This window comes from Hemiscyllium ocellatum, chromosome 3 (assembly GCF_020745735.1).
Source record: "Hemiscyllium ocellatum isolate sHemOce1 chromosome 3, sHemOce1.pat.X.cur, whole genome shotgun sequence".
Lineage (NCBI taxonomy): Eukaryota > Metazoa > Chordata > Chondrichthyes > Orectolobiformes > Hemiscylliidae > Hemiscyllium > Hemiscyllium ocellatum.
Window position 1 is genome coordinate 127,671,459 of NC_083403.1, and position 72,089 is coordinate 127,743,547.

A 72,089-nucleotide genomic window follows, 5' to 3' on the forward strand; every position below is an offset into this window, starting at 1 on the left:
GAGGAAATAAACCTAAAATTCTCCCTAAAATGCTGAAAGTTACCCATAGTTTTAATCTCTTAAATTGATCTGCAAAGGCATATCGGACAGAAATATAGAAAATTGGAGCGAGAAAAGGTCACTCTCTGCCATTCAATATGATCACAGCCGATCATTTACCTTAGTATCTTCTTCCTGCTTTCACCCTATTCCCTTTGATCCCTTTAGCTCGAAGAACTGTTGTAGAGCTCCATCACATATTAACAATGCATATGCACTGACTCCTGATGTGCCTTTTTAACTCCCTGTGAATAATACTATTTTGGGGTGGCATGGTGGCTCAGTGGTTAGCATTGCTGCCTCACAGCACCAGAGACCCAGGTTCAATCCTGCCTTGGGGGACTGTCTGTGTCGAGTTTGCACATTCTCCCCGTGTCTGCGCGGGTTTCCTCCAGGTGCTCCAGCTTCCTCCCACAGTCCAAAGATGTGCAGGTCAGGTGAATTGGTCATGCTAAATTGCCTGTAGTGTTAGGTGCATTAGTCAGGGGTAAATATGGGTCTAGGTGGGATACTCTTCAGAAGGTTGGTGTGGACTTGTTAGGCTGAAGGGCCTGTTTCCATACTGTAGGGAATCTAATCTATTGGAAATTTAGTCAACTTTTATTTCCTCAGATCAATTTAAAATTATGTTTCTTGACCTGACGTATGACGTCTTTTCACTAGATTGTTTGGTACAATTCCTTTTTAAAAACCTAGGTGAAGAGCTGGAATTATGACCTAATCCTTTTATTTTATTAAACCTTTGCAGGGGAGAAGCCATTTAACTGTATCTGGGAAGGATGTGACAAAAAGTTTGCGCGCTCGGATGAGCTTTCACGACACCGCAGAACTCACACTGGAGAAAAGAAGTTCATATGTCCTGTTTGCGATCGACGTTTCATGCGCAGTGACCACCTCACCAAACATGCTCGACGTCACATGACAACAAAGAAAGTGCCCAACTGGCAGGCTGAGGTTAACAAACTGAATAACATTGCTGCCTCAGGACCACCTGTCAGGAATCCTGTCGTCCCCATGACCAGTGTAATGATTTCTCCACCAACCTCTACCCAAGTGAGAGAACCCACAGAGAAAGTTTGCACTATGTCGTCAGAAAATTAAAATTGACTAAATTGCCAGCAGGAACTGAACTGAACAAGCAGCTGTTGTCTGATGGACTTTTAAAGCAATTCTAAATGCTGCATGTTTACTGGGTTTGCAAGTGTGAATTTATTTCTCTGTCCTGTGTATGTGAGTAGTAACGAGATACATTTGCAAGCTGGTTGGACCTGAAAATCTGACAAACCTAAGGGTTGAATTTTCCTTTCATTCATAGCAGTGAGATGCAAGCAATGTTCAGCATGAAAAAAGTTATCATCATATTGTAAACCTTTAAGTGTATTGTATATAGTATTTGCTAAGCATATTGTATACTTCCTCTATTTAATAAACCAATTTTCATGTATGAGAGATAAAAATATAAAACCTTTTCTTTTAATTGCGTTTTCCCTAATGTGGGACAATGAGTTGTTTTGTTGGCAAAAGTGGGTTTTTACACAAAATTTCAGCAATCTCTTTTTAGTCTCTCGCCTATTGAAATAGGCAATTAACAAATTCTGAATTGAAATGGTGAAGCTGTACACTGTAAAGAAAGTGCAGTGTTTTTAAAATGTTTTGTATGTTGCACTGAAGACAGTGCAGACTTCCACACTTGCGTTAAGGCATTGATAATTTACAATTTTATATGCTGTTTTCTACATCAATAAATGTTGGTGAATTTTGTCATTCTGTTCACGGTGGGAACAGATATGTAGCTTTTATGATTGTAGCTGAAGTTGTTACTGATAAGTCAATCTGGCTTGAATGATCATATTTTGGATTTTGTTTCTATTTTACCGAGATGGTCTTTCATAGAAACACCAATTTGCAATACTGAAAATTTGGTTTTAACAATAAAACTGACTTTTATTACATAAAACAAGGTAAAATAATATAGCATAGATCAGACTTTCTACATGTTAAAAAACTTTGAAACACATCGTAAAAACACAATCCAAGTAATCCCAAATCCTCCAACTGCAGTACTAAAACACTGGAGAGAATTGCCTTCTGTATCCCATGTAGGATTTGACTGAGCTGTGGCTTCAATCCCAGTCATGAGAATCTGACAGCTTCTTCTTTGATTCGTTACATAACTGGGCTTAGATATTTTCAGCTTCCCGTAACACCTTCAGGATATTAACTAAACACACTGGGGTCTAGAACTTTTAAGCTAAACTCTTTACACTGAGGTAACCTCTTAATAGTCCAAACTACATTCATTTCTCAGATATAACTGTTTCACACACCCAACTTCAGCTAGCTGCCCCAAACTGAAACTAATATGCTTTGTCCCAAGCTGTGAGTGTTTCCCCAGAGCCCAAAAAAACTACTCCAGAATTTACTATCTGAAAGCCTCATGCATTTCACTGTTCACTTGTAAACTCACCCAACATAAACAAAACCCCTCTTCTATCCAGAAATTATCTCTAATAATGTTTTAAAAGCAATCACAGTGGCCACAGGAGTATGAGTTAATCATCAAATTCTTTCAGGCAGCCTATTTGCTACTAGTTCAAAACTCAAAATTCCAAAATGCATGGTATTAGAACACATAAATCATACACCTTCATCATATTGCTTACAATCTAAAAAAAAAACTAATCAGGACAAGAACATAGTTTACAATCTAAAAAAAACTAATCAAGACAAAAAAATTGAGTAAAAATACAGTGCATAAAACACCTTCAACATAGACTTCATTTATGATCCCCATGCACAATTATATTGAATGGGTAAGACACAAGACTCATCTATCAGTCACATACGAATTGTTTTGACGCACGTTCCTGTGATTCCAACATTCTCATTCTTCCTACCACTACCTGCAAGCGCTTCTCATAGATCTAGGACCATGCACTGTTGCTGCAGAACTTGTGGCATCATCAGCCTACTTTTTCTTTAAAGGCAAGCTGCTTTTCCAAAGGAAGTTGCACAAAAAGATTACAAGATATATTTTTGCAAACTGAACAACAGGGCAGAAAGACCGATCTCATTGGATGGACCCTGTGCAGGAGGCGTTAATGGTGCGTGTTTGCAGAAGGAGTGACTCAATAGGCCTGAGGGAGACTCGGAAATTCTCAAGGGCCTTCACCAGTAGGTTATTGGCCTACACGGGGCACCTCCTGGAATCTAGACTGGACAGAGGGCTACAGGCAATCTGATGATCTTATGTGGGTGATCAAGGTCAGTAAATGCTCTTTCGCATGATGCACACACCACTAACTGGGCTGGAGTCCCAGAGTAAGGTGGAGTGGCCGAGGGCTAGATCAGAGCAAGCTGGAGGCATGGAGTGGAGGGGGATTGTTATTGTACTAGGGACTGTTGCGGGTGGTCAGCAGATTGCGAGCCTGGTCAGATCATGTGTGAAAGCTCCTTGCACTATTCTACTGCAATGTAATATTTATCCCTAATCTGTTTTTCAACTGTAATGTTTATCCTTTTAAATATATTTCTTATCTTCTAACTTATACTATGAATCGCTGTAAGGTAATGGAGCTTTTTTTCTTTATTTCTCTATTTTGTATCTAAGATTTGTACCTAAGATGGTGCCATGAGCAGCGACATTGTAAACTTTTCACTGTACTCTTGTACATCTGTACTTGAGTACATGTGAGAAAAAACCAAATTCTAATTCTTACATTATTCAATCATCTGCAGTCCCCACGTCACTCAGCCATAGAGTCATAGAGATGTACAGCATGGAAACAGACCCTTCGGTCTATCCCGTCCATACCGACCAGATATCCCAACTCAATCTAGTCCCACGGCAGATATTCCACCCTTACACACCTAATAATGCTGCTGGTATTATGCTCACTGCTCATCACTTCTCCACACCCAAGCATGTTGCACAGAATCCATGATATTATGTGCTCTTGAGAAGGATAAGGTGAACAGAACTAAAAGAGTCACAGACACAGTGAGGAACAAATACTTCCTGTTGAATCCTACAACATCAGACAATTCTCCACTTTGTTGGCTGCCTGTGACAGGTTTAGTGATGTCCAACATTGCTGAAACTATTGAGGAGTGTGGCATCTTCCTGCCCTATGAATCTTCTCAGCTGGTAATGCACGTTCTTCCTGTTTTCCAGCATAATGACCATGACATTGTAACTACGGATTCCCATTCGAACACCCTGCTGTCACACAGCTTTTCTCTATTAATATTCTGCTTTCAAACCCCCAAACACTGCCACCTGTCCAGCCTTAGAAGCCATAGGAAGAAGAAAGAGAGCTACCAATTCAGATATCTCAATGGAGGACACTAGATATTACAAAAATAATAAAAGGACCAAACTAAAGACTCTGTATCTGAATACACGTAACATTTGAAACAAAATAGAGAAAACCGATTGTGCAAATAGAATTAAATAAGTGCTGTCGAGTTGCTCTTCAATGGGCCTTGGCTACAAGGTGACACAAACTGGATCCTGAATTCCTGAAGGACAGGAAGTTAAGGAAAGGTGGAGGGTTGGCTCTGCTATTTGATGATGATATTAGATCATAGTGGCCGGCACGGTGGAAAGTGGTAAGCACTGCTGCCTCACAGTGCCAGAGACCTGGGTTCAATTCCCGCCTCAGGCAACTGTCTGTGTGGAGTTTGCACATACTCCCGTGTCTGCATGGGTTTCCACCGGGTGCTCCGGTTTCCTCCCACAGTCAAAAAAATGTGCTTGTTAGGTGAATTGGCCATGTGAGGTGAAGGGGTAAATGTAGGGGAATGTGTCTGGGTGGGTTGCTCTTCGGAGAATCGGTGTGGACTTGTTGGGCTGAAGGGCCTGTTTCCACATTGTAAGTAATCTAATCAGTATAGATCCAAGTTTAGGAATGTAGGATGTAGATATTGTTTAGAGATGTACAGCATGGAATCAGGCCCTTTGGTTCAACCCGTCCATGCCGACCAGATATCCCAACCCAATCCCAGCACCCGGCCCATATCCCTCCAAACCCTTCCTATTCATATACCAATCCAAATGCCTTTTAAATGTTGCAATTGTACCAGCCTCTGCCAAATCCTCTGGCAGCTCATTCCATACATGTACCACCCTCTGTGTGAAAAAGTTGCTCCTTAGGTCTTTTTTATATCTTTCCCCTCTCACCCTAAACCTATGCCCTCTAGTTCAGGACTCCCCCACCCCAGGGAAAAGACTTTGTCAATTTATCCTATCCATGCCCCTCATAGTTTTGTAAACCTCGATAAGGAATTCCTCCAACGCTCTGGGGAAAACAGCCCCAGCCTGTTCAGCCTCTCCCTGTAGCTCAGATCCTCCAACCCTGGCAACACCCTTGTAAATCTTTTCCGAACCCTTTCAAGTTTCACAACATCTTTCCGATAGGAAGGAGACCAGAATTGCATGCAATATTCCAACAGTGGCCTAACCAATGTCCTGTACAGCTGCAACATGACCTCCCAACTCCTGTACTCAATACTCTGACCAATAAAGGAAAGCATACCAAACACCTTCTTCACTATCCTATCTACCTGCGACTCCACTTTCAAGGAGCTATGAACCTGCACTCCAAGGTCTCTTTGTTCATCAACACTCCATAGGACCTTACCATTAAGTGTATAAGTCCTGCTAAGATTTGCTTTCCCAAAATGCAGCACCTCGCATTTATCTGAATTAAACTCCATCTGCCACTTCTCAGCCCATTGGCCCATCTGGTCCAGATCCTGTTGTAATCTGAGGTAACCCTCTTTGCTGTCCACTATACCTCCAATTTTGGTGTCATCTGCAAACTTACTAACTATACCTCTTATGCTCACATCCAAATCATTTATGTAAATGACAAAAAGTAGAGGACCCAGCACCGATTCTTGTGGCACTCCACTGGTCACAAGCCTCCAGTCTGAAAAACAACCCTCCACCACCACCCTTTGTCTTCTACCTTTGAGCCAGCTCTGTATCCAAATGGCTAGCTCTCCTTGTATTCCATGAGATCTAACCTTGCTAATCAGCCTCCCATGGGGAACCTTGTCGAACGCCTTACTAAAGTCCATATAGATCATGTCTACTGCTCTGCCCTCATCAATCTTCTTTGTTACTTCTTCAAAAACTCAATCAAGTTTGTGAGACATGATTTCTCACGCACAAAGCCATGTTGACTATCCCGAATCAGTCTTTGCTTTTCCAAATACATGTACACCCTGTCCCTCAGGATTCCCTCCAACAACTTGCCCACCACTGAGGTCAGGCTCACCAGTCTGTAGTTCCCTAGCTTGTCTTTACCACCCTTCTTAAACAGTGACACCATGTTTGCCAACCTCCAGTCTTCCGGCATCTCACCTGTGACTATCGATGATACAAATATCTCAGCAAGAGGCCCAGCGATCACTTCTCTCGCTTCCCACAGAGTTCTTGGGTACACCTGATCAGGTCCTGGGGGTTTATTCACTTTTAACCGTTTCAAGACATCCAGCACTTCCTCCTCTGTAATCAGGACTTTTTGCAAGATGTCACCATCTATTTCCCTACAGTCTATATCTTCCATATCTTTCCACAGTAAATACTGATGCAAAATATTCATTTAGTATCTCCCCCATTTTCAGCAGCTCCACACAAAGGCCGCCTTGCTAATCTTTGAGGGGCCCTATTCTCTCCCTAGTTACCCTTTTGTCCTTAATATATTTGTAAAAACTCTTTGGATTCTCCTTAATTATATTTGCCAAAGCTAGCTCATGTCCCCGTTTTGCCCTCCTGATTTCCCTCTTAAGTATACTCCTACTTTCTTTATACTCTTCTAAGGATTCACTCGCTGTATCCTGTGTATACCTGACATATGCTTCCTTCTTTTTCTTAACCAAACCCTCAATTTCTTTAGTCATCCAGCATGCCCTATACCTACCAGCCTTCCCTTTCATCCTGACAGGAATATACTTTCTCTGGATTCTTGTTATCTCATTTCTGAAGGCTTCCCATTTTCCAGCCGTCCCTTTACCTGCGAACATCTGCCCCAAATCAGCTTTCAAAAGTTCTTGCCTAATACCATCAAAATTGGCCTTTCTCCAACTTAGAACTTTTAGATCTGATCTATCCTTTTTCCATCACTATTTTAAATCGAATAGAATTATGGTCGCTGGCCCCAAGTGCTCCCCCACTGACACCTCAGTCACCTGCCCTGCCTATTTCCCAAGAGTGGGTCAAGTTTTGCACCTTCTCTAGTAGGTACATCCGCACACTGAATCAGAAAATTGTCTTGTCCACACTTAAGAAATTCCTCTCCATCTAAACCTTTAACACTATGGCAGTCCCAGTAGATGGTTGGAAAGTTAAAATCCCCTACCATAACTACTCTATTATTCTTACAGATAGCTGAGATCTCCTTACAAGTTTGTTTCTCAATTTCCCTCTGACTATTAGGGGTCTATAATACAATCCTAATAAGGTGATCATCCCTTTTTATTTCTCAGTTCCACCCAAATAACTTCCCTGGATGTATTTTTGGGAATATCCTCCCTCAGCACAGCTGTAATTCTATCCCTTATCAAAAATGCCACTCCCCCTCCTCTCTTGCCTCCCTTTCTCTCCTTCCTGTAGCATTAGTATCCTGGAACATTAAGCTGCCAGTCCTGCCCATTCCTGAGCCATTTAATTGCTATGATATCCCAGTCCGATGTTCCTAACCATGCCCTGAGTTCATCTGCCTTCTCTATAAGGCCCCTTGCATTGAAATAAAAGCAGTTTAATTTATTCTTCCTACCTTGTTCCTGCGTGCCCTGAGTCACTTCTGTTCTCAGCTGTACCCATCTCAGATCGATCTTTTTCCTCACTATCTCCCTGGGTCCCATCCCCCCCACCTTACTAGTTTAAATTCTCCCAAGCAGTTCTAGCAAATTTCCCTGCCAGTATATTAGTCCCCTTCCAATTTAGGTGCAATCCATCCTTCTTGTACAGGTCACTTCTACCCTAAAAGAGATTCCAATGATCCAAAAATGTGAATCCTTCTCCCATACACCAGCTCCTCAGCCATGCATTCATCTGCTGTATCCTCCTATTCCTGCCCTCACTATCTCTGGCACTGGGAGTAATCCAGATATTACTACCCTTGAGGACCTCCTTTTTAAATTTCTGCCTAACTCTCTGTAATCTCCCTTCAGAGTCTCAACCTTTTCCCCTCCAATGTCATTGGTTCCAATGTGGACAATAACCTCCTGCTGGCCCCTCTCCCCCATGAGAACATTCTGCACCCTCTCTGAGACATCCTTGATCCTGGCACCAGGGAAACAACACACCATTCTGCTTTTTCTCTGCTGGTCACAGAAACATCTGTCTGTACCTCTGACTACAGAATCCCCTATCACAATTGATCTCTTGGAAGCCAACAGACCCCTCGTTGCATTAGAGCCAGTCTCAATACCAGAAACTTGGCTGTTCGTGCCACGTTCCCATGAGAATCCATCACCCTCTACATTTTCCAAAACAGCATACCTGTTTGAAATGGGTATATCCACAAAAGACTCCTGCCCTAGGTGCCGACCTCTCTCACCCTTCCTGGAGTTAACCCATCTATGTGATTATATCTGAGACTTTCTCCCCTTCCTATAACTGCCATCTATCACATACTGTTGCTGTTGCAATTTCCTCATCGCTTCTAACTGTCTCTCCAACCGATCCACTCGATCTGATAAGATTCGCATCCAACAGCATTTATGGCAGATATAATCCACAGTAACCCTTAAACTCTCTTTAAACTCCCACATCTGACAAGAAGTACATATCACTGCAAAGGCCATTTTTGCTCCTTCACAATCTACAGACCCAGAAAATAACACTGTCTTATTCCTCTACAAACACTGCCACAGGTTAAATTAATAGCTATGGCTTATATTTTAAGTTTAATCAAGAGACTCATCTCCAAAAACATATAATCAAGAAAGAATCTACTCTACTCACTACTGCGGCCTTTCTCTTGGACAGACTTAAAACAACAATTAACTTATCTGATTCTGTGCTGTGAACTTCGCCCAACAGTTCCTCCAAGATTAGTTGTGAATTTCACTGTTGGTTAATTTTCCCAGATGCACTCTGATGTCCAGTGATACACGAATTCAAACAGCAAAGGCAGTAACTGTGCAGGTTCTCTCTCTCTCTCTCTCTCTTTCCTGCACTGTCCTCACCATGTGCTTCCTTTGTCTGCTCTTCTCCCTTTAAAACTGCTGTTGTTTTGACTTTTTTTTTCCAACGTTCCAAAACAATGCCACAGCATATAAAACAGTAATTGCTGCTCCTGGAATTTGAGGAAATCACCTCCAACACCTAAAATATCTCAAAAAAAGGAGCAGCTCTTACAGCCAGAAATTTTTTCCCTGTCCTCCATCTTGGATTATCCGAGTAGAGGTGAGAAACCACAGAGGCAATAAATCAGATCTGGGAGTGATGTATAGGCCTCCTAAGAATAGCCACATGGTGGAAAGCGGTATGAAGGAAGAAGTAATAGCAACTTGTCAGAAAATAGGAGAATAACAGATGGGCAAGACATTCTTTATTCATCCAGAGATGTAGACATCAATGACAAGTGTTACATTCGTTATCCATCCCTAATTGTCCTTGAGAGGGTAGTGCTGAGCTGCTTTCTTGAACCATTCCATTTCTTGTGATGGAAGTACTCCAATAATCCTGTTGGGATTCCAGGATTTTAGCCAAGGAAGAGTGAAGGAACTATAAGATAGTTCAAAGCTGTGTGGATTGGAGGGGAATTTGCAGGTGGGGCTGCTCCCAGACGTATATTGTGTTCATCCTTTTTACCTGCATTTGTGCCAACATTTGAAAAACTCTTTGGGGAGGTCCATGCGTGGTTCTAACTTCCAGAACTGGAAGTCAATGTCGTGAACCACATCAGCATGCCAATCACCGGTTGTGGTCCCTCAGAGAGGGGAGCTCAGAGAGAATGTTGCTTGTCAGTGATAGAGGTCACAGGTTTGAAAAGTGCTAGTGGCTGAGGATTGACAAGTTGCTGCAATGCGTTTGTAAATATTACGATTGCATGAATAGTGGAAGAAGTAAATGTGGATGATGATGGATGGGATGCTAATCAAGATGACTTCTTTGTATTGGATTGTGTCAAGCTTCTTGATTATTGTTGGACATGCAATCATCCAAGAAAGTGGAACGTATTCCATAAGAATCCCTACTGAATGGTGGGCAGGCTTTGGTGAGCCTCTTATAAAGTCATAGAGATGTACAGCATGGAAACAGACCCTTTGGTCCAACTCGTCCAAGCCAACAACATATTCTAACCCAATCTAGTTCCATCTGCCAGCACCCGGGCCATATCCCTCCAAACCCTTCCTATTCAGATACCCATCCAGATGCCTTTTAAATGTTGTAATTGTACCAGCCTCCATCACTTCCTCTGGCAGCTCATTCCATACACGTACCACCCTCTGCATGAAAGAATTGCCCCTTAAGTCTCTTTTATATCTTTCCCCTCTCACCCTTAACCTACGCCCTCTTGTTCTGGACTTCCTGACCCCAGGGAAAAGACTTTGTCTATTTATCCTATCCATGCCCCTCATGACTTTATAAACCTCTATAAGGTCACCCCTCAGCCTCTGATGCTCCAGGGAAAGCAGCCTTAACCTATTTAACCTCTCCCTAAAGCTCAAATCCTCCAGCCTTGGCAACATCCTTGTAAATCTTTTCTGAACCCTTTCAAGTTTCACAACATCTTTCTGATAGAAAGGAGACTATAATTGAACGCAATTTTCCAACAGTGGCCTAACCAACATCCTGCACAGCCGCAACATGACTTCCCAGCTCCCGTACTCAATACTCTGACCAATAAAGGAAAGCAGGTCCTCACCCTGAATAACTTCTCTTTTCAATCCTCCCACTTCCTCCAAACTAAAGGAGTTGCCATGGGCACCCGCATGGGCCCCAGCTATGCCTGTCTCTTCGTAGGATATGTGGAACAGTCCATCTTCCGCAACTACACTGGCACCACCCCCCACCTTTTCCTCCGCTACATCGATGACTGTATCGGCGCTGCCTCGTGCTCCCACGAGGAGGTTGAACAGTTTATCAACTTTACTAACACCTTCCATCCCGACCTCAAATTCACCTGGACAGTCTCAGACTCTTCCCTCCCCTTCCTAGACCTTTCCATCTCTATCTCAGGCGACCGACTCAACACAGACATCTACTATAAACCGACTGACTCCCACAGCTATCTGGACTACACCTCCTCCCACCCTGCCCCCTGTAAAAACTCCATCCCATATTCCCAATTCCTTCGTCTCCGCCGCATCTGCTCCCAGGAGGACCAGTTCCAACACCGCACAGCCCAGATGGCCTCCTTCTTCAAGGACCGCAGATTCCCCCCAGACGTGATCGACGATGCCCTTCACCGCATCTCCTCCACTTCCCGCTCCTCCGCCCTTGAGCCCCGCTCCTCCAACCGCCACCAAGACAGAACCCCACTGGTTCTCACCTACCACCCCACCAACCTCCGTATACAACGTATCAACCGCCGTCATTTCCGCCACCTCCAAACGGACCCCACCACCAGGGATATATTTCCCTCCCCTCCCCTATCAGCGTTCCGCAAAGACCACTCCCCTCGTGACTCCCTCGTCAGGTCCACATCCCCCACAAACCCAACCTCCACTCCCGGCACCTTCCCCTGCAACCGCAGAAAATGTAAAACTTGCGCCCACACCTCCTCCCTCACTTCTCTCCAAGGCCCCAAGGGATCCTTCCATATCCGCCACAAGTTCACCTGTACCTCCACACACATCATCTATTGCATCCACTGCACCCGATGTGGCCTCCTCTACATTGGGGAGACGGGCCGCTTACTTGCGAAACGCTTCAGAGAACACCTCAGGGACGCCCGGACCAACCAACCCAACCACCCCGTGGCTCAACACTTTAACTCTCCCTCCCACTCCACCGAGGACATGCAAGTCCTTGGACTCCTCCACCGGCAAAACACAACAACACGACGGTTGGAAGAAGAACGCCTCATCTTCCGCCTGGGAACCCTCCAACCACAAGGGATGAACTCGGATTTCTCCAGTTTCCTCATTTCCCCTCCCCCCACCTTGTCTCAGTCGGTTCCCTCAACTCAGCACCGCCCTCCCAACCTGCAATCTTCTTCCTAACCTCTCCGCCCCCATCCCACTCCGGCCTATCACCCTCACCTTGACCTCCTTCCACCTATCACATCTCCATCGCCCCTCCCCCAAGTCCCTCCTCCCTACCTTTTATCTTAGCCTGCCTTGCACCCTCTCCTCATTCCTGATGAAGGGCTTATGCCTGAAACGTCGAATTTCCTATTCCTTGGATGCTGCCTGACCTGCTGTGCTTTAACCAGCAACACATTTTCAAAAGCATACCAAACGCCTTCTTCAATATCCTATCTACCTGCGACTCCACTTTCACGGAGCTATGAACCTGCACTCCAAGGTCTCTTTGTTCAGCAATGCTCCTCAGATCCTTGCCATTAAGTGTATAAGTCCTGCCAAGATTTGTTTTCCCAAAATGCAGCGCCTCACATTTATCTGAATTAAACTCCATCTGCCACTTCTCAGGCAATTGGCCCATCTGATCAAGATCCTGTTGTAATCTGAGGTAACCTTCTTTGCTGTCCACTACACCTCTGTCTTGACTGCAAAATTCCCAGTTTCTGAGCTGCTTTTGTACCACAGTATTCATACAGATGGTACAGTTCAGTTTCGGATCTGTTGATGACCTTTGCAGCACATTGATTGTGGGGCATTTGATGATGACAATTCTGTTGAATATCAAGTGGACATGGTTAGCCTCTTTTTTTGTTGGAGAGGACCATTGACTGGCACTTGAGTGGTACAAACATTACTTGTCATTTTATCAGTTCAAACCTGAATGGTGACAGGTCTTGCTGCATATAGACATTGATGACTTCTTTGTACCTATGAACAGAACTGAACAATCGCGAATCTCAGCTAACATCTCCATTTCTGATCAGTATGAAGCAATGTCCTGAGATTGAAATGACAGAACTCCAACAACTGCAATCCTCTTCTTTTGTGCTAATGTGATGCCAGTTAGAGGAACATTTTCCCCAGTTCTCGCTGGCTTCAGTTTGACCAGGGCTCTTTGATGATATTGTGCTACCTTGATTCAAGGACAGTATCTCAACTTAACTCTGGTGTTCAGCACTTTTCATCCTTGGACCAAAGTTTCAATGAGGTATGAAGCTGATTGGCCCTGGTGGAACCCAAATCAGGCATTGATCATCAGCTAAGTAATTGCTTGAGAGTGCAGTCAACAACACTTTCCATCACTCAACTGATGGGTGCGTGCATGCTGGACAGATTGCTTTCTGTGGACAGAAGGTGTTTGGGCAATTTCCACATTGTTGGGTGGATACCAGTGCTGCAGCTGTACTGAAAACAAAACCTGGCTAGAGGTGTAGCTTCTTCTGGAAGAGTAGTCTTCAGAACGTTGTCCAACACCCATAGCCTTTGTGTGATATACACTGTACTCAGCTGTTTCCTAATAAAACATAGATCAATTGATTTGGCTGAATACAGCGACAGTAATGCTGGGGATCTCAGGAAGAGGCAAAGATGTCTCATCTACTTCTAGCGGAAGATAGTTGTTAATTTTCAGCCTTGCCTCTTTCACTCACATAGTATAACTCTGATGTTTTGCAAGCCATCTCCGCCCAGTATCGATGTGATCCTCCAGCTCTGTCATTGTGCTTCTGTTCTTTAGCATGCATGCAAACCTGTGTTGCAATTTCCTTTCCTTGTGTCCTTTAAAAAAAATTCATTCATGTGAGCGTTGGTGGCCGGGCCAGGATTTATTACCCATCCTCCGTTGCCCTTGTAAAGTTGGGTGGTGAGCTTCCTTCTTGTACTGCAGCAGTCCATGTGGTACATGGCACCCACAATGCCGTTAGGGAATGAGATCCAGGATTTTGACTGAGTGATATTAAAGGAGCTGCGATATATTTCAAAGTCATGATGATGAATGACTTGCAGGTGGCACGTGTTCTAATGTATTTGCCATAGAATCCCTAAAGTCTGGAATGAGGCCATTCGGCCCACTGAATCCACACCGACCTTCCAAAGCACATCCCACCCAGACCCACCCCATCTCTGTAACCCTGCATTTCCCATGACTAACTCAGCCAGAGAACACATCCCTGGACACTAGGGGCAAATTGGCATGGTCAATCCACCTAACCTGCACATTTTTAGAATGTGGGAGGAAACCAAAGCACCCAGAGAAACCCAGGCTGACATGGGGAGAACGTGCAAACTCTACAAGGACAGTCACCTGAGGGTGGAATCAAAAGCGGGGTCCCTGTGTTTCAGGACAGTAGTGCTCACCACTGAGCCACTGTGCCAGTCGCATGGTGAGATAGGGGTAGGGTCAGAAGAAAGGAGGGTGCCATATAGACAGAGGAGATAGGTAATGAGACCACTTTGTGAGATACTGTGAGAAATCCCACTGGGCCTCATGACGAGAACCTCTCCAAAAAAAATCAACAAATAACACTTAGCCAAAAAAAAATTAAGATTCAAGCCAAGGTTGTCATAAATAAGTTTACAAAATCTGATGAGAACAACTTGCATTTGTATAGCACTAATACCAGAGTAAAATATCCCTAAGCACTTCACAGGTTGTTATCAATGAAAAAAAACCTTGAGGTAAAGAAGGAGGCTTTATCAAATGACTAAAAGTTTAGTTAAAGAGGTTGATTTGAATAGGACTCCACTATTTCAAGTGTTCACTTTCTGGATTGGAGAGACTAATGCTAGGAGGCCTGTACGTAACCCACCAGGGTTTATTTTCTCTTTTGCAGTTCCTCAACTCCATTCCAACAGATTCTACACCTTCTGACTCTTGCAATTGATTTAATTTCATTTCTTACTAACAAGGCATCCCTGTCACTCCTGTACATCTGTCTGTCCTGTTGATAGGACATGGATCCTTGGATATTTAGATCCCAGCCCTAACTCCCTTCAGCCATGACTGGGTGATACTTATAACATCATGCCAGCCTATTTCAATCTGCATTACCAGCTCATTTATCTTGTTTTGTATACTGCATACATTTAAGTATGACTCCCTCAGTCCTGCATTGACTGCCCCCTTCTCATGGTTGTCCTATTATCCACTCTGCCTGAAGTTAGATTCCTGACCCTTCCCACACTCCCCTTTCCTATTACTTGTTCTGGAAACTTTGCTGCCCTTGTCCTTCTAGATGGTAACTGCCATAGCTTTTGGAAGGCGCTAAGGAGACCTGGTAAAATTTTTTAACCTGCTTACATGGGGTGTAGATATTGCTCACTAGGTAGTAGTGCAAGGTAGTAGGAGCAGGCAGCAGAAGGCAGTGGGGGCGAGAGTGGGAGCAGACAGCAGGGGGCAGTGTGGTGAGAGTGGGAGCTGACAGCAGGGGGCAGTGGGGGCTAGAGCGGGAGCAGACAGCAGGGGGCAGTGGGGGGGCGAGAGTGGGAGCAGACAGCAGGGGGCAGCAGCTGGGGTAGGTCGAGTCCGATGTCAGTGAGGTTGGACCCTTGTAAGGAGTGTGAATCCAACATGGCCAAATACTCATGGACTGTGTTGTTGAACAGTTAATTGCTTTTCTTTGTTTTTCTACTTTATAGTAAAAATGACCATAATGTTTAACTCATTGACTTTGTTTTCCTTATTTTTCTGTTTTGTACTTAAGATTCTGTACCTAGGTACCCAGGCACCTTTGTACCTAAGATGACACTGTAGTGGTGACTTGAAAACTTTTACTGTACCATGAGTATAGGTAACGATAAACCTAATTTAATTCAATTCAATAAATATCAAACATATTGCTGTGGGTCTGGAGTCACATGTCGGCCAGACCAGATAAAGATGGCAGATTTTCTTCCCTTAAGAACATTGGTGAACCAGATGGGTTTTTATGATGAGTGACACGGTCTCATCAGGCTAGTCTTTTTTATTCCAGACTTTTAATGAACTCATTACCAGAGTATTAGCCTGAGAATGACCATTTCCAACAAGATGCAATCTAACCATTGTCCTTTGACTTTCTGTGGTGTCACCATGTCTAAATCCCCCACTGTTAACATCCTGGGGTTACCATTGACCGGAATCTGAACTGTATCAATGATATAAACATGATAGCTACAAGAACAGTCAGAGGCCTGAAATCCTGCGGTGAATAATTCACCTCCTCTCTCCCTAAAAGCCTGCCCACCATCTGCAATATCCAAGGAAAGAGTGTGGGGGTGTACCCTCCACTTACCTGAATGAATGCAGCTCCAACAACAGTAAAGAAGCCTGACACCATCCAGGACAAAGAAGCCTGATTGATTGGCACTATGCCCACATCCATCTGCTCCCCTCCACCTCTGATGCACAGGAGCAGCAATGTGCACCCTTTATGGCTTATCCCTCTGTAGGGGGTGGGTGGGAATGGAGATCAAGCCCACCGTGGGGGAGAAATTGATCCCAGTGTAGGGACTAGAGATTGAGCCCAGTTTGGGTGGGAGAAATTGAGCACTGTATGGGAGGGAGACATCGAACTCACTGTAGGGGGAAGAGATCAAACCCAGTGTAGGGGGAAGAGATCGAGCCCCAGTGTAGACGAGAGATTGAGTCATGTGTGGGGATCGAGATTGACTCCAGTGTGGGGGGAGAGATCGAACCCAGTATTGGGGAGAGATTGAGCCCAGTATGGGGGGGAGAGATTGACCCGAGTGTGGGGAGAGAGAGATTGAGCCCAGTGAGGGGGAGAGAGATTGACCCCAGTGCGGGGGAGAGATCAAGCCAACTGTGGGGTCTCGAGATCAAGCCCTGTGTAGGGGGGAGAGATCAAGCACTGTGTGGGCGGCGGAGATTGACTCCATTGCGGGAGAGAAAGCCTAGCATGGACTGCCCACAGGCCTGTGGCTAAAGAAGGGCTTTAATACTGAACTTTTAATTTTCTTTCTTTATTTTTCTACTTTATACTAAAAAGAACTATAATGTTGAACTTTTAACTTATTTCCTTATTTTTCTACTTTGTACCTGATATCTTGTACCTAGGTACCTTTGTATCTAAGTTGGTGTCATAGATGTTGACTTTGTAGACTTTTCACTGTACTCATGTATGCCTATACTTGAGTACATGTGACAATAAACCCCAGTTCTAATTCTAATTCTCATATGGGGTCATAGCTGGATGGCTGGTGATTGATGACAACAGCATGGGTTCAATTCCTGCATTGGGTATGGTTATCATGAAGGACTCTCCTTCATAACCTCTCCCATTGTCTGAGGCATGGTGACCCTCAGGTTAAACTCTCCACTAGTTGCTTCTGTCTAGTGAGAGAGCAGACTTTCCCTTTTTAAAAGAAAATTGTGTTGTATATTGGACCAGTCCCAACTCCTTCCCAAACTCTGATGAGGGGACCATTAGTGGATTTATTGCCCAGATTGGAACATGTTTGAAGTGCAGACCTTGCAGATATGATGGAATCTTGAATCAGCCTCATGTCATTGCTTTAGAAGGAGCCACTGGTCAGTCAAGTTGAAGATGAAGAGCTTCCCAAATGTTCCTGTGTGTCAGATTGAAATTCACAGAAAAGCAACTATTTTAAAGCTGACTACTGAAATTCTAACATTTCGGGTAATTTCACTTAATTGGTCTCATTAAGTTGCCTGTAAGAGTGAATGATAAATGGATGAACTCTTTTAGTAAAGACAGATTCAAATATGTGACGTGCTATACACAAGAATTAATTATGTAAATAGACATTGATGAACAGGTAAGATTCCTTTTTGAACACTTGGTGTCATGTTGACATTATAAATGGCAAGTTACAACTTGTTAGTTAAACGTTAGCAAATATTTGCACATTCAGGGGTTATATTTGTGTTCAAAAGCCAAAAATGGAATTGGAATAATTAAATTCATTACGCAGTCTTAATTTTGGGTCAATTTTCTTTGTGTTGTTCAAGGCAAGGTGTAATTGGGGATTTGCAAAATATGTTTATTTTGAATCCAAAAGTGCTGAGCAGACAGATCTGATTTGGAACATACTAAACACTACGAATGTATGTGTGAGCCAAGTGTCACTTGCCAAAAGTGTGAAATACTAGTTCTGTGGATTGTTTTTCCTTTGCAGGCAAGTATTTCACTTGTGGTAAATATACAGAGCAGAGAAAGAAAGAGATATGTATTTAAGTCGAGAATACCTACAATGCATGCTGCTACTATAACATAACCTGCCCAGTCTGTGACTGTGTGATGAAGTTTTCAACAAAGTTTTACTCTGAAGGTTAAAAATCCCACAACGCCAGGTTATAGTCTAACAGGTTTAATTGGAAGCACTAGCTTTCAGAGCGCTGCTCCTTCATCAACCACCCGATGAAGGAGCGGCGCTCCAAAAGCTCGTGCTTTTAATTAAACCTGTTGGACTATAACCTGGTGCTGTGTGATTTTTAACTTTGTACACCCCAGACCAACACCGGCATCTCCAAATCATTACTCTGAAGGCTAAGTGCTTTTGCTATAAGGGAGATCATGCACAGTGAGTGAATCCGAAACAATCTAGATGAAGTTCAAGTAGCTCAGGAAGTCAGCAAGTGCTGACAGGAAAATAGGAACATTGCATGCAATTCAAAACTTATCTCTCAATATTGACCAATGACACATAAAAACTGCAATGCGTCACTGGTGCACCAAAACCTAAACTGCAGATCAATCCAACCTTTCATTATTTTTCTATGGGTAAAAGAACCTGGAACAGTTCTTGCTAAAATAATACATGCCAATATGGGTGTGTCTTAATAGTGTTTGGAACTAATTCCAACTGCTGAATTGTATTAAAATTGCTTATATGCTATCCGTGACACTGAGGGACTTTCCTCCTTCCTTCCTTTCTGTTTTAAAGAGGCATTCTTCTCTGACTTCTACCCCTTCCATTTAAGGCATCGTGCTGTCAGACTACTCTCTTAATCCCTGCCAGGAGCTGTTACTCTGAGTGCTCAATGCTTAGCTGTGTGCTGTGGATGGGAAATTTTAATCTTATGAATGTGCCATTGAATTCCTTACTGTATACTATGTCGAATTTCAGTCTCTCCACTTCAGATGTGGTGAGATGTAAACCTGGGGGTAGAGCTGGCTGCTACTCATCAGTGTAAATGTATGTCAACTCTGCTCATAGGGCTCTGTCGCTAGCAGTCCCAACTTCTCACACACCACAGAATTCTATTTCAGATTCCACCCAATCCTCTGGCTTTGAAGTTATTAACATTATGGAAACAAAATCTCTAACGTTTTCCAGAGAATTGCACTGAACTTTGTTGGGAAAGACAACCCAGGCCTTTGCTATTCCTAATGAAGAGGCTAAATAATTTTATTTCACATTTTATGAATAGAAAGGCCTGGAGCAGGAGGAGGCCCTTCGAGCCTGCTCTGCCATTTAATATGATTACGGCTGATCTCATCTCGGCCTCAATTCCACCTTCCTGCCCACTCCAAACCTTCAACCCTCGATCATTCATTTCTCAGCCTTCTCCAGCCTGGACAACAGCTCACTCTGAAAACATCTACAAAGTGATCGCAACAGGTTAAAGAAAAATTGAGCTCTGTCCAAGTCTGACTGCATGGGACAAACACGTGCATTTCACAATATCTTCCCTAATGACCCAACTTGACAGAGCAAGGTTGAATATACTATTTGTACATTAAATCCCAAGTCATAGAAGCAAGTTGCAAATGTATTTTGTTTCATATTTATTAGATTAGATTAGATTTACAGTGTGGAAACAGGCCCTTCGGCCCAACAAGTCCACACCGACCCGCCGAAGCGAAACCCACCCATACCCCTACATTTACCCCTTACCTAACACTATGGGCAATTTAGCATGGCCAATTCACCTGACCCACACATCTTTGGACTGTGGGAGGAAACCGGAGCACCCGGAGGAAACCCACGCAGACACGGGGAGAATGTGCAAACTCCACACAGTCAGTCACCTGAGTCGGGAATTGAACCCGGGTTTCAGGCGCTGTGAGGCAGCAGTGCTAACCACTGTGCCACCGTGCCGCCCAAATGCTCATGCTTTGAACTTGCAGGTCTCCAGTTAAACAGCATTTATGAAATAAATTGACAATATGGGAATTAGCTTTTAGCTAACCCTCTGTGACAACTTTCTTCTGAATTTCTGTCAGCAGAATCTGTCTGAGTTACACGGGCTATGGCAATAATGTGGGCGGCACGGTGGCACAGCAGTTAGCACTGCTGCCTCACAGCGCCTGAGACCCGGATTCATTTCCCGACTCAGGTGACTGACTGTGTGGAGTTTGCACGTTCTCCCCGTGTCTGCGTGGGTTTCCTCCGGGTGCTCCGGTTTCCTCCCACAGTCACAAAGATGTGCGGGTCAGGTGAATTGGCCATGCTAAATTGCCCGTAGTGTTAGGTAAGGGGTAAATGTATGGGTATGGGTGGGTTGGGCTTCGGCGGGTCGGTGTGGACTTGTTGGGCCGAAGGGCCTGTTTCCACACTGTAAGTAATCTAATCTAATGTGGCAGAATCAGAGATGAAATCTGACAAAGCCGATGTCAATATCTGGAGTATCTCACTCCATCTTTTACTTTTCTCATAAATGATGTGGTGGGTTTCTTGCCAGGCTGCAGTGAGTTGCCAACTAAGGGGGACTTTTGCTTGTTAATCCCCAACTCGCCTCATTAGTATTCACCTTCCTATCTTACCAACCTCCCCTCTTCCATGGTTACGTTAGGGCGTGGGTGTCCTTGGAGAAGGAGCACGCGGTGTCCACCAACACCCTGCAGTTTTTCAGGGAGAGGTGGGCGCCGCAGGGAGTGGAGTGCATCATTTTCCCCTCCAACTCTATTTTGATTTAGTCCCTGCCCTCCCCTTCACTGTTTTGATCACACAGCATTGCCCTTTGATGTGAAGGGCACTGCTTGTCAATGGCCACTCGGGTGTTTCCTTTCTTCCTGGTGGTGGAAATTGAACAAGAAGAAAAAAAAATCTTACCAACCTCTCTAAACAATCTAGATGTCAGGAAAAAAAAAGATGTGGAAACCAGAGCAGCCACCTGGCAGTTTCAGCTCACCACCTGTCCCAAAGTATCTCCATTACCAATGTGCAAATCCACATTGTAGAAGTGGGTGTCGACCCACTAATGTTAGGGCTTCTAAAGGTCAAGAACTTTGCTCACAATCCTGCAGTGCCCCTTTTCACAGACTATTCTGAAGCATTGCACCCGCCCCCCCCCCCCCCCCCCCCCCACCCCTTGTTTTGCAGCCTTCAGACACAGACACTGTGTAATGACTCACTGACAACTACACTATTGGAGCTGCGAACGCTGGAGAGCCAAAGGTGTCAGCACCATCTGTAACCCTGCCTAGGCATTGTTCCTCTGGCTTCCAAATGGCATGACCTCCAGCATGGAACCTTGTCTGTGGCCATGACATGATGCCTAACGCTGTAACAATCAGGCATTTTACAGCCTTTAAATCCCCCCCCCCCAACCAGGTTCTCCAGGGCCATGTCGAAGAATTAAAGGGCCATCTTCCCCTTTTCACAACTCGTCCTTGTGTAAGCAGGGCAATGTCAGAATGCCAGTGCTTGTTCAGATGCACTGAGGCACTTTACAGATGGCATGGGCACAATAGGTGCCAGTCTTTTAATGAATATCTGCTGAGGGCTGAATGTGTTCTGGGAACAGTGTATGGTGAGATGGGACTGGAATTGGACATGGGTGTGCACCACGGGGACGAGATAGATAGTTAATATGGCAAAGTTGGTAAGATACAGTGCAAAACCCACCTTTGTGGCAGAAATCCCTCCAACAAACATACCCAACTTGGATTTAGCCAAAAGAAAATAACATTCAGCCCTAAGACTCCTTAAGAAGGAAACTGCCAATTCTGAAATCTCCTCCTCCAAATCTCAGGGATGCTAAGAAACACATTGCAACGCATTTCTTATTTTTGTAAATATCAGTTGCAACGTGGTTAATTGATACTACCCATGCTTAAAAAGAGAAGCAGTATACCTCTTCTTAAGAGTCATATATGAGTGGATCTCTGATGACAGTGGATAGAGCGGATTGGGTATTCAGTCCTATCATAGATCTCCTCTAATCTGGTCTCGCACAGATCATTGGAATACTGACCCATATGGTGATATGAGAGCAATTGTGCCTTGGGATTAGAAAGTGATGTACTATCGCAGGGTGACATGCATCTCCACCCTCAACGCCTCCTTAGCAAATGGCTGGCTTGGATTCACAAAACCAGATGGGTTGGACAGCCAGCAACTTGTTACAGCTGTCAAACAGCCTCGGTCAAGCTGCCACTCTCCGACTGGGATTGACAGTCACATGAATTGTGTCTGACCTACAGAGGCCTTCATTAAAGCTACTGAAAATCAGTCTCAAAGGAACTTTGGAGTTATTAAATCTTGTTGTCTTGCTGAAGCTGTTAGTCCTGCAATACAATATTGAGTGATATGAATAACAGTGATGGTCTTTGGGCACATATGGTTCACTGATGTGTGATAGGACTGGTATAAACTTAGAGTCTCAATGCAGGCCATGTTCAGAAATGATTCAGCCAGACATTGACAAAGAATTCTGATTCAGGATTGCATTCTCAACCTCAACTTAGTGGAGGTCCTTGTATGAGGGTGGGACAATGTCAGTTAATAGAAAGAATTCTGATGGACACAATGCTTCAACACTTGGATTAATCATGTATAATCAGCAATAAGAAGGTAACCAGAGGCATTAATGAGGGTAATGCTTTTCATCTGGTCTGCATGAACTGTAGAAAGACTTTTGATAGGATCCTTAATGGTCAAGAAAGTAAGAGCCCGTAATAGGATCCAAGGCAAAGTACCTCACAGGATCCAAATGTGCTGGGTTTCAGGAAGCAGAGGCTGATGGTATGCAACATTTTTGCGACTGGAAGTTTGTTTCCAATGGGATTCCATGGAGCCAGGTGCTGGGCCTTGCTGTTGTAGCATACATTAATAATTTGGACGAAGGTAGTAGTGTTTGGACACAGTAGTGACAAATAGAATTCAATCTGGAAAACTGTAAAGTAATTCACTTTACGGGAGGGATAACAAGGCAAGGGATCGAGAAATTTTGTGGGGGCACTGGTGTAGTGGTAATGTCACTGGACTAGTAATCCAGAACCCCAACTTAATGCCCTGCATACATAGGTTCAAAACCCACCGTGGCAGATGGTGAAATTTAATTTCAATAAAGAAATCCTAATGGTAACTATGTAACCACTGTTGGTTGGCATGTAAAAACCACTAAAGCTCTTTGGGGAAGGGAATTTGCCTTCCAAACTTGCTCTGGTCTCCATGTGACAACAATCAGCAATGTGATTGACTCTCAACTACCTTCTGCACAATTCGTGATTGGCATCAAATACTGAACTAGCCACTGAGGCCCATTGCATCAAAACCTGGTTGGGCCACACAACCGGGTGCAGTCTTGGTCAGCACATTATTTATTCGGACAATTATGATTGGAAAAGAGAAGCTGCAGAGGAAATTTACTCAGATGCAGTCTGAGCTATGGTGGGGTTATTTTCCCTGAAGCAGCGAATGGTGAGAGGAAAACAGATCATGACATCTGCAAGAAGATTGTGTGGCTCAGAATCCAGGGCTATGAAAATGATGTTAAGGCTGGACCTTAAGCCTTAGGAGAAGGAACAGGCCATTTCACCATTCCTGCCTGCTGTTACTTTGGATTGCAGACTGGAAAAAAAACAGGCAAAAAAATTCAGGGTTGTGGTGACATTGATTGCAACAGGCAGTGAGTTGCAAGTCTTGCAGTAGGAAGCAATATAACTGTATAAAGGTGGAAAAAGAGTAGCATCCTACTGCGTCATTCTTCAGAAATTCACTAGTTTAATGTCCTTCTATAAACCTAATGCGTCAATAATCATAGGAAAATGGGATTACTGTAGTCAAATCTTTGTTGACTGTAGAACACATGATAGGCTCAATGGCCTCCTTCTTTGCCGCGTACTTCCATAAGTCATGCAATATATATATTGAACCATTATCATCCAATTTCAGAATACATTGGACAAACTTCAGTCTGCAGAGTCAACACTTGAGGGCTCCATTGGTCTGTGCAGTTAGGATTACGTAGCTGATATATTTATCTGATGGCACCATTCACTGTTCATTCACTGAGTTAGGTATTGGAGAAGGGTCAAGTGTGCAGGGTATGTCCAGGGTGTTGGCTTAGGTGAAGGCTGTGCAGGATGAAGGCATACTGTAAATGCATTATGTAAGCTTTAAGGAACAGGCCTGTCTGCCTGCCTGCCTGCCTGATCACGTATCAGTTGCTCAGTAATGGAGTGAAAGCATTGGTGATTAATTAAAGCAGTGAGCCTGTCTGAAGGGTTGCACAGACAGATGTGTGTGCAGTTAATGAGATTCTACACATGAGAACGTTGGCATTTGGGAAAATCCCAGAGCTCTATCTTGCTGTTTTTGGTTGCTCATGGGGAATATGATTAAATTGTTTGTTTGGGTAAACATAATATTGATTACATGTGAAATGTGAGCATGAATTGTAGACTCACTGATATTACTGGACCAAAGGACTTTAGGAGAAGGAGCAGACCATTTGACCCTTCATGCCTGCTGCTATTCTCCATTGCAGACTGGAAAGAAGACAGAGACAAAAAGATTCAGGGCTGTAGTGACATTGATTGCAAAAAGCAGTGAGTTGCAAAGGTGTAAAGGTGGGAAAAAGGAGCTTTTTTTTGCTTCACTCTTCAGAGATTCACTCATACATTGTCCTTCTATAAACCTAATGTGTCAATAATCTAGGACAGTGCACCCAGAGAAAACAATAGCCAGTTTATTCTCCCTGGATTTATGCATAAAACATGTTTTTGGTAAGCAGTTAACATAGTTTTTCTGTGATTAAGTAATAATGACGGTCAGCTATTTAACTGACACCAGCTTTGAGACCCTTCTTGAAACCCCACTTTCTTATTTTAAATGCTTTTCTTTGAAGATCATGCACAAAACAGACATATATACCTCAGAAAGGGAATACATTTTAATCTTCTTTTACTCAATTATCTTTTAAAGGACCACATTTTATTTATTCGAGAAACAGTGATGGATTAATAGAAATTTTCTAAATGGATTTTCTACAAAATAAAACAAATCTAGTTGGTTTCCATGAGATTGGTGACAAATTAATTGTGTGGGGACAGGGTAGGGATGAAAGGGAAAGATACAGTTTCATAACTACAAGTTAACCTTTGTTTAAATGTTCAGGAAATTAATACACTCTAGGTTCGTATTTACTGTAGCTTTGGAGAGAAATCAAAAGGTCAATAAAAGTCATCATGCACCTGAGGAACAGGAAAATTTTGTATTCCATCTCTTGAAGTAGCCTTGCTAATAATAAGCTCAATTTAGGTTCAATTACAAATAATTCAGAAGTAAACATGAAAGTGTATTTAATCCTTAAACTTAAAACTTTACCAATAGTTATTACCTCATTTTGAATCGAATAACCTCAGCAAATTCAGCTGGCAAATGAAAATATGCCCCTGAAATTTGAAGTACCTAATTTTCAATACTTTTTACTGCAAAACATACAAAACAGGGGCAACACTTTCTCAGCATCTATCTCTAGCTTTTAGCGAATGACAGTAAGTCCACTAATCTGATGAAATTCTAGCTTCCAAAAAAATAGTAATTGATAGTCAGCAATTGGTTATATCTGAGAATGTGTGAGTACTCCTTAAATAGATCATTTATTCTTTTCAAAATATATATATACAAAACAATTATATTACAATAAGCATTGCATTAAGGTATTTTAATTCCTTTTCACTTTGGTAACATGCATGGATTCTACCTAATGGATCAGATTTCATTGATATTTTAACTAGTGGTTAGCTGTATTCTTTAACAATACTGTCCATTAATTCCTCTTCAAAGTAATCATAGAGAATTGGAGTTGAGTTCTGAGATGTGTTCTTTCCGTTGATGTAGAATCTGAAAGAGAAGAGAACACATTCCTCAATACGTTTTTGGTTGGCCATCAGAAGACATTTTTAAACAATTAAGTTTGAGGAAGTGAAGAAAGCAGATTTGTTTAGAACAATAAATCACTCTGGACGCTGGAGGTCTGAAACAAATCAAGTGCTGGAAGAGTTTAGCTGGTCTGCCAGCATCTGTGGAAATGGCAATGGAGATAATGAATGAAATGTCTAGTGGACACAACTGACAGTGGGTCTTGGGCCCACTGAGTTTATAAAGAGCTGCCACACAGTGACAGTATAATGGGGCACATACCAGCAACGTCTCCTTAGGGACAGAAAGCAACTCCTTTGAGAGCTGCTGCCAGTCTGATAGGCTGTGTTAGGCCCAGCAGTGCCAGAATGCAGCAGTGCCAGAATACAGTAGTGACTGTTGCTGGGGCTGGGAGGGAATTTCTGACAGAGGAATTCTGGACGCCAGTAAATCCAGGATTTTTGGGTGGAGGGAAGTCAAGGATGCTAGAGGTTTAGGGAATTTGAGGTGAGGCTTTCGGTTTGAGAAGCTGGGAGTATCAACTTTGAAGGGTGCCTCTAATGGGCAAAGGGCACCATCAAAAAATTTACACCAACCTTTCCTTCCCATCTTTTCCCTCAAGTTGGAAAGTCACAGGCTGGCCACTTCTGTCCGTCCCTGCCCACCATATTATGATGGCAGAGGTGGAACTAGGGCCTCTTATAGCCTTAAACTGGCAACCTCAAGAGTCTCAAGAGGCTTAAGGGTGATTGGGCCAGCAGATACATTATCTCTCCTTCATACTTTGGGGGAACAGCTCAGGGTGTGTGGGTTGCCAGTGGGTAAGCTACCTATTTGATTTTAAGAGCTGAAAAACATTCCCAACAATTTGGGTTGAACATGACTCTCCTTCAGAAAGGAAGAAACATAGAAACATAAAATAGAAGATATGAGGAGGCCATTCAGCCCTGATGCCTGCTCTGCCATTCATCACGATCATGGCTGATTGTCCAGCTCAATAGCCTATTCCTGCTTTCTCCCCATAACCTTTGATCCCATTCACCCCAAGTACTATATCTAGCTGCCTCTTGAATACATTCAATGTTTTGGCATCAACTACTTCCTGTGGTAATGAATTCCACAGGCTTGCCACTGATTGGGTGAAGAAATGACTCCTTGTTTCTGTCTGAATTGGTCTACCCTGAATCCTTAGACTGTGAGCCCTGGTTCTGGACACACTCACCATCGGGAACATCCTCCCTGCAACCACGCTGTCTAGTCCTGCTGGAATTTTATAAGTCTGTATGAGATTCCCACCCCCCTCATTCATCTGAACTCCAGTGTAAACAATCCTAACTTAGTCAATCTCTCCTCCTACGTTAGTCCTGGTGTCCCTGGAATCAAAGATCATATTTGACAACAAGCTGTATTCCTGCCTCCACAGATGTTGCCAAACCTGCTCAGTTTATTTTCAGCACTTTTTATTTGGTTTAAAATAATGTATTGAATGGCACAGTATTTTAATTTGCTGTCCAAGGTGCTCATGGGTAAGTTTACACACTTAGCGAATTTGTAGCCATAGTTCTCGTAACCCAGAGAGCTAGGTTTGAGGACTGGGGACTCCTGCTTGAATTTCAGAACTCCAGGCTAATACTCTCAGGGGCGAGTTTGAAGCCCACTTAGACAGGTAGTGAAATTTTAATTCAGTAAAGTAAAATCTGAAATAATAAAGCTAGCAGAATGGCAATCATGCAACCAGTGTTGATTATCGTAAATATGCATCTGGCTCACCAATGCCCCATAGGCTTCCCTTACCTGGTTTGGCTGACATCTGACTGCAGATCCACAGCAATGTGAATGATACTTAACTGCCCTCTAGGAATTAGGGAAATAAATGCTGGTCTAGACAGTGATGACTGCATCCCATGAATGTATAAATTAAAAATAAAGTTCTGGGGCTATAGGTACATTGACAGTGCTATTAGGAAGTTCCAGGATTTGGACTCAGTTGTAGTAAAGTAATAATGATACAGTTTCAATCAAAATGGTGGAGTTATACTGAACAGCTTGGCTGTAAGGAAGAGTTCATTCTGGGATACAGGTCTTCAGAACTCTCGCAAGAATGTGGTCAGGGAATTTCTTCAGTATCTGTTGTTTTCTACACCACGCAGAAATTATAGACAAATTAACTACAATTTTCCAAAGCTGTCTAAGTTCAGGAACAATACATTTTGATTGAAATATTGCACTCTTATTTAGGAAGAAAGGAAGGGGGAAAAAAGCAGGTAAATGCAGAGCTGCCAATTTTACATCAACTGTGGAAAAGTCACTGAATCAACTATCAGTGATAGAACGGATGGGCGTTTGGTCAGGTTTTAGTTGGTCAAAGATGGTCAGCATCTGGATCAGTGATGCTGGAAGAGCACAGCAGTTCAGGCAGCATCCAAGGAGCAGCGAATTCGATGTTTCGGGCAAAAGCCCTTCATCAGGAATAAAGGCAGTGAACCTGAAGCGTGGAGAGATAAGCTAGGGGAGGGTGGGGATGGGGAGAAAGTAGCATAGAGTACAATGGGTGAGTGGGGAAGGGGATGAAGGTGGTAGGTCAGGGAGGAGAGGGTGGAGTGGATAGGTGGAAGAGGAGCTAGGCAGGTAGGACAAGTTCGGACAAGTCATGAGGACAGCGTTGAGCTGGAATTTTGGAATTAGGGTGAGGTGGGGGAAGGGAAAATGAGGAAACTGTTGAAGTCCACATTGATGCCCTGGGGTTGAAGTGTTCTGAGGCGGAAGATGAGGCGTTCTTCCTCCAGGCGCCTGGTGGTGGGGGAGCGGCGGTGAAGGAGGCCCAGGACCTCCATGTCCTCGGCAGAGTGGGAGGGGGAGTTGAAATGTTGGGCCACGGGGCGGTGTGGTTGATTGGTGCGGGTGTCTCGGAGATGTTCCCTAAAGCGCTCTGCTAGGAGGCATCCAGTCTCCCAAATGTAGAGGAGACCGCATTGGGAGCAATGAATACAATAAATGATATTAGTAGATGTGCAGGTAAAACTTCGATGGATGTGTAAGGCTCCTTTAGGGCCTTGGATAGAGATGAGAGAGGAGGTGTGGGAAACACAGGTTTTACAGTTCCTGCAGTGGCAGGGGAAAGTACCAGGATGGGAGGGTGGGTTGGAGGGGGGGCGTGGGCCTGACCAGGTAGTCATGGAGAGAACGGTCTTTGCGGAAGGTGGCAAGGGGTGGGGTCTTTTTGGAGGTGGTGGAAATGTCGGCGGATGATTTGCTTTATGCGAAGGTTTGTAGGGTGGAAGGTGAGCACCAGGTGTGTGTGAAGAGTAGGTCTGACTAATTTCAATCTCTGAGGAGGTCACTCCTGAGAATTAGGCGAGTGAAGGCATGTGTTAATTTTCTACATTGACAAACAGTGAGAAAATATATGATGGCAGGATTTGGGAGTAACCTTGTGAATTGGCCAATGAATTGTGATGGGAGCTATGAGTCAGAGAACGGGAATAAAGCATCATTCTCTTATTGACATGATGAAAATGTAGTGTTTCCCAAGGATAGGTGCCTCAACTTTTTACCATATAGACTCACAGATGGCCACAGCACTGAAGGAATCCATTCAGCCCATTGTGTTCCTGCTGTTCGATCAAGATCTGACTCAAAACAAAGAAGAGTACTGCACAGAAACAGGCCCTTTGGCCCACCAAAACAGCACCAACACATGATGCCTCTCTAAACTAAAAACCTTTTACCTCTGTTGCCTGTATCCCTCTATTCTTTGCTTGTTCATATATCTGTCAAGATTTCTCTTTAGTGTTGCGATTGCTATTGATTAGATTACTTACAGTGTGGAAACAGGCCCTTCGGCCTAACAAGTCCACACCGACCCGCCGAAGCGCAACCCACCCATACCCCTACATTTACCACTTATCTAACACTACGGGCAATTTAGCATGGCCAATTCACCTGACCCGCACATCTTTGGATTGTGGGAGGAAACCGGAACACCCGGAGAAAACCCACGCAGACACGGGGAGAACGTGCAAACTCCACACAGTCAGTCGCCTGAGTCGGGAATTGAACCCAGGTCTCAGGCGCTGTGAGACAGCAGTGCTAACCACTGTGCCACCGTGCCGCCATTGACTACATACTTACTCTCTAGCTTTTGGCCCACAATCCTGGAGGCAATAGCAACACATGTTTAAATACTGTGTGAAGGGTCCCACTCCATCTGGGTGAAAAATATTCTCCTCAGCTCTCCTCTTCACCTTCTACCTTATCTTAAATCTACACCCACTTGTGATTAATCCCTCTACTAATGGAAAAAAAGCCTTTTTGTCTACTCTGTCTATGGCCCTCGTAATCTTTTATATTTTTATCGGGACCCCTCTCGTTGTTTGTTGCTCTGAGAAAAGCCATCCCAGCTAATCTAATCTTTCCTGAAAGCTCAGATCCTCCAGCCCAGGCAGTAACCTGACAAAACTCAGCAGGCATGACAACATCTGTGGAGAGAGATGCAGAGTTAATCTTTCAAGCCCTGTATAACCCTTCTTCAGTCCTGAAGAGTAATACCAGACTTGAAATGTTACCTCTATTTCTCTCCCTGCAGATGCTGCCAGACCTGCCGAATATTTCTGGCATTCTGTGTTTGTTTCAGATTTCTAGCATCTGCTGTATTTTCTCTTTATTCCAGCATTCAATTAAATCTCCCCTGCAATCTCTCCTGTGCAATCATATTCTTCCTGTAATGTGGTGACCAGAATTGCATGTAGACCACATCAAATGTATTATCTTCATTCATGCCCCTGATTATCTTCTCAAAACATTTGATCAAATTCGTCAAACACCAACTTCCCTTAACAAATCCATGCTGATTACTCTCCAAGTGCAATATATTTTAATCCTCAGAATTCTTTCTAATAATGGCCCCACCACCAAGGTTAAACTGACTGGATTGTAAGCTTCTGATTAATCCCTTACTTCCTTTTTTGGTAACAGGACAACGTTACCAGTCCTCTGGTACCTCAACTGTGACCAGAGCAGATTTGAAAATTTCTGCCAGGGTCTTTGATATCTTTAATCTTGATTCCCTCAACAGCTTGGGATATGTCTCAATCAGGCCTGCAGATTTATCTACTTTTAAGATTGTTAAACTTACCAGTACCTCCTTTCTCTACGTTAACCTCTTCTAATATTTCACAGTCCTACTTTCTAATGTTTACCCTGCAATGTCATTTCCATCTTGAAGACTGACATAAGTTATTCATTATCCCAATGAGACAAGTGTCTCTATACGTGTAATGTTACTCCATGAAGTACCTCACAAAACATGCAATCTTATTTTAATTGCAAATTATACCAACTTTTACATGTTACATGTTCCCTTTCGGAATTGCTACAATCAGCTTGTTATCGAGCACATTATTAATACTACATAATCCACTATTAGAGAAGTATTACAATTCAAATCACAACAGGATACAGTCATGTCTTATAGCTTTGTGTGATGTAATTTCCACTCCTTGCTGGTAAGTGTTTTGCTCTATCTTAAAAATTACTGAGAAAGCAGCACTGTGTTAAATTTCAGCCAGTGTTAAAATTTGGGTCATTAGTTTGTATTTTGGAATTTTTAAAAGCAGATCTGTAATTGTGGCCAAGTAGACAATGATTACTTACAGTGTGGAAACAGGCCCTTCAGCCCAACAAGTCCACACCGACCCGCAACCCACTCCCCTACATTTACCCCTTCACCTAATACTAGGGGCAATTTAGCGTGGCCAATTCACCTAACATGCACATTTTTGGATTGTGGGAGGAAACCGGAGCACCCGGAGGAAATCCACGCAGACACGGGGAGAACGTGCAAACTCCATACAGAGAGTCACCTGAACTGAACCTGGGTCTCTGGCGCTGTGAGGCAGCAGTGCTAACCACTGTGCCACCGTGCCACCCACAAATGCTGTCAAGGTTTTCTGACTTTTCAAAATAAAACATCTGTGGAGCTACAAAATTCCTGTAATAGTCACTATTACACTTACCATTAATAGTGATGGCGAATAGTGTACTTGCTATTAACAATGACTAAGATAATCAATGTGGAGACAACCCGATGGATAAGAGGCATTTGAGCAAGAAGATAGTTAGTGTTCCAAGAACTATTAACATTTACTAAGATAATAGAGTTGAAGAGAACCCTATGGATAAGAGGCAATTGAATAAGAAGATTGTTAATGTTCCAAAATCCCACAAAAGTGTAACAAACAGGTTGTTCAAATAGGGCTTACCCATTGGCCAAGTTATTATTTTTTACGTCTTGTGTGCTTATCGTTACTAAATCCTGGAATGTTAAAAGAAAAATTGAATATATATTAGATGACGCATCTAAGTATATATTGGATTTACACAACAATAACTTATATTTTCATAGCTCCTTTAACATCGCAAAAACATCCCAATGTGATTCACGGAGGCACAAAGTAAAAATGGACACTAAGGAAGAGTGAACAAAAATTTGAGTGAAGTTGTGAATTTTAAGCCGTGTCTTAAAGGAGGCGAGAGATGTATCATTTTGATCAGGATAAAGCCCTATTCGGCTGTCGATGCAAGCAATTGTTTGGTGCCAGCTGAAGAAAAGCAGTGAAACTTCCAAGAGTGCAGGCAACATCCCTTTCTTAACCAGCATCATTAATATGTGATTATACCTCGTTTTCAGTTCTTCATTTATTCTATTCCTGAGATTGTTCTGAATGCAAATTGGCTGCTGTATGCCTACAGAACAGTGACTACACTTCATCTACCACATTAATTTAGCATCTTTAGAAATTCCCAGGAGCATTAACTAACAAAATGTGGCGCTATATTAGGACAGAAGACCAAAAGCTTGCTCAAAGCTTGGTCAGTTTTAAGGACAACCTTAAAGAAGGAGAAGTACAGAGATGATGTGATTTAGGAAGAGAATTCCAAACACTATGATCTAGGGGACTACAAATGGTGGAGTGTTTACAATAGAGGATTTGTAAGTGGCTAAAACTGGATGAGCACAGAGAGTTGTAGCAGAGCTGGAAGAAGTTACAGCAATAGAGGGATTGGAGGGACTTGTAAAATAATATGAGAACACAACATATTGCTCAACCAGGAGCCAATGTCGGTCAATTAGCATCAGGGAGATCACTGAATGGGAACGCAGGGAGAGCAGGGATCAGGGTCTGGGGCGAGGAGGGTGAGCTGTTGTTCCATTGTTTCTTCTTTCAGTGTGTGTGAGTGATTGCAGCAGCTCAGAAGTCACCATGAGGGGAAAGGTGTGTGCGTGTGCGTGTGTGTGTGTGCGTACGTGTGCGTGCGTGCGTGTGTGTGCACGTGCACGTGGGGGGAAGGTTGCATTGTGAGACAACCTGAGTCCCTAGTCACTGCCTTCCAGGCTTGGATTCTTTGTGGTCTGGAGCTGAGCTGCTGCTTCCAGCCTTTCTGCATTGAGATTCCAACGATTATTTAAATACTCATTTGGCGAATAAGCAAAGTACCTGTAGGAACAAATTACTGCAGATGCTGGAATCTGTACTGAAAACAAGAAATGCCGGAGACGACAGAGGATCAGACAGCATCCATGGGGAGAGAACAAGCTAAAGTTTTGAGTCTAGGTGATTCCTCATCAGAGCTGATGTGAAGGGTGGAGGGGACAGCATTTATGCTATAGTTTTGGGGAAGGGGTAATGGGAGTAAGGTGCTGATGGAGAAAAGATGTTGATAGTTCAGAATAAGTGATTGGCATGTGAGAATGGTAGAACAATGCTGTGTCTCCTGCTAGACTTGCAAGGACAGACAGGGATTGGGGGGTGGGGGGTGTGTGGATGAGGACATGATAACAAGTTAAAAGAAAGGGAAAGACCTCCAGTCAATGCACAGACAGCTCCCCAACCTTCCCACAGCCAGTTATTTTAACACACTGTCCTTCTGGCATACCCATTTATCTGTCATTGACATGTTGCAGTGTTCCAATGAATCACCGTGCAAACTGGACAAACAACATCTCATCTTCAGACTAGGCACTTTACAGCCTTCTGGACTTAATATTGAGCTCGATACCTTTAAATTGTGAATCAACTCCTATTTCTCTTGTTATCATGTCCTCTCTCCTCTTTCCCTATCCTGGTGGGAACAGTCAGTCCTTGCAAGTCTGGCAGAGACACATCATTGTTCTAGGTAAAAACAAGGACAGCAGATGCTGGAAACCAGAATCTAGATTAGAGTGGTGCTGGAAAAGCACAGCAGGTCAGGCAGCATCCGAGGAGCAGGAAAATCGATGTTTCAAGCAAAGGCCCTTTATCAGTATTTGCCCAAAACGTCGATTTTCCTGCTCCTCAGATGCTGCCTGACCTGCTGTGCTTTCCCAGCACCACTCTAATCTAGACATCATTGTTCTGCCATTCTCACATTCCGATCACATAATCTGAACTAACAACCAGTACCCTACATCCACTACCACCTCCCTCTCAACAATAGCAAAAGTGCTGTCCCCTCCACCCTTCACTTCAGCTCTGATGAAGAGTCATCTAGACTCAAAACATTAGCTTATCCTCTTGACAATGTGTAGAAGCTATGAGCAGTTAGGGACAGAGTAAAGTTTAGGGTTGCGGGACAAAGGCTGAGCCAGCATGACTTTGACCAGATAAGAACTTGCAGTAAGCACTGAGGTGCTGGAGGCAAGGGTAGTGGTTTAACGAGGTGAATGACTTCCATTGTGTAATGGGAGAAAGTGAGGACTGCAGATGCTGGAGATCAGAGCTGAAAATGTGTTGCTGGAAAAGCACAGCAGGTCAGGTAACATCCAAGGAGCAGGAGATTCGATGGTTCGGGCATGAGTCCTTCTTCAGGATTCCTGAAGAAGGGCTCATGCCCGAAACGTTGAATCTCCTGCTCCTTGGATGCTGCCTGACCTGCTGCGCTTTTCAGCAACACATTTTCAGCTTCCATTGTGTAATGCCAGTTAATGAGGTGAAGAATATCTATTGTAACGTGCCAGGTGACTTAAATCGTTACTGTTGACGCTGGCCGATTGTAATGGTACCCAATCAATATACATGTGGCCTTATTTAGATGCTGCTCCCTATTGGTGACAATATAATTCCTTAAGAATCTGCTGTTTGAGAGAAGACGGAGAACTCATGTCTTTGTGTACATGGGCGATTGCTCTTTCTCCAGGGCTCGGAATCAAGATGAAGAAGGTAGAGTCATACTGTGTCTCGATTGATATGGAAACAGGAAGACACTCTCTCCATGAATGCTGTCTGACCCATTGTGTCCTCCAGCGTTTATTGTTTTCAAGCAAAGTAATTGTAATGGGGTTGGGGATTAAGTACAGGACATAATAAGTGGTATATTAGAGTTTATGACTCAAATGTAAGTAATATAGCATGGAAACAGGTGCTTGGTCCACTTTGTCCATACTGACCAGGATATATACTGACCTAATCTGAACTAGTCCCATTTGCCTGCAGGTGGCTCATATTCCTCTAAACCTTTCCTCCTTTGGTCATGTCGACTGCTGCTTCATCCAGAGTTGTTTTCTTGGCAGATTTTCATCAGTACTGGTTTCCCACTTACACCAGCAGGATGATGAGGCAAGACCTTTTACTGGAACTGAAATCAAAACTGTGCAGTTGGTGCTATTCTGAATCACACACACCAGCACATGTGTGTTAATAATAAGTGCATAAAACTGTGCATTACCATCCTCTGCAGTCATGTTCTCACCAAACACAGAATTGGTGCAGCAAAGCTGGTTAGAAATAAATGGGATGCAAGGACTGTGCATGTTGTCATGATGCTAATGAAAACAGCACTTCTGGTCATGTGTACTGAGCTCTCTGGGAACTGTGTGTGTGTGTGTGTTGGTGGGGGGGGGGGGTTAACCCAATCTCTGTGAAAATCATTGTGTCCTGTCATGCTGCTGCAGGTATTCCAAGGGGAGAACTGATTTCTTTCAGTATGTAGAAACTTTACACCTCGTGTTGGATTGAACATTATAAACACTCAATGAACTCCTAACTTTTTACAGCCACTGGCTGTGGGGTAGTGGAAGTGAATGGTAGACTGGAGTGAAGCACATGACATTACCCACAATGGCTTTCTTTGCAAAGCATAGCATTTGCAAGCATCAAGTTGACATAGTAACATCTTGGTCTGTATAATCCAGTGTGGATTACAGATGGGTGGAGATCATACACATCCAGTGATCCCTGAGCAGCCTGGTATTCCTCCAACAAAATACAGGATAGTGCAGTATTCCCAACATGATCCATTGTACTCTTTGTCCAGAGGAGGAACTGGAGCTCAATGCAGAAGGGTACCATCCAACATTGATCAGGCAATGACAGAAAAAGACTTCCTCATTGTTTGTCCATTTGAAGGCAGCAGGCAGCAGTGATGTTGAAATGTGAATGATTGAGGTGGTGCATGATGATTCTGTACCAGGGGAGTCCAGTCACTTCCCACAGCCATCCAGCCAGTGTAGACCCAGGCCGTTAACAGCAGGAACCCCCATCCTTTGGTTAATCCAGTATATAACAACTTGCTTAAACCAAATTGTGGAGGGGGGGGGGGGTGAAATTAACTCTCCCTCTCTCTGCCACCAAAACTGAAACAAAATTGGTGCAGAAACCCAGTTTTAGATTTTGATTAGATTCCCTACAGTGTGGAAACAGGCTCTTCAGCCCAACACGTCCACACCAGCCCTCCGAAGAGTAACGCACCCAGACCCATTTCCTTCTGACTAATGCATCTAACACTATGGGCAATTTAGCATGGCCAGTTCACCCTGATCTGCACATCTTTGGACTGTGGGAGGAAACCGGAGCACCCAGAGGAAACCCACGCAGACACGGGGAGAACGTGCAAACTCCACACAGACAGTTGCCCAAGGCTGGAATCAAACCTGGGTCCCTGGCGTTTTGAGGCAGCAGTGCTAACCACTGAGCCACCATGCTGCTGGTCTGGCAGTATCTGTGCTTTTTTTCCAGTGACTCTTCAGCTGGGAAAACATGGTATTTATGCTGAAGATGAAATTGGGGAAGGGGGGAGGAGACGTGCGCAGATAGGTGGAGATGGAGCCCAGGAGGAGATATGAAAGGGGTGGAGATAAACAAGGAGATTATGGATAGCAGGCCAGCAGCAGTCCTCCCTCATCACATTGAGCAGGGCTTGTGAATAACAGACTGAACTTCCTATTCCTCGCTCCATTTCTATCTTTGTTACCAGCAGGAATAGTTGAGGTGTCAGGTTGCAGTTTGCTTTCTGACTCTCTCCTCAATACCATTCATTGGTGGATAGTTTAAAAAATACATACGTTAGTGGAAAAGGTATGGACAGACACGGTCCTTCTATCCCATATTGCGCTGAGCGGTCCAGCACACGAAACTGAACAAATCATTTCAGAAGGCAAAGGTTTTAAAAACAGACACACTGCAAGGAAGAAAACGTTGAAACTTTTAACTGGGAGGTGCTGGTGTTGGACTGGGATGGACAAAGTTAAAAATCACACAACACCAGGTTAGAGTCCAACAAGTTTGAATGGAAGCACTAGCTTTCAGAGTGCTGCTCCTTCACCAGGTGGTTATGTTACCTGATGAAGGTGCAGTGCTCCGAAAGCTAGTGCTTCCAAATACACCAGTTGTGCTCTAACCTGGTGTTGTGTGATTTTTAACTTTGACACTTTTTCATTGTTTGACCTAACCCTAATGAGGTGAATGAGCTACTGATGTAAAATCAAAAACAATCTTCTTGGAGCAGTTATTGTGGTAATTGTGTTGGACACTGACTAACGTGCCATTCAGTCCGCGTTATGGGTGAGCCAAGAATGAAATGTTCCAGGGAAAGAAAATTAGAAAATACTGGAGGATCTGTGCAGAAGGCGGCTCACTAGAGTCGAGAGATGAACTGCGTTTCTCACTGCACATTGCTACCAGACCTGATTAAGTTTCTCCAGCAATTTCTGCTTTTCTTTCTCATTTCCAGCATCTGCAGCTCTGTTTCAGCTTAATGAAATTTTCCAGCATGTTGTGCAAAGTGAAAACGTCGTCAAGACGGTTCTTACGGAGCATTTCCTCGCCTTTTAAGCTGAGAATTTGACTTTGAGTTTAGCCAAAGACATTGATCAGGCTGTTTGCATACATTCCCAGTTGCTATAAACAATTAAGTAATTAATGCCCGATTAGTTGTTTTATTTTCCTTGAAATAAAGTCCCCCATGAACATTGGTTTAATTAAACCCATTCTGGATCAGTGGTGCTGGTAGAGCGCAGCAGTTCAGGCAGCATCCAACGAGCCTGAAGATTTCGCTGCTCGTTGGATGCTGCCTGAACTGCTGTGCTCTTCCAGCACCACTGACCCAGAATCTGGTTTCCAGCATCTGCAGTCATTGTTTTTACTTAATTAAACCCATACCTATGAACACGGGTCATTTTATAGATGGTAACAACAGTCACTGCGTTTACTGTTTTAAGTATAGAAATTGCGTTTTGATATTTCCACCAGGCATTTGGCTTGTTTTTCTTTTTTTAAAAAAGAAAAGCAGAAGAAGTACTCACGTATGTAGGGCTGGGCTGGTTCCTATTCCCCAGGTCCAGTTTAGTGGAGCTCAGGGCTGCAGTTGGGTCTGTCTGGTCGCAGTGCTGGCCCGGGACGGTCTCAGTGCAGCAGCTCAGCAGCGACTCCCACTGGCAGCCGGCGGCGGCGGCGGCGCCGTTCTCAGCCCGGCCAAGCCGCACACCGAGGCTGCTGTGGGAGCCCGCCCGGCGGCTGGCAGCGGGGGTGGCCTGCCCCGCGGGGGCGAGCCAGCATTCGGCTAGCGCCCTGTCCAGCTCCCGCTCGACGCCGCCCCCTTGCTCGGCTGCAGACGGCGAGCTCTCGCTGTCTGCCGTGCTCCCGGAGCAGAGACGGGGCGCTCCGTGCTGCCCTCCGCCCTCCTGCCCTGGCAGCTGACCGCCCCCTGCCTCTGTGCCCTCCCCGATGGACCCCGGGGCTGCCGCTGAAACCTTCCTCCATTTACTGCCGCCGCCGCCCATCCTGCCCTCAGCGTGGCACTGGTATATCTGCACCAGCACCGGAGGCTCACTCCCTCCTTCGCTGGGCTGCAAACCCACCCGCCCCTTCCCCTGGAGTGTAACCTCTTCTCCATCAATTGTGTTTTTTTCCTCTCTCTCCGCTTGAATGGATAAACATTTTGACACGGCAGCAAAACGTCAGTGCCTGCTCAACGTGGGTTTGATATTTCCCCCCCAACCAGGTCGATTGTCATGTGCTGGGTGATTGGGCACTCCCTTTCGAAGAGGCCTCTGTTCACAGCAGCGAATTTGGGATCCCAGTCAGTCCCACCGACTCCCTTCTCCGTTAGACAAGACAGGAAGCGCATGGATGGCTTTGACCTTGTCATCTGCGCTTGACTCTTGGACTCATGTCACTCTACACCCCCGGGATGTGTTTCAGGTGGTTCAGAAGGGGTTTGCTGGATTAATCTCTGGAATAAGTATGATGTCTGATGAGGAAAGGTCTATTTCTATGGGAGTTTAAGAGTGAGGGGTGACTTGACTGAAGTACGGAACATAGTCTTGACAAAGTGGACATGGATCACTCCACAGACAGCACTGTTTTAAAATTTTATACCCGCACTTTCAAGACTGAGATGAGGATTTTCTTTTCTCTCAAACAGCTTGGAATCTCTGCCTCAGAAAGTGGTGGAAACAGGTCCATTAAATATTTTTGAGGCAGAGGTGGATGAATTATTGTTCAGGGGATTATGGTTTATCAGGAGTAGAAGGGAATGGAGAACTTGAAACACAACCAGAACAGCTATGATCTTACTGAATGGTACAGGAAACATGAGGTTCTACTCCTATTTATAATATTCATAATTAATTCATTTGTTATTGTGTCATTTTTCCAGTTAGAAGCCCATTGCTGATGCCTGCCATGTATTATTGAATGGCCTTGCCATTTTCCTGGCTGTCTTGCTATTCTATGTTATTCTGTCGTCACATTCTTCTTTGCCTGGAAGTATTGTGCAGGACCCTGTACAACTATATCACACGAGATGTGTTTTCCTGGAGCTGTTCAAATATTTGCTCTTAATCTGTTCCAAGACAGTGTATGAGTGTTGTCTTTGTACAGATCACTACTACATATGAACGATACATCCAGGTAAGGAGACTTGAACCCTGAAATCCATCAACCCGTTGACATATGTGGATCTTCCATACTAGAAAGGAAAAATTCAGGAAATGGCAGATTCAAACTTTTCTCTGTCATTTTCATTGCTTTTTTTGTACATTTTATATCTTGGAACTCTGCAGAAACTTTATTTTGAGGAGCTTATACAATGCTTTCAGATGTCTGCTCTAACTTTTAACTATAGCTCTCAGCTTTTTCTACAGTCTCAGTTTATGCACCAGGCTTAACCAGTCACACTCAGTGAGCATTAATAGCAAACGTGGTCTCACATTCAAACCCAGAACAATTTAACACTACACTCCCTAGTCCATTCAATTGTGTCTATCCACCTCCCTACCCGAACCCTCCAAAATATAATTATCATGTCAGTTCTATCTACAGATAAACTATGAATGAAGTGAGCCTGAAATTTAAGTTTCTTGACGCAAATGATTGATGGTTCTACATTTTCCTTATCTCACCATGCTGCTTCCAGTCACAAAACCAGACATAAATGAATTTATATTTAAGGATTTGAAATTCAGGTGAAATTCCTGAGACATGTCTAACGATTGTAACAATTTCCATTTCTAAGTGCTCCTGGCAGTAATGACCAAGACAAGTTTATTTTGTATCGTTTGGGCTACAGGTAGGCTTTAATGCTTAACAGTTTTAGTTCAGATGAAATACCTTTGCTTATGTTTCTTAGTCAGACTGAACTCATGTAGAGAATTATGATTGTTAAAATATCTCTTGTGGTATTACTTGTTATTGATTGACACCAACAACTTGAGCAAAAATCAAATTAGTACAGCGTGTATCACTAATGGTTGGTGAGGCAGAGCAAAATGAAGTAGGTGTGGACAAATAAAGTAACAAAACATCAATCCAGAGGCGATGTGAATGTCAGAATAATGAACAACTACCATCTGAAAACAAAAAAGAAGTGTTCAGACAGACACATGCAAATAAAGGGAAGAGAATGGAGGCAGAGGTTATGGTTTGAAATTGTTGAACTGATTGTTAAGTCCAGAAGGCTGTTCGGTGTCTTATTAAATGACAGGTGCTTTACCTCCAGCTTGTGTTGAGCTTCACTGTAAGCCAAGGACAGAGATATCACATGACAGCAAGTTGGAGAATTAAAATGACAAGCTGTTGAGAGCTTGGGGTTGTCCTGAATTGAATGGATTTTTTTACTGTATTTTACATTAAAAATATAAATTGAGTGTTGAAAATGACTTACTTTCACTCACGTTTATTATATGCAAATAACCTACAATGATTAAGTATAATTGCATCACATTTGGTTGATATTATTTAAATCACAGAATAGTTATTTCACAGGTGGTAGCCATTTGACCCTTTGTGACCATGCTAACTTTCTTCAAGAACACTTCAGTAAGTTCCACTCTATCCTTTCTCAGAAACCCTGCATCTCTCTTTCTCTTCAGATGCTTATCCAATTCCCTCTTAAATTTGCTCCCACCACACTTAATGCACAAAATATTGACAGAGTACTTTAGTGGAGGCCAATCTGATGTTTTATCATCAGAAATTCTTCACCTTTATACTCTATGCCTTGAGGTAGATTTTACAAATTCCTGTTCTAAGCGAAGACATTGGGAATCATAGAATTCCTGCAGTGTGGAAGCAGGCCACCCAGCCTATCATATTCACATCAACATTCCAAAGAGCCTCCCCCACAGACCCACCCCCCTAATCTATCCCTATTACCCTGCATTTCCCACGGCTAATCCACCTAGCCCACATATCTTTGCATCACGGGAGGAAGCTGGAGCAAAACCACACAGACACAGGGAGAATGTTTGTGTGAAGTTTGCACAATCACGCGGGTTCCTGGCAATGTGAGGTAGCAGTGCTAACCACTGGGCCAGCATGCTGGTCATGGACAACAGAACAGATAACAGAAATCCACACATGTCAAGGGGTTGATGGATTTCAGGATTCAAGCAAGGATGCCAATGCACTCAGCACAGCTTTCAATCCATTCAATTTAATTGAACTGTCTGAACAGTTCCAAATCTCCACTGTGCCTCGTGGAGTGTTCTATTAAATGATTCTATCAGGGTAAATGGTATTCAGATTTATATCTGGAATAGCATATACCTTAACATGTAAAATGATGTTCTGAGTTTTGTCAAATAAGTTTCAAAATATATTTTTCAGCTAAAGTTTGATGTGTAATTTTTAACTGAGAGAGATAACTCAGAGATAAATAACAGAAAGCAACTATTAATAGCTGACTGATGATCTCTTCCGTGGTCCTAATTTAAATTTGTTTCATTCTTCCCTAACAACATGCAGAGCAATTCAATTTTGAACATTTTTCAGCTTGTTGATGATTTGAAATAATGATTTTTTTAAAATAATTTTTTAAAAGTTTATCTTAGCCATCCATCCAGGTGCAGTGTAAGGACAGACTCTGCTTTTCATTTGCTTTGTTATCTACCATTTCCATTGATAGAATTCCTGATAGAATTTTGTATTTTATCTTGAGAGGTTATTTGTGTGTGAGTGACATGTACTTTTTGGGAACTGCATCTTTCTTGTACAATTGTTTGAGGCAGAATACACAGAAATAAGAAATATTTCTTGAGAACTAGTGGGAATGAAATGAAGAGTTAGATTAGAGAGCCATGGAGATGTACAACATGAAAACAGACCCTTTGGTCCAACTCATCCATGCCGACCAGATCTCCTAAATTACTCTATCCCTGTTTGCCAGCATTTGGCCCATATCCCTCTACACCCTTCCTGTTCATGGAGCTATTCAGATGTCTTTTAAATTTTGTAATTGTACCCACCTCCACCACTTCCCCTGGCAGTTCATTCCATACACATACCACCCTCTGTGTGAAAAAGTTACCCCTTAGCTCCCTTTTAATCTTTCCCTTCTCACCTTAAACTTAACTTCTAGTTTTGGACTCTCCCACCCTGGAAGAAAGACCTTGGTTGTTCACCCTGTCCATGCCCCTCATGATTTTATAAACCCCTATAAGGTCACCCCTCAGCCTCTGATGCTCCAGGGAAAACAGCCCCAGCCTATTCCGCCTCTCCCTATAGCTCAAACCCTCCAACCCTGGAAACATCTTTGTAAATCTTTTCTACACCTTGTCAAGTTCAAGGTTTTTGTTGATAAAGTCAAATATGTGAAAACATTGAATCATGGGATTTGCAGTTTTCACAATGTTGACACCCAACTATTTATACCATGTAATACAATGATATTCAGAGTCTGCTTTAGTAAACCTGCAAACCATTTACAATTAATAAAACTTGAGGCACTAAATGGGATAGATTTCCACTGCTAACTACTTTAACAGCTTTTACAGCCAGGCCCAAGCTCATAATGTTATGTGGGGTAACTTTCTTTTCATCCTGATAAAAGGGAAACTGAAATATGTGATAGGGTCAGAGAGGAATGTTCATGAGGCACTTTAATTCCAACCTCAAGGCAGCCTATAGAGTCAACTATCTCACCAGTGTAAAACCATAAATGGACTTCATTTTGAAATAAGCAAAATATTTGCAGTTAAAACAAGATCAAATCTAACTTGGTAGATAGACCAAAAATGTTAAAATTGAGAGAGAGTTATGAATTTATGAATTTCCACCTAAGCAACAGAGTTTCATGAATGGGAAGCAGATATTTAGTGCTGTAAAATCTACCTTGAGAAGTACTGGAGAGTCAATAACAAAAAATACTGGCATCTCAACCAAGTTTTGTATAATGGTAGATAGATAACATTCAGAAGAGCTATAGGGAGAGGCTGAACAGGCTGGAACTGTTTTCCCTGGAACGTCGGAGGCTGAGGGTGACCTTATAGAGGTTTATAAAATCATGAGGGGCATGGATAGGATAAATAGACAAAGTCTTTTTCCCTGGGGTGGGGGAGCCCAGAACTAGAGGGCATAATGTTAGGGTGAGAAGGGAAAGATATAAAAGAGACTTAAGGGGCAATTTTTTCACACAGAAGGTGGTACGTGTATGGAATGAGCTGCCCAAGGAAGTGGTGGAGGCTGGTACAATTGCAACATTTAAAAGGCATTTGAATGGGTATATGAATAGGAAGGGTTTGAAGGGATATAGGCCGGGTACTGGCAGGTGGGACTAGATTGGATTGGGATATCTGGTCGGCATGGACAGATTGGACAAAAGAGTCTGTTTCCATGCTGTACATCTCTATGACTCTATAAGGTATGGACCCTTCACCATTGCTAATACATTTTGACTAAGACTAAGTAATGTAAGATATTGACTCAGGAGACTTGCAATACTGTATTGTGAATGGATGAATTGCGTTCAGTTTTGACTTGCAATATTCCAGAAAGTATCAAATTCGCCCATTGAAATTCTGGGAATGCTGCACTTTAACTATGAATAACTTCATAAGAAATCTATCAGTTTTCCAGTGACAACAAAGCCTGGTTGTTAGTAAATCATAGTATTATAGAGTCATAGAGATGTGCAGTATGGAAACAGACCCTTCGGTCCAACCCGTCCATGCAGACTAGATATCCCACCAATCAATCACACCGCCCTGTGGCCCAACATTTCAACTCCCCCTCCCACTCTGCCGAGGACATGGAGGTCCTTCACTGCCGCTCCCTCACCACCAGACGCCTGGAGGAAGAACGCCTCATCTTCCGCCTCGGAACACTTCAACCCCAGGGCATTAATGTGGACTTCAACAGTTTCCTCATTTCCCCTTCCCCCACCTCACTCTAGTTCCGAACTTCCAGCTCAGCACTGTCCCCATGACTTGTCCTACCTGCCTATCTTCTTTTCCACCTATCCACTCCACCCTCCCCCTGCCCCCGACCTATCATCTTCATCCCCTCCCCCACTCACCTATTGTACTCTATGCTACTTTCTCCCCACCCCCACCCTCCTCTAGCTTATCTCTCCACGCTTCCGGCTCTCTGCCTTTATTCTTGATGAAGGGCTTTTGCCCGAAACGTTAATTTTACTGCTCCTTCAATGCTGCCTGAACTGCTGTGCTCTTCCAGCACTACTAATCCAGAATCTGGTTTCCAGCATCTGCAGTCATTGTTTTTATCGACTAGATATCCCAACCTAATTTTCTTGAGAAGTGGCAGATGAAGTTTAATTCCGATAAATATGAGGTGCTGCATTTTGGGAAAGCAAATCTTAGCAGGACTTATACACTTAATGATAAGGTCCTAGGGAGTGTTGCTGAACAAAGAGACCTTGGAGTGCAGGTTCATAACTCCATGAAAGTGGAGTCACAGGTAGATAGGATAATGAAGAAAGCGTTTGGTATGCTTTCCTTTATTGATCAGAGTATTGAGTACAGGAGTTGGGAGGTCATGTTGTGGCTGTACAGGACATTGGTTAGGCCACTGTTGGAATATTGCATGCAGTTCTGGTCTCCTTCCTATCAGAATGATGTTGTAAAACTTGAAAGGGTTCAGAAAAGAGTTACAAGGATGTTGCCAGGGTTGGAGGATTTGAGCTATAGGGAGAGGCTGAACAGGCTGGGGCTGTTTTCCCTGGAGTGTCAGAGGCTGAGGGGTGACCTTATAGAGGTTTACAAAATTATGAGGGGCATGGATAGGATAAATAGACAAAGTCTTTTTCCTGGGGTGGAGGAGTCCAGAACTAGAGGGCATAGGTTTAGGGTGAGAGGGGAAAGATATAAAAGAGACCTAAGGGGCAACTTTTTCACACAGAAGGTGTTACGTGTATGGAATGAGCTGACAGAGGAAGTGGTGGAGGCTAGTACAATTGAAACATTTAAAAGGCATTTGGATGGGTATATGAATAGGAAGGGTTTGGAGGTATATGGGCTGGGTGCTGGCAGCTGGGACTAGATTGGGTTGGGATATCTGGTCAGCATGGACAGGTTGGACTGAAGAGTCTGTTTCCATGCAGTACATCTCTATGACTCTATAATACTATGATTTACTAACAACCAGGCTTTGTTGTCACGGGAAAACTGGTATATTTCTTATGAAATTGTTCACAGTTAAAGTGCAGCATTCCCAGGATTTCAATGGGCGAATTTGATACTTTCTGGAATATTGCAAGTCAAAACTGAACACAATTCATCCATTCACAATACAGTATTGCAAGTCTCCTGAGTCAATATCTTACATTACTTAGTCAAAATGAGGTCAACAGCTATATTTTCAGAATGGATCAGGCAAGTTACCAAATGGCTCATTGGAATTTATTTTCTGAAGAGTTACATCAATGGTACTTTACATTCCTATACTTATATCTGAACTTCTGTAACGATAATAAAAAAAATTAGACTTTGGAAATCACTTAGCTTGAGAAATCTCAGCCTGTAACATTTGCAGAAATATTATAACCATTCACTGGCACTGCTCTGATTTGAATGGCACTGTGCTTTCATAGGGGTTTTTTGTATAATTGTTGCTTAGGATCCCGATGGTAAATGATTGAATTTTTCTCTTTGTGAGGAGTTGTACATTCCTTCTTGGGACGAAGAGCATCCCAGAGATCACTGACAAAGCCATTCATTCAGTTTGTTTTTACAACGCTAAGGCAACAGAACCGGTAGATAAATTCTACATCTTTTCAAGTTAGTCAGAGCCGGACGTCAATGCATTGGTATGTTTGCGAATAATCACAATCTTTCCGATGGAAATGGGCAGAGATTGATGCAGTTCATTGCGCGCTGGCCTTGCATTGCAAAACTCAATTGAACAAACCTGTGTTCTCAATGCCTTTAAGATCCGAACAGACCTTCAGGATCATTAGGAGGAGATTATTTACAGACCAGGAATCAGCCTAGTCCCGAATTCAGCGCCGGACAAGGAGAGGAAGGGCACTGCCCTCTCTCGAAGGAGTGATCTCTTCTGTAGGATTTTGTTAAACTGGGAGAAAACCAGTCTCCACCCTATTCATGTTCAACTTCTCGAATAACCTACTGTACCTTGTTGGCACAGTGGGGCTCCCAATTCAAGCTTCAAGAAATAAAGTTTAGCATTTATACTGCGCAGTTTACCACAAATGGCGTAAAATGCTTTCCAGCAGAGAGTGGCGTGTTTTGAAATGTGCTGGTGGTTATGATTCAGGGGAAAAATAGCAACCAACATTCAGGCAGAGAGTGACGGTAGCCAGGTCATCTGTTTTTGATATTTTGATTGAGTAATAAAAGCATTAGAGGCGGAGCAGGCATTTTAACTCTTGGAACCCTCTCTGTCGTGTAACATGATCATGGCTTTTCTTATCCTGGTCTCAGTTCCACTCTCCTGCCTGCTCCCTATAGACCTTCATCCAGCTTTTCATCACCAACACATCTTTTTGTTTCTTGAATCTGTAGATTGATTCTGCCTCCACTGCTCTCTGGGGCAGTGAGTTGCAACGATTCACAATTCTCTGAGAGAAGGAGTTTCTCTTCATAGGGTGAGAGGGGAAAGATATAAAAGGGGCAACTTTTTCACACAGAGGGTGGTACGTGGATGGAATGAGCTGCCAGAGGAAGTGGTGGGGGCTGGTACAATTGCAACATTTAACAGGTATTTGGATGGGTCTATGAGGAGGAAGGATTTGGAGGGATATGGGCTGGGTGCTGGCAGGTGGGACTAGATTGGGTTGGGATATCTGGTCGGCATGGACGGGTTGGACCGAAGGGTCTGTTTCTGTGCTGTACATCTCTATGACTTTATCTCAGTTTTGAAGCTCCCTCCTCTCACTCTGTATCTATCTCCTCTTGTTTGGGACTGTCCCACAAGGGAGAGCATCTGTTCCATGTAAACCTTATCAATCCCCTTTATATCCTTCAATCAGATTCTCCCCCCAACACCGCCCCCCCCACCAATCCATCTGAACTCCAGCCAGTACAAGCCCAAGCTGTTTAACTGTTCTTCATATCACAGCCCTTCATACCAACCTGGTGAACCTCCTCTGGATTGCTGCCAGTGCCACCGCATCCTCTCTCAAGTACGGAGAGCAAAACTGGACACAATACTCCAGATGTGGTCTCGCTAATGCCTTATATAATTGTAACAACTCTCCTTTACTTTTACAATCCAGTCCTGTTTCAGTGAATGTCAGGATTCCATTTGCCTTTCTTATTATATGCTATACCTGCATACCCACTCTCTGCGACTCATGCACAAGGATCGCCAGATTTCTCTGCGCTGATGGACTTTGAATCTGCACCCCACTTAAACAATAATTTGCCCTTTTTGTGGCCAAAACTAAACTCCATCTGCCAGTTTCTGGCCTATTCTCCTAGCAATCAACAGCACCTGTAAACATTTTAATCTTCTTAACACAGCCTACTATACCACCTATTTAGTATCATCCATGAACTTTGCTGTTACACTCTGTCCTTGCTTGCAGATCATTCATATAAATTGTAGATAGCCGAGTTCTGAGAACTGAGTCATCCCCTAGTTACAGTTCACCATCCAGGGAAGGACCCATTTATCATGACCCCCTGCTTTCTGTCAGTCGGCAACCCTCAGTCTAAGCAAAAACTCTACTCTTAACCATCTGGGATCTAATCTTCGAGATCAGTCTTTTATGTGGCACCTTATCAAATGCCTTCTGCAAGTCTAGACACATTACATCCACTGGATCCCTGTTATCCACCTTGCTGGTTATATCCTTAAAGAACTTCAATAAGTTTACCAAGTATGACTCGCCCTTCATGAAACAGTCAAGAATGTGGTGCTGGAAAAGCACAGCTGGTCAGGCAGCATCTGAGGAGCAGGAAAAAAATCAACGTTTCAGGCAAAGGCCTTTCAACAACTGCATGGCATCAATGTGGATTTTACCAGTTTCCTTATTTCCCCTCCCCCCACCTTACCCCAGTTCCAACCTCACAGTTCAGCACTGTCCTCGTGACCTGTTCCCACCTGTCCATCTTCCTTTCCACCTATCCGCTCCACTCTCTTCTCTGACCTATCACCTTTACCAGCACCTCCATCCACCTATTGCACTCTCAGCTACCTTCCCTCCAGCCCAACCCCCTCCCATTTATCTCTGCACCCCCGTGGCTCCCAGCTTCATTCCTGATAAAGGGCTTTTGCCCGAAACATTAATGTTCCGGCTTCTTGACTGCTGCCTGACCTGCTGTGTTTTTCCAGCACTGCACTCTCGGCTGTAATCTCCAGCATCTGCAGTAATCACTTTCGCCTTCATGAAACAGTGCTGACCCTGGTGAATTGAGCTTTGTTTTTCAAATGTTAAGTTATTTCCTCCTTTATGGTTGACTCCAGCAACTTCCCCATTATGGAGATCAAGTAACTGGTCAACAGTTTACCACTTTTTGCCTATCTCCTTTTTAAAATAAGGGTATCCCATTAACATGTTTCCAATCCTCTGGTATCTTTCCAAATAGCATAGTTTATCATTTGGTTGCAAATGCTTGATTATGTTTCTAAGACCAATTATTACAGTGAAGAGAGGGGCCTTCACATTTTGACGGACAGATTTGAGAGGCTATAAAAAGGATTTGTGGTTTGATGTGGTTAGTGAATGCAGACATATTTGTTTTTAAGCCATATTGACCATTTGAGCTATTCTTAACTTTTAAAAGAGTTTAATTGATCATTTTTTATTTTCTCTATGAAGAATCTATGAGGGAGAGTTCTCTTAGATTGTTAGAAATTTTGTTATCATATCCAGAGGGAGTGGACGTTGGGTGAATACCCAAGTGGCATGGAGGTACGAGGGAATGGAGATGTTATGGGGATAGAGGATGGCTTAGAGATGTCATGATGTAAGAGAGGGCATGCAGTTGCCTTGGGAGAATGAGGGGATATGGGGAATGAATGCACGTGCGTGCTTGTGAAGAGTGAGGTCTGCAGTCCTCCAAGAGTGTTTTGTACCTTTGTACAAGGAATCAAAGCCAGCCTTTTTACCAGCTCATCTCAGTGCTCACTCACCTGCATGACCGTCACTGAACAGGGACTGACTCAATCACATAAATCATCGAGCAAAATTCATGCTTACAGAGGTTGTTTCCATGGAGAATCAGGTGATTTCCAAACTTAAGTTTCCTGTCTCAAAGGTTCAATTTTTGTACTCAAATCCTGGAGTGGGAATTGAATGCAGAATGCTGCAACTCAAGAGTGCTGTCAACTGAGCCACAGCAGACACTGCAGCCTACTCTATCCCCTCCATTTCCAGACACTTTGGCATGTCCATCACACATTGCCAGTGTTCTCCGTCAGAGAGAAGATAGAAGATATAGTTAATATCTCAATATATCCTGACTTGGAACTATGCCTCCAGTCCTTCAATATCACTGGTTCAAAATGTTAGAACGTCACCCTTAACAACTGAGTGTACCTACCCTCCATTAGATAGCAGTGGTTCAAGAAAGATGCTCACCATCATCTTCTGCAGGCTGTTGGGTATAGATAATAAATTCTGGTGTAGCCTGTGATACCCACATCCTGTGAACAGATAAAAAAATGTACAGAGGAAGTTCTAGATATATATTCCCAAATGGATAATTAAAAGAATTACAGAAACATTTATATCAGGACTACAGGGAGAGACATCTCTTAAAATAAACAAACACTCAAAACTATTTTTAACAGAATCTGCATAGACAGCATCAAGAATGTTTCTGCTAGTCTCAATGTGATTTTTTAAGTGAGAATCCCTAAAGGTGGAAACAAGTCCACATTGACCCTCCAAAGAGTATCCCACCCAAACTCATTACTGTACGTTTACCCCTGACTAATGCACCTAACCTACACATTCCTGAACACTGTGGGCAAAATAGCTTGGCCAACTGCACATCCTTGGTTACAGGAAACCTGAGCACCCGGAGGAAACCCACGCAAACACGGGGAAAATGTGCAAACTCCACACAGACAGTCACCCAAGGCTGGAATCGAACTTGGGTCCCTGGCATTTTGAGGTAGCAGTGTTAACCAGTGAGCCATTGTGCCACCCTAGTTCACCTGCAGCAGAGGTAACCTGATCAGAGCAGCAGTGTCCATAACCAAGGAATGTTCTCATCCCCAGGTTTTGAATCAAGAATGGTGCAGTAAACCAATGAATAGAAGAATGCTAAGCACTGCATGAGGAAGAGTAGTCCTTAACTGGGTCATGGTCTGGACTATCAGAGATATTTTTCGTCAGTGATTTTTGTTTGAGCTCCTTTCTGAAGAGGGCTAATAAGTAACCTTATATCCTGTTTCCAGGAGAAACATGGAATGTCCCCCTTTTTTTTCCACCATCTCCATCGAGAGTTTTCTCCAAAATTAAACTAATCTTCTGCTTTCAGGCACTGACCCAGGTGCTGTAAATTTTCAGCATTTTTCAGGTTGAACTTTTGATTCACACTATAATGGTCATAAGTTGTTTATTAATCCAAGACCTCAGAGTAATCATTGTGAGTCCCCCAAGTAGCTGCAATTATGACTTGGAGAAATATGTTAATGATCAACTCAGTACCTACCGAAGCGTAAAATTAGTTTTGAGTGCTGTTTATTTGGTCCCTCCAGGGGATACTTTGTAACCTGAGTAACTCACAACATCAGAGTGGGTTGTGTTTCCAAGGTTATTTTTAATTGTCTGTGGGATGTGGGTGATGATGACTAGGCCAATAGTTATTCCTATCCAAATTGTCTAAGGAGTTCCAAGATATTGACCAATACTGAGAACCAGTGAAGGAATGATGATATAGGGTTCTAAATCAGGATGGTGTGTGGCTTGGAGGGCAACTTGAAGTAGGTGGTACTCTTCTGCATCTGCTACCCTCTGCCCTTACAGTAGTAGAGGTCACATGTTTAGAAGCTACTATTGAAGTTAACTCAGTGCAGCTCAAACCGAGGGCCTTCCTAGGTAATTTTAACCGAGAGAGAAAGAGGCGCGACTGGGAGCACTACAGGAGCTAATACAGGAATGAATTTTGGTGACGTTACAGATATGGAACTTGACAGCCTTGGTGATGGCACAAATATGAGGTCAGAAACTCAAATCAGAATCAAAGGTTGCCTTCCAGTTCAAACGTTTTGAATCTGAGCTTCAGCACGTAAGGTTGGTTGTTGTTAGTGTGGATTTAGTTCTTGAGTTAAATATTGTTGAACTTTACAAAATTTTGTATTTTGACTCATTGTGAAGTCCAAGTCAAAATAAAGTCGTGGAATTTTCCAAACCCTTGAACAGAGTGGGCAAGGCGAGAAACTTGGAAGAATGAGGTGAGAATGGATAAATGAGTTTGATGTCAAGAAAGTGGAAAACTCAAGTGTGTGATTGGAACAATTATGCTAGAGTGCAGAGGGGATACAGCTGCGAGAGAGGGTAAGGATGCTATGAGAGAGGAATATTCACAAGGTGCTCGTATCTTGACCTCAGTGGGGGAGTATTGAATGGGTTGTGCAGCAGGCCTTCCTATCCTTTACGTTTTGTCTGTCTGCCCAAGAATTTCTTGTCCTGTGGAGACATACATGAAAGAAATTCAATGAAGGTGGTGTGGGATATTGTGTTATAGGTTATCTTTATTAATTCATTCACCAGTTTGCAATATTCATTAATACTGGTTTCCTGTTCATTCATTCATAACCCTTTGCTAACTCATTATTTACTATAACATGGTTTCATTCATTCATTCATTCATAGATCCGCCGTTTTGTAGTATATTTTACTAATACAAGACCAAATTAAAACAACTTTTTCAACCATTACTGCTTTTTCACATCTTCAGTTCCTATTAGCCCTTGCTCCAAGCAGTGTTTAGGTCTATTTAACTCTGAATAAGTGTAGCATATTCAGAACAATACATACCCACTATCATGTCTCTTGAAAGATTAATCAACACTTACCAACCATCTCGGACCTGAATAGATTACAGAACACCAACCATTTTCCCAATTAGCATATACTGTTAAAACCTCTTTATTATGCAAGCGGACTGGACCCCTCTGAATCCCGTCAGAAGTGGCAACTGAGCACATGTTTTAACCCATCTCCTGTCTCCCAGGACAGGAGCCCCTCAAACCTTTGTGTGCTTATAGATAAAATAATCTCTCACTCACTCACTCACACTCACACACAGACACACACACATATACACTCACTCACACACAAATATACACTCACTCACACACAAATATAAATTTATGGGGTGAATTTGTACTTGCAGAATTAGATTTTATTTTGCTTTATTTTGTAAGATTCTGTAAATCCCTTTTTTAGAAATTGAATCAGTCTGAATATTGGGGCGCAGACAGTCTCACACGGGACACCTCACATTCTCAATGCATTATCTGAGCCAACATGGCACCCATTGTTAAGGTTCACTTGAGAAAGTAACTTTTTAAAAAAGTTCTGGGATTTACATATGGAAGAACTGATACCAACATGCCTATTTTAAAAGATGAAAGATTTAAAAAACAATCCAGATCTTTTTTCAAAATATAATTTCAGCACTGTAAACTTTTGCTGTAAATTCTGTGTCTTACAATTGTATACTCCACAACCACCCGATGAAGGAGCAGCCCTCCGAAAGCTAGTACTTCCAAATAAACCTATTGGACTATGACCTGGTGTTGTGTGATTTTTAACTTTGTAGGCACCTCCAAATCATGACTTGCATTCAAAAATATGTACAGAACAGAGATTTGTAGATATTTGGGTGTTGGAGCTGTCCATGGCTGAAGGTAACACAAAATGATCACCTGTGGGTTTTTAGTTAACATAAGATTGTCAAAGAGAATTGATAACTGAGGCAGTAGTTTCCATACTCAGAATCATGGCCTTCATACACATGGCAACCAGACAAGATAATGAGGTGCCTTACAGAAATCTTAGCAGGAAAGGGAAAACCTGTTATTTAGTAAAGTGTAGGAGAGGAAGTCAGATCCCACCATAATCAAAGACTTTTTAAAAACTGCCATTACATATTGTATGTGTAGGTATACTGAAATTATAAGAGCAACTAACAAATTAACATTAAGGAATTTAGCTGAATTTCTTTAGACAAACGACCATGGATAGTAGGGAGAACCTTCCATCCATATGAAGCATAGAGGACTGAACAACAAATGGTGTAACACCAAGGACCAGAGGACATATGACAAATGATATAAACACTACGGACCAAGTAATGTGTAATGAAGGGTATAAACAAATAACAACCTCGTGAAAGGAGACTGGAAAACAAATAACATTGTAAGAGGGCAATTGCAAAAAATTACTTAGTCATTATGACCTCAGGAAAATATACAATTGCATCTTCACAAGATAACAAATAGCACCCACTCTGTATGATGCAGCTAGCAAATGTCTAAGGAGGGGTGTAATGTCAGAGGGGGAAGGTGACAAGTTCAATGTTACATGTAATAATTGTAATGTGAAATGTGTAAATCTCCTGCACTTCATCGGGAGTAGGGGAATGGTTTGGAGTCTGTCTCCAGTGATTTCTCCACGCTCCATTGGTAAGGAGCTCCAAATAAAGACTGATTTGTGCTGCTGAACATGGGACTCAAGACTTTAAAATCTCTCTCCAACACTGGGACAAAACATTTTTATGATGTCCCTATTTTCCTTCCCTTCCTTAACCAATCCCTTCAGCCGGAAAAGTGTCCACATTGTCATTTGTGAACAGCTAATAGGCAAACATGGGACATGATCAAATACACTCACCTACTGATCAATTTAAATTTTAAAGCCAGTTTAAATTTTCCATGACTGAAAATGACGAATCTTCATATTGTGAGATTATTGTTTGCTGTTATTATAGGGAGGCAGATAATAGGTTAGAAGGTCTTCCTTTTGTAAGTTCCCGGTATTGGTGCTGTTGAAATAGGGTTAGGTGAAAGGGGATTAAGGTAAAGAGAAGGATGATGTCCATTGGAAGAACCCCAATTATATCTGATCAAACTCCTGAGTATTATTGTGGGCTAGATTGAACTTCAAAAGAAGGAACTTCAAAACTGCCGTAAGCAGCCACATGCTTTGAAATATGGTCTTCAGTTTTATTAAAAAATGTTTATGCATTGGAGTAACCCTGCAAAGAGGAATCTTCAAAGTGGTATTTCCTGTAGGGTGAAATATATGAAAATTAGTCAAGTAATTTGATCAAATTTTGTGATATGATTACTGCTTTGAAACACCTTATCATCTTTTACTGTGATTAAAAGTGCTATCTGAATGCAAATTACTGTTTTTGAATACCTAACTCTCTGTAAATGAGAATTTTACATCATCTTTGCATTGCTGATTAAGTTCCTCCAAATACAACACAGCATTATGCAAAACTATTAGAAATAGTGGCAGCATTTCTACTGCAACATCGTAAGGTCAAGGATCTCATTCAACTCGAAAAACAAACGGACCCCCATTTAACAACCTTCCAAAGTGTTCTGCATGATTGAATGCTGTTTCTTATTAAATGTTTCAGTTTATCTCACTCTAAGCTGTCCTGTTCTCCTCTATCCCTTACAACAGAATGCAAATAAAAGACTTTAAGCTCTGCTGTGGAAGTTTTTTGAGATAACTTTCTAATCAAATTGATGTGAATGGTTCAGGCCTAACATTCTCTTTATATTAATAACAAAAAAATCATATTACATATCCATGTGACTGCCTGAGGATTTCAACAAAAAAAAGGGTAAACTATAGTCACCATGGCAATCAATAGTTATTCACTTAAAACACATGTTTAAATAATATGGTTTGGTTAAGGATTCTACTGGGGATGTTTGTAAAAGAGGTGATTAGCGTTTTTCTTGAGTCAGATTTCAATGCATTATTCAGTTGAATCATAGACTGTAATATTGATTGTGGTTATCCATCTTGCCCTTTGTATCGATAATGCCATAAAATTCCATGGACTGTTGCCATAGTCCATAGATCCATCATCTCATTATTTTCTTCAGTTCTTAACCTTGTTTCAGGATGATCTGTGTAACCTCCTGGAACTTGTACAGAGCTTTTTGCCTGAAATTATGACAGAGTGTGGGCAATGCTGATGTGCCTTGGACATTCCAAATCCATTCAGGATATTTATGTAACCACTGGAATTGCAGTTTCAAATCGTGTCTTCCTGGCTGTTCTAATTTGGCTGTTTAATCAGATGTGGGAGCACCCAGTCTCCAGCCAGTCAGTTATTTCAACAAATGCTGACAATAGCACTACAATTAGCATGTCTACAGACCAAGATTGTCTTGGAGTCTCCAGGAATTAGCAATTCACCTTCTGGTCTGTTCTGAAAGCAACCAGGGAGAAAAATCACAGGAATGTGAACATAATTGCGAGAAGCGTTCTCAATTCCTTTGAACACATTTTTCTTTATTACAAACTTTGTTAATAGCTATCATCATTTGGGATATGGACAGCATTGGCAAAGCAGACATTTATTGACCATCCTAAATGTCCTTGAGAAATGGGCTGTCTTCTTGAACTCCTCCATTCCATATGGTGTAGGTGCTGCTGGATAGATTGGAGGTCAGTCTGAGCAGCAACAGAGAGGAGAGTGAACCTGGGGGTGAAGAGCAGGATAAATACCTGAGGAGGGGGGTCAGTCAAAGTCAACTTGGGGGTGAACAGCAGGATAAATCTCTGAGGAGTGGGACCAGTCAGAGTAAACCTGGGGGTGAACAACAGGATAAATACCTGAGGAGCGGGGTTTGTCAGAGTGAAACTGGGAGGTGAACAGCAGGATAAATCCCTGAGGAGGGGGGTCAGTGAGAGTGAACCTGAGGGAGAACAGCAGGATAAATACCTGAGGAGGGGGGGGTCACTCATAGTGAACCTGGGGGTGAACAGCAGGATAAATACCTGAGGAGGGGAGTCAGTCAGAGTGACCCCGGGGGTGAACAGCAGGATAAATACCTGTGGAGCGGGGTCAGTCAGGATGAAACTGGGGGTGAACAGCAGGATAAATACCTGAGGAGGGGGGTCAGTCAGAGTGAACCTGGGGTTGAACAGCAGGATAAATACCTGAGGAGTGGAGTCAGTCAGAGTGATCCTTGGGGGTGGACAGCAGGATAAATACCTGAGGAGCTGGGTCAGTGAGATTGAACCTTGGGGTGAACAGAGCGCTGGAGTGTCGAAGGCTGACAGGTGACCTTATAGAGGTTTACAACATCATGAGGGGCACAGATAGGATAACTAGACAAAGTAATTTCCCTGGGGTGGGAGAGTCCAGAACTAGAGGGCATAGGATTAGGTGTGAGGGGAAACATATAAAAGGGACATCAGGGACAACATTTTCACACAGAGAATGGTGCGTTTATGGAATGAGATACCAGAGGAAGTGGTGGAGGCTGGTACAATTGTAACATTAAAAAGGCATCTGGATGGGTAAATGAATTGGAAGGGTTTGGAGGGATATGGGCCAGGTGCTGGCAGGTGGGACTAGATTAGATGGGGATAGGCATGGACGAGTTGGACTGAAGCGTCTGTTTCTGTGCTGTATATCTCTATGTGTACCTGAGGAGTGGGGTCAGTCAGAGTGAACCTGGGGTGAATCTTGGGGTGGAGCTCCAAGGTGACATCATAACTCAAAAAGTGCCATAGGTTGTTCAGGAAACAGATTTACAGACTGAGTGAGTAGTGTCCAGGGAGACATAAAATACTTACTTTTTGTAGTTGCAGTCTGCTTGGAATAGAGAGCGTGAGTGAGAGACCCGAGTCTGGTGGTGAGTGGGTACAGTTGTGTTATCGGTTCCTGGGCCTGTTGTTGAAAAGGTTGATTTGGTCAATAAGGATCAAAATGGTGGGAGATCTTGACTTCCTGGAATGCTGCTCCTGTAATATATGGGAAATCAAGGACATGTCCTGTCTCCATGGTGACTCTGTCCACAGGAAGTGTGTTCAGCAGCAGCTCCTGATTTGCCACATGGCTGCTGCCTGCTTTGCCAGAGCTGGGTATCTCCCACCTCACTGAGGTGTCCAATGTCACTAACATGGCTTCACGCTCAACTCTTAGCCATTTAGGCCATTGAATATAAAAATAGCATCACAGTGGAAATGCAGCAGGGTCAGGATCCAGAATTTATCCAAATATCAGAATCTGGATGCTGCAATGAAAGTTCAAAATGTTTATTTGATAAGAGTCATTTTGTGCTGCTGGAAAATCCATGACCTTATCTGTATCCATGCTACTTAAGCACCAAGAAAACTGTCTTATGAGGGGGAGACAGTAGCATTGTGGTAATTTCACTGGACTATTTTTTCAGAGCACTGAGCCAATGTTCTGGTGAAATTGTTTCAAATCCTACCATAACAGATGGGGAAATTGAATTTGTAGAAATCGTGAATTAAGAATTAGTCTGCAGGTGGAACGAGATTGGGTTGGGATAGCTGGTCGGCATGGTCGAAGGGTCTATTTCCATGCTGTACATCTCTATGACTCTAATGGTGACCATGTACGATTGTCAATTATTGTGAAAAAAAAACTGTGATCATGTTCCTTGTAGGGAAAGAAATATGTCACCCTTGCCAGGTCTGGCCGGATGTCAGACCAAGAGCAATGTAGGTGTCTCTGAAATGGCCTGGGAAGTTACCTAGTTGTAATAAAATTGCTACATGGCCTAAACACCAGATGGAAGACCAAACATCAACATAGGCACCAGAACTGAAAATGGCAAACACAGTCCTGTTGATCCTGCAAGGTCCTCTCTTCTTTCCCAAAATTGGGACAACTGTCCCACAAACCAGTCAAGCAACAATCAAACGTAATCATTCACACAAAAGCAAAGCTTACATACCCCACTATCACCATCCGTGTATGTGCCCTGTCCCATCAGCTGGATTTTTATACTAGAGATGGTAGCACATGGGCAAATAGTTGGGAAGGTGTTATTCTACAAATCCTCAACATTTGTTCCAGAATCATGAAGTCTCATGAATTCTGGTCAAACATGGGCAAAGAAACCTTCTGCTGATTACCATGTCCAATATGCCACTCCTCTGAATCTGTACTCCTCCATGTTGAATACCACTTGGAAGTTGCTCTGATGGTGGAAAAGGTGAAAAAACGTACTCTTGGAGGGGACTTCAAAGTCCATCACTGAGTGGTTTGGTAGCTTCAGTACTGATTGAGATGTGATTTCTGGCAAGTGGTGAGGACACCAAGAGAGAAAAATTCTACTTGACCTCATTCAAGGTCTCATGGAGAGAAACTCTCCACTAAACTTAATGAAAATGATACTTTACCAAAATACTATAAGATACAGCCCCAATTTAGTTCATCTATGTAGTTTAAATTCCCATGTTTACAGCACCCAATTGGTTCATTAAGATTTCTGGTTTTTGCCTCTTCTCTTTCACTTTGGACTCTATTCCAAATGTTTAATAGTTTTGCATAAAGGAAGCCATCTTCATATCAATCCCAAATTTACCTCTTACCAACTTGAACCTGGTTCTATTCACACAATTTATTTTAAAGTAATTTACTGGACTTGTTTTCCAAATCTTTAACTGTCCATTTTATTTCTATGAGATCAGATCCTAATTGTTTCCTTTCAAGAATTCTGGTCGGACCACACTTTAAGCACTTGAGCTCTGTTCTGGTGAGTAAGAAATTAGAGAAAGATGCTAAATCTGTATTGAATCTTGGTCAAGCCACACATAGACTACTCTGTGTAGTTTTGCTCACCATATTATGAAAAGAATACAGAAGAATTGGTGAGAATGCAAAGAGGATTTACAAGGATGATACCAGAAATGCAAAGGTACACATTTCAAGAAAAGATTGAAGTTTGGTTCTCTTTATACTAGAATAGGTGAGCTGAAGGGTAATCTAAAACAGGTCTTCAAACTTATGAAAAGTTTCAATGGAGTAAATGCAGGATGAAAGTTTTCTTTTGTGAAAAGAACACAACTAGAAGCTATCATCTTTAGAAATCCAACAGGGAATTCAGAAGAAACCTCTTCACCCAAAGTTTAGTGAAAGTCACTACTCCAATCTAGACGTATTTAAGGAGAAACTAGACAACTATATGAGAAAGGAGGAAATACACAGGTTAGAATTAGGGTTCAGGTTAGGGATCGTTGCTTTAAATGAGAAAAGATGAGTCAAGGCTCAAGTGGAATATAAATATTGGCATGGACTGATTGTGCCATATAGTGTGTTTTTGTCCCTTAAATCCTTTGTGATCCTAGACTAAACTAGACCCAGCATTCATGCAGCTGCCTGACCATAGTACAGAATGTTTGATCAAAATTTCCTCTGAATAATATCCCATGGTTTGGGTGATGCAAGTGCAACATTACATTGACTTTATTTGTTCTTGATCTACATTGGATGGACATATTGAGTGTCAAAATGATTAGAACTTGATGGTATCCTTAGTTATTTCACTGTTATTCATGGACTATGTGTGTACCCTATTTTTCTTTCCTGCTTACAATGGTCTGCATTAAATTTCATTGACAACACTGCTGCCTACCTTTTTACATTGTCCATTTATTTTGGTAGAATTTGTCATGTCCTCAAAGCCTGCTGTCTTTTTTTGGCATCATTTTGAACTCATTTCACATTGAGGTTCTGAATCCAAGCAATTACATTTCAAATGTGAAGTAGCAATAATCAGTAATAAAGATAATTCCTGACTTGCTTATATTTTGAATTTCCAGCACAATATATTCCTGCTGTGCTATCACCTCAACATGGAGCTGAAGCATCCCATTTGAGATTAACCCCCATCCCATACAATTCATCTAACAAGAATTCATTTGACTCGTTAGGTTGTAGTTTAAAATAAAAGTACTCATTCAAATTTAAATAAAAATTATAAGTGAAAATAGAACATTTTTTCTTTTGAAGTAAAATTGGGGAAATTACACATAAATGAATTAACGTAAATAAATTAAGCCAGACATATGAGGAAGGCTATTAGACTGGAATCAACTGTGCATGATAAAATACTCCTTTGTGTATTCTTAATTAACACAATTTTCAAAAAATTCATTTGCATGGCTTAGGAGCTATTGAACCACAAACTATAAGTGTCTTGCAGTTCAGCACAACACTTTTCAAAATTGATTTTAGAATCAACACCATACTTTCCATTAATCTTTGTGATTTAATTTAAAAGGAGCTGGTATTAATTTTGTTGGCATTGAGTTATTCTGTTATCCTGTCTACAATTTCTCCAGTTTGGCACACCCGCCTGTATCCAAGGCTTGGCAACAAGATAATGGAGAATGTGATTTACCACTTTGGATAATTCATCATGTTGTGCCACATGCCAACAATAACAACCCACTAATAAACACTCCAGATGGTGGGATGGTGACATACCTTTGTGCTTGTAAAAACTAGTAATGAGTCTTTGACTTGCTTGCTGACTAAAATAAGATTGAATTGGGTTTCAAAGCGCCCCTACAGTACTATTTGTGGATTTATTTTTGTCTTTGCCCTCAGGGGTTTATACAGGTCTGATTAATTTGTAAGGAGGACTGAGTGGGGCACAAGAACTCCTCCAATAGGAGCTTGATACTGTTGCTGAATGTCCCTAGAGGCTTTTCCTGTTGACTGATGAGTTATCCTGTTTGCGATAAAACAAAGGAAAAGTTTAAATCCATCAAATTCTGATACCTACAATGTCCACCCCTTTCTCTTGTTATGTATATTGCAGGAGCATGAGCAGGCATTCAGTCTTTTGAGATGTTCTATCTCTCAGTTAGGTCAATCCTATTTACTTCCCTTGGCTTCATGTCTCTTAATTTCCTTACTTTATATTTTTATTTTCTTTCTTGAAGGTAACTCCAGTAGATCAGCTAAAAAATTATTCCCATTTCATAAATCCATGTTGACCTTTTTTTAATCCTATTGATGCTTTCCAAGTGTTCGATTATTGTGTCTAAAGAGGATGCCACTGAACTAATGTAATGCAACAAACAATTGATGTTTAAATCAAACTTTAAAAGTGGATTAGATTAGATTACTTACAGTAGTGGAAACAGGCCCTTTGGCCCAACAAGTCCACACCGACCCGCCGAAGCGCAACCCACCCATACCCCTACATTTACCTCTTACTTAACACTACGGACAATTTAGCATGGCCAATTCACCTGACCTGCACATCTTTGGACTGTGGGAGGAAACCGGAGCACCCGGAGGAAACCCACGCAGACACGGGGAGAACGTGCAAACTCCACACAGTCAGTCGCCTGAGTCGGGAACTGAACCTGGGTCTCAGGCGCTGAGAGGCAGCAGTGCTAACCACTGTGCCACCGTGCCACCCACTGTGGTAATAATTTGTGATGGAATCAAAGTCCTTGATGCAGATGAGGCACTTGGCCCATTGGTGTTCCCCTTAGGACCCTCAGAGAAATGCATGCTGTGTTATTGTCAGATATTGGCTCATATCATAGAATCAGAACGATATAGCACATGAGAAGACCATTTGGCTCTCTACTCTCTCTGCAAGCTCTTTAATAGAGTTTTACAATTAATCTTTCCCTTTTCCCCTGCAAATTTCTCCTGCAAATGTGAATCCAATTACATTTTAAAAGGTACTAATGAACCAGCTTCTACCACCCTTTAAGGTTGTGTATTCTAAACAATGATTTGCTGCTCTTCTGTCAGTCTTAACCAATAATGATAATTACAGATTTTGTAAGGTCAGACTGTATAAATTTTTGCAAACATTTTGTATGGCACGATGACATTGCTTTTCCACGAGATTGATGGCAGGTAACATGTTCATTATTCTTTGTATCATTGTGTAGATTGTCAAATTCTGGTTTGTCAATCCCTTCTTGTGTAGGATACCTTGGGTAGCATACCAAATAGTCTTCCTTGTAGCTGTAAGATACTCCTTGTGTGAGGTCTGTTAGGATTAGTGTCCAGTTCTTACGTCTGCATCTGCCACGTTTCTATTTTATTGTGTCTGCCAGTGGACTTTTCTACCACATGGTTTTGTAAAATTGATCAAAGGTTGGGAAGTCCCTCAGGGCATTCACACGTCCACACATTTCAAACATCTTGCTATGCTTGGGTGTTCTAGTGATTGTGTCAAAGTTGAGCTTGTACTTAGGACCTGTAATTTTTGGCAACCTGTTGGGGATCACTTTGTAACTGTGTCCATCTGTCAGTAACTCTTTGATACTATAAATCTGTGCTTTGTCCTTCTGGAAAGCTTCCATTGGTGTGAATACGATCACCAATTCAACAATTCTGTTTCCTAGCTCCCCACCTGAACAATTACATCATGAGCCCACTGCCCCCCATCACCTCATGAACTGGCCTATGCAATCGATAGCAATCTGTCTAAGTTACATGAATTTGAATCAATGGTTATGGAAGTTTAATTTGACTATCAACTGGTCTTCTAATATAGTTCATAATTTTTAGCAATCTTTTAGCACTTTGGTTGTTAATCCTGATTTGTTACATCTGTGAAGACTTTCTTGTCAAATTGCTAACTGAATCTTAATGGCTGCTTTTCTACTTTGGGTACACCAAATCTAGAAACCATACTCTGAATATTGTTTACGCATTTTGATTTCCACTAGAAGTTGGCTGTGTTCTGAGTTAATCTAAGGAATTTTGTGGAGATTCTGACAACATATCTTTGACTTTCCCTTGCTTGCTATTCATCCAGCATGCCTCATGATCATTTGCCTTTCTCGAATGTGTTAAACTGGCCGATTATAAAGGATTTGTTCATTTACCATCAATCTGTGTTTTGAACAAAGGCATCCAGTGTCCTATACACTTGATTCAAGAAGGCAACCATATGGTTCACCTGTAGATTAATTTGCATGCTGACTATTCAAGCATGGTAGGCCTTAGCAGTGCAATGTTTGCCACCACTGCTCGCCATATTCTGTCAATGATAATGGACTGATGATCAATCAATTGTCAGGGATTGACTAGTACAGTGGGTTAGTGTATTTAAAGTAATAAAATGCAGCAAAATGAAACAGACATTACAGCAACCAAGGGGAGGTGATGGTCGAGTGGTATTATTGTTTAACTATTAATTCAGAGACCCAAGTAATGTTCTGGGGATCTGGCTTTAAATCTCACCATGGCAGATGGTGGAGTTTCAAATCAATAAAAATCTGAAACTATGAATCTAACTGACTATGAAACCATTGTTGATTATTGAAAAAAACTCATCTGGTTCACTAATAAACTTTAGGGAAGGAAACTGCCATCCTTACCTGGTCTGGCCTATATGTGAGTAAAAAATGAGGTCTGCAGATGCTGGAGATCACAGCTGCAAATGTGTTGCTGGTCAAAGCACAGCAGGTCAGGCAGCATCTCAGGAATAGAGAATTCGACGTTTCGAGCATAAGCCCTTCATCAGGAATAAGAGAGAGAGCCAAGCAGGCTAAGATAAAAGGTAGGGAGGAGGGACTAGGGGGAGGGGCGATGGAGGTGGAATAGGTGGAAGGAGGTCAAGGTGAGGGTGATAGGCCGGAGTGGGGTGGGGGCGGAGAGGTCAGGAAGAGGATTGCAGGTTAGGAGGGCGGTGCTGAGTTGAGGGAACCGACTGAGACAAGGTGGGGGGAGGGGAAATGAAGAAACTGGAGAAATCTGAATTCATACCTTGTGGTTGGAGGGTTCCCAGGCGGAAGATGAGGCGCTCCTCCTCCAGCCGTCGTGTTGTTATGTTCTGCCGGTGGAGGAGTCCAAGGACCTGCATGTCCTCGGTGGAGTGGGAGGGAGAGTTAAAGTGTTGAGCCACGGGGTGATTGGGTTGGTTGGTTCGGGCGGCCCGGAGGTGTTCTCTGAAGCGTTCCGCAAGTAAGCGGCCTGTCTCACCAATATAGAGGAGGCCACATCGGGTGCAGCGGATGCAATAGATGATGTGTGTGGAGGTACAGGTGAACTTGTGGCGGATATGGAAGGATCCCTTGGGGCCTTGGAGGGAAGTGAGTGTGGAGGTGTGGGCGCAAGTTTTACATTTCCTGCGGTTGCTGGGGAAGGTGCCGGGGGTGGAGGTTGGGTTGGTGGGGGGTGTGGATCTGACGAGGGAGTCACGAAGGGAGTGGTCCTTGCGGAACGCTGATAGGGGAGGGGAGGGAAATATATCCTTGGTGGTGGGGTCCGTTTGGAGGTGGCGGAAATGGCGGCGGATGATACGTTGTATGCGGAGGTTGGTGGGGTGGTAGGTGAGAACCAGTGGGGTTCTGTCTTGGTGGCGGTTGGAGGAGCGGGGCTCAAGGGCGGAGGAGCGGGAAGTGGAGGAGATGCGGTGGAGGGCATCGTCGATCACGTCTTGGGGGAGTCTGCGGTCCTTGAAGGAGGCCATCTGGGCTGTACGGTATTGGAACTGGTCCTCCTGGGAGCAGATGCGGTGGAGACGAAGGAATTGGGAATATGGGATGGCGTTTTTACAGGGGGCAGGGTGGGTGGAGGTGTAGTCCAGGTAGCTGTGGGAGTCAGTCGGTTTATAATAGATGTCTGTGTTGAGTCGGTCGCCCGAGATAGAGATGGAAAGGTCTAGGAAGGGGAGGGAGGAGTCTGAGACAGTCCAGGTGAATTTGAGGTCGGGATGGAAGGTGTTAGTAAAGTTGATGAACTGTTCAACCTCCTTGTGGGAGCACGAGGCAGCGCCGATACAGTCATCGATGTAGCGGAGGAAAAGGTGGGGGTTGGTGCCAGTGTAGTTGCGGAAGATGGACTGTTCCACATATCCTACGAAGAGGCAGGCATAGCTGGGGCCCATGCGGGTGCCCATGGCAACTCCTTTAGTTTGGAGGAAGTGGGAGGATTGAAAAGAGAAGTTATTCAGGGTGAGGACCAGTTCAGTCAGTCGAAGGAGGGTGTCAGTGGAAGGGTACTGGTTGGTGCGGCGGGAAAGGAAGATGCGGAGGGCTTTGAGTCCTTCATGATGGGGGATGGAGGTGTACAGGGACTGGATGTCCATAGTGAAAATAAGGCGTTGGGGACCGGGGAAGCGAAAATCCTGGAGGAGGTGGAGGGCGTGGGTGGTGTCCCGAACGTAGGTGGGGAGTTCTTGGACTAAAGGGGACAGGACCGTGTCGAGGTATTGGGAGATGAGTTCGGTGGGGCAGGAGCAGGCTGAGACAATGGGTCGGCCGGGGCAGGCAGGTTTGTGGATTTTGGGCAGGAGGTAGAAACGGGCGGTGCGGGGTTGTGGGACTATGAGGTTGGAGGCGGTGGATGGGAGATCCCCTGAGGTGATGAGGTCCTGGATGGTCTGGGAGATGATGGTTTGGTAGTGGGAGGTGGGGTCGTGGTCAAGGGGGCGATAAGAGGAGGCGTCCGTGAGCTGGCGTTTGGCTTCAGCGGTATACAGGTCAGTGCGCCAAACTACCACCGCGCCTCCCTTGTCTGCGGGTGACTCCAGACCCATAGCAACATGATTGACTCTTAACTGCCCTCTGGGCATTTGGAAATGGGCAATAAATGCTGGAGGAGCCAAGAAAACCTACATCTGGTAAATAAAAATAAACAAAAAATTGAAGATCTCTGCCCAGTCATCCATTCATTTCCTCAATTCTCATGAAAATCTTCGAAATTTTCAAGTCTCTCCTCATCCTTAGTTACATTGAATCAACTTCATTGATTTAATATCCTTTCCATGGCAAGCGTCCCTCAACTGTGCAGAACACTCCCAAGTACAATTCAAAAAACGCCCTGTACAAGTTCAGCATTGCCTCCTGAATATCTCTGGAAACAAATTAAAGATTCCATTTGTCGTTTTTATGATCGTATAAATGCTCGTCTTTGTTTTTTTCTAAATAAGCCTCACAGTAGGTATTCCTGCATCCAGGAACAAAAGGGTAGGAGGTAAGGCTGTGAAATAAGTGCCAAATCACAATATAACTTCACAGATTTATTGAGAACCATTTGAAACGATACTGCCATGTCCTCAGTCACCGATTTTTACTTGTTTTAAGATGGCATCACAAATCCGGGCATTTGACATTTCACCTTACCCAGTCTATGCGCCACTGTATGACTGCTGAATGTCATCTTGCTGCTGTGCCAAACTCAGTTTTGTAGCCAGCTCACTAGCATCTGTATCCTATGAAGAAAGGCAATATCACTGCATGAGTAATATAGCAGCCCAAGTTAATTCGCTGGGGACACAGTTTCAAATCTCACCATGGCAACTGGTGGAATTTAAACTCACTTAATAATCTGGAATTGAAAGCTCATCTCATTAACGATGATCATGAAACTATCATTGTTTGTCATAAAACCCATTTGGCTCACTGAATGTTTTTGAGGGAAGGAAATCTGCCATCCTTACCTGGACTGACTCCAGACCCACAGCAATGTGTCTTACTCTTAATTGGCCTCTGAAATGGTCTAGCAAGGCAGTAAGGAATGGGTAACAAATGCTGGCATTATGACAGTGATCTCACATTCTGAGAAAATAACAATAAAAACAAGATAGGAACAGGCCATAAGAACATGATTATTCCTGGTTTAGTTCCTAGTTTAGGCCATGGTTGCTGATATCATCCAGAGAATTTAACGGCCTTTTCTTCCATTGGGCAAAAGAAAAACAATGTTTGCATTTATAGATTCCATTCCTCAACATCAGGATATCCAACACCACCTTAATGTGAATGAAGTACTTTTGGAAACACTGCCATTTTATAAGGAAGGCAAATGAGATCACCAGTACAATCCAGAAAATGATGAAGGGTTGTGTCGGGTGAGAGTTAAGGTAGAGGACATTTAGACACCTTGACAAATATTAGTCTTTCAGCCTTCATCCACCCTTCAAGGGCATTTAGAATTTCTTTAAAGGTTTGTGACTCCCATACAGCAAGATAAGGCCCATTCTGCTGCAAAACCTGGCATTTGTTTGAGCTCAGTACCTCTGAGCTCAGGGTTCCCACATGACGGAGACAGGTCCTGCTTCTGCTCTGCTCCATTTCCACAAACACTCTGATGAAATAGGGGCTGTTAGAAATGGGGTGGAGATTCACGAGGTGAGTCCCACTCTCCAGAGGAAATTGAATCTTTTACATCTAATTTAAAGGCTAGATCAAGGGGAGGCAATGGCTTAGTGGTATTATCACTTAACTGTTAATCTAGAGGGGAACCTGGGTTCAAATCTTGCCACAGCATATGGTAGGCTTTGAATTCATTTAAAATCCGAATTAAGAGTCTAATGATGACCATGAAGCCATTGCTGATTTTCAGGAAAAACCCATCTGGTTCACTAATACCCTTTAGCGAAGGTCATCCTTACCTGGGCTGAACTATATTTGATTTATCACTGTCATGTATATTGAGGAACAGTGAAAAGTGTTACCTTACATGCTTTTACAGGCAGACTGATGTACAAGTGCAACAGGATAATGGAACAGAGTGCAGGATACAATGTTACAGCTGCCGAGAAAATGCAGAGAAAGATCAACATTAACATTTAAGAAGTCCATTCAAAAGTCTGGTAGCAGCGGGGAAGAAGCTGTTTTTGAATCCATTTGTATGTGTATTCATGAATTCATATGTGTATTCAAAGTTTTAGGTTTCTTACGTGATGGAAGAGTGGGAAAGAGATATAACCGGGATGGGCGGGTCCTTGATTATGTTGGTTGTTTTCCCGAGCAGTGGGAAGTATAGACGGAGTTAATGGATGGGAGGCTGGTTTGTATGATGGACTGGGCTGTGTTCACAACTCTATGGAGTTTCTTGTGCTCTTGGGAAAAGCAGGTGTCATACCAAGCTGTGATGAATCCAGGTGCGATGCTTTCTATAAAAGATTGTAAGTATCTTTACAGACATGCTGAATTTCCATCGTTCCTGAGGATGTAAAGGCGTAATTGTGCTTTTTTGACTTCAATGTCAACAATGGACAGACCAGGGCAGATTGCTGGTGATTGTCACTCCCAGGAATTTGATGGTCTCAAACATTTCCACCTCAGCACCATTGATACAGACAGGGGCTTGATCTTCATTTAGCTTCCTGAAGTCAATGACCAGTTCCTTTATTCTGCTGATGTTGATGGACAGATTGTCGTCTTTACACCATTGCTGCTAAGCACTCTGTCTCCTTCCTGTGCTACATCTCGTTATCCTTTGAGATCCGACCTGCAACGGTGGTGTTGTCAGCAATCTTGTAACTGGAAACAGTGCATTATTTAGCCACACAGTTATGTGTGTATAAAGAGTATAGTAGGGGGCTGAGTACGCAGCCCTGTGGGGCACTTTTGTTGAGAGTATGTGACTGCACACCCATAGCATGGGATTGACTCCTAAATGCCCAGAGGGCAGTTAGGAATGGGCAATAAATATTGGTCAAGCCAACAATGCCCACATGCTATGAATGAATAATTTTTAAAAAGCCCCAGTTCAATGTCTAATCTGAAGGACAGCACATCCAACAGTGTAGCACTCCCTCTAGTGAAATGTCTTGAATATCTGCTCATATTTCTGATGTAAAGTTTTAGCCTTCTGGCTCAGGACAAAAGAGGAATTTGTAACTGACTAGTTTTAGATTGGCTTCATTAAAACCTGTTATTTATTAATTCCATCACTGAGGCAAGAATTTTGGGGAATGAATGTTTTTAAGACCGCTGTGTTGGATAGCAAACTTGTTTTTGTCATTCCTAAGTAGGCAGTTAGAAGCTAATCTGTATCTATTTATAAATTTTAAAAAGCCTGTCTCACCCTCTCTGTATGTTTGTTGGAAAATCCATCAAGGGTCCTCAGACCACCTGCAACCATTTTGTTGGGATGATACTTTGGACCAAGGAGGTGCTGAAGAGAGTTAATATCTAGCTGTCTCTTCCGGGGTTGGGAGACTTTGACAACCTTGCAGGGGCTCCCATAATCCTGCCTATTCTGTGTTCCTGCTGACACCATAACATAGGTATATTTTACCAAGAAGTAAAGCAACAGATTTATATCAAAAATACCCAACTTCCTTTTGTATGTTTTGACACAATTCATATTATTGCTTGGTAAGATTGTAGTGATTGGAACCAGGGCCGAGTTCATCTTGAGAATGAGATCTCTGATTGGGTTGTTAACTTGGCCCAATGAGAGAGACCCGGCTGACAGATAGAAACAGGAGAAGCATTGCCCTTTGATGTGAAGGGCACTGCTTCTTACAGGCCACTCGGGTGTTTCCTTTCTTCCTGGTGGTGGAAATTGAATAAAAGATTCGTGCACTTTGTGTCTCTCACTGTGTCTTCACACCTGCACACACACACCATGGGTGCTGGGGAAAAATAAGCACTACCGCAGTTAGGCGGTAGTGTGGGGGGTTAATAATAATAAAAAAAGAAAGAGAAAAAAAAAATAAACAGGGGATTTTGATGTGAAGGGCACTAAAAAAAAGAGAAACAGGAGAAGCATTGCCCTTTGATGTGAAGGGCACTGCTTCTTACAGGCCACTCGGGTGTTTCCTTTCTTCCTGGTGGTGGAAATTGAATAAAAGATTTGTGCACTTTGTGTCTCTCACTGTGTCTTCACAACTGCACACACACACACACACACACACACACCATGGGTGCTGGGGAAAACATAAGCACTATCGCAGTTAGGCGGTAGTGTGGGGGCTAATTAAAAAAAAGGGAATCATACACAAAAAAAAGGAAAAAAAAAAGAAACAGGAGATTCAGAAGGTCTTCTCAGTTTGGGAACTGGCTTGGAGCTGCTCCTCGCATGCTGCCTGACCTGCTTGCTTTTCCAGCACCACTCTAATCTGGTCACAGCCCATGTACGGTGCACATGTAAATACAAGGTGACTTGGTGATGGGATACCAGCCTCTGTGCAGTTATTTCAAAGGGAAAGCAAGAGGTGGCTCACAGAGGCAAGGAAAGTGAAGAGGGCAGAGCAAGAAGCCAAAGCGTTGTCAGAGAATGACAGAATGCAAGGCCAACTGCTGCAAATTAGAGACCAGACTCCTTAAGAAAATTTCCATCCAAGATCCTGATCATAATTAGATCCAATCATTAGATGTGGTATGGGCCCCAGGTGAGAGGCACAATGTTGTGGAACAACAACATGGAAGAAAAGCCAGCCTCACTGTATTCTGCAAATTGTAACGTATGACTAACAGCCTAAGTAAACCATCTGACTCACTGAATTTTCTTTTTATGGAAATAACAGCAATCTCTTTTGGCTCTTATTGTCTTTCATGAAATAATGTTTCAAAGAACACTGAAATTATAGACATTGGCACTAAAAGGAGAGTGATTCCAAAGATGCAGTATTATTCAATATATAAACAAACATTGGGGAACTAAACACGCACACAGATTTTAATCCTAACAAATTAAATCAAACTATTTTGAGTAATACTGATTGTAGAGAATTAGTAAAACTCATTTGCTAAACATTGTGAATCTAATTAGACTAGAGTCAGTCCAAGTATAAAAAAAAGGGAAATTCATTGTAAAAGGAATGCTTTTCTTTTGCCAAAAATGGATTTATATCGAATGATTTTGTTTTACATTTTTCTTTCTCATTGTGGAATTAAAATTGTTGTTTAAATCTTTGTTTAAAAGTGAAAGAACTGAATGGTTGAATGTCACTCGTTATATACAAGAAATGCTTCAAGTAAACTATTCGAGGGAAATCTTTTGTGATTCGAATTTCAGCTTTCATACCTATTTTACAATGAGGTTAAAGCATATGATATGTTCCACATAGATTTTGCAAGGATTTTGATAATGTCAGTCTGCTTAAGAAATTAAAAGCCCATGTGATCCATGGCAAAGTGGCATGTTGCATCCAAACTTGACTGAGAGGAATGGTAATGCACACAGGGAAGGCTAACTGGCAAGATTTTTATACTATAAACTGTACGATCCTGGAAAATACTAAAGGACTTTGATTCAAAAGTCTCTAAAAGTAGCAGGTTAGTTGGACAAGGTGGTTAAGATGCCA

At 42.9% G+C, this 72,089-nt stretch overlaps 2 protein-coding genes across 2 annotated transcripts in view; one reads left to right on the forward strand and one right to left on the reverse strand.

Moving 5' to 3' along the window:
• The window catches only part of klf11a (Kruppel like factor 11a), a 5,299-nt gene extending 3,811 nt beyond the window's left edge, over positions 1-1,488 (forward strand). Inside the window, exon 4 of the mRNA XM_060821793.1 lies at positions 788-1,488. Coding sequence (XP_060677776.1) covers positions 788-1,140 — 353 coding nt within the window. The 3' untranslated portion in view covers positions 1,141-1,488. The remainder of the gene's footprint in view (positions 1-787) is intronic.
• Positions 1,489-25,951: 24,463 nt separating this feature from the next.
• LOC132807791 (uncharacterized) lies at positions 25,952-39,218 on the reverse strand. The gene is made up of 3 exons (XM_060821804.1): positions 38,696-39,218; positions 32,400-32,452; positions 25,952-26,121 (listed from the first exon to the last, which is right to left on the reverse strand). Exons 1-3 carry the CDS (start codon positions 39,170-39,172, stop codon positions 26,019-26,021), a joined length of 633 nt encoding a protein of 210 aa, XP_060677787.1. The 5' UTR covers positions 39,173-39,218; the 3' UTR covers positions 25,952-26,018.
• Positions 39,219-72,089: the final 32,871 nt, after the last annotated feature.

Coding starts and splice junctions, on each gene's coding strand:
- LOC132807791 (XM_060821804.1), bottom strand. CDS start 39,172: ATGGGCGGCGGCGGCAGTAAATGGAGGAAGGTTTCAGCGGCAGCCCCG. Junction 32,453..38,695: donor ACCAGCCCAGCCCTACATAC/GTGAGTACTTCT, acceptor TTAACATTCCAG/GATTTAGTAACGATAAGCAC. Junction 26,122..32,399: donor AATAATAACTTGGCCAATGG/GTAAGCCCTATT, acceptor CTTCTCTTTCAG/ATTCTACATCAACGGAAAGA.